The following is a 69,404-nucleotide window of genomic DNA, read 5'->3' as shown; positions in this document are numbered from 1 at the left end:
GCATGATGATATTCAGGTATGTCTACAACTTGAAACAGGGGCAAGTTTTAAAAGGGAGGCGACTGTAAAACTCCATGATCATTGACATGCTCCGTGTACATTAAGTAGTGATAGGGGTGCAATTATTTGGCATGTTTTTAAATGTTAAAATGCCAGTTGAATTTGAATATTGCACACAATAAGTTGGATTTGTCTTTTTAGTCACTAGCCTCATCAGATACCTCGTTCCTGGATGAATCAATGATAACCAGTGATCCGTTGGAAGATGGAGAGCCAGCAACAAAAACACAGGTAACACTGCATTGCTTGCTGCATTTGAACAATAGCCTATTATTTACTTCTCAATTGTACAAGTATATTCAGTGTGGATAATATCACTATTATCATTTGGCATCATTAAATAAACCATCATTAATCCAATAATTTTCATGATGCTCTTCAAAATACATACTCATATAATTTGTTATTTTACCAATGTATTATCCCTTAAAAAGAGTGAAGGTTGATCACTCCTTGATCATTATAGGGAGTGGAATTTGACATAAATCCCATCCTCAAAACATCAGTATCATTTTACATCATTTTCAATCATACCAGTGTTTATTATGTATTATTATTTATTATGTCATTTAATTTAAGGTCAAAAACGCATGTGAATGTTTTTTGTTTTTTTGCTGAGTAATTTGTACTTAATGGAATGCTTTTATTTTTTGTCCTTTTTTCTATTCTAAGACAACAGCTCCTCTCACGTGTGCTACATCGTCAGATGGTCAAAGATCTTGGAATTGTTCAGTGGATTACTCAAAAAGGACGTCCTCAAGACAAAGACAGGTATTTTCCTACAGTCTAATAACAGTTATGTACATTTTTATGTATACATAAAGCTAAAGCCATTATTATGTGGCTTTTCATTAAATAAACATTGATAAATGTAGCCTTTATATGTCATATCCCAAAGCTAAAAGAGATAATCTTCCTGTAATAAAAGTCCAACGCATCAACACAGTACATGACACTCAGTATAGTAAAGGATGACCTATGTTACAAAACAGAATCTTTTTTCCTTTTTTCCAAGGCCACTTCATATATGGAAACATCCCTTGATGACTCTGATGTCACAGACTATAGTGATAGTGACTATGTCCCAGACTCTGAAGCAGGAAGTTGCTCTGAGCCTGATGAAGACACACCACTGTATCCAGTTGCGAAAAAGCCCCTGTCGTCTCTACGCTATCCCATTTTATCTCCATCAAAACAAGATATTGATTCAGTCAGCACAGAAAAAAGAGACAATTCAGTCAGCCCTAAGAAGAGGAACTTGATCACTCAAAGGAAGAGAAAGATCTCATCCCCCAGTCCACTAAAAAGCAACTCAAACACTCCTGAGAAAAGCAGAATCCAACAAATTTGTGGCTCAGTTAGAGCATTGCCTCCCTCAAATTCTGAAACTCGTCGAGTGTACAACAAGAGGAACTACTGTCCCTTTTGCCTCCATCCCTCATCAAAAATTTCACGACACCTGGAAGCTGTACATGGGGATGAAGCGGAGGTTGCCTTAGCCTTTCAGCATCCAAAGAATTCCAAAGAGAGACGCAAAAAGTTGGACATTCTTAGAAGACGTGGAAACTTTGCCCACAACGCCAATGTTGTGAGGGAAGGAGCTGGAGAGCTCCAGGCCTGCTACAGACCACGGGAGTGTAGACGTGCCACTGAATTTATTCATTGTTTTCATTGTCGAGGACTTTATGCCAAGAAAACATTGTGGAAGCACATAAAAATCTGCCCAGCGAAGAAAGAAATTAGTGATGAATCCAGCAGTGGGAAGAGTCGAGTTCGATCCAAATGTGCCCTTAAAACTGCCATTGTGCGTGAGATTAGTGAGGGCTTGAAGAATGTGATTTCCTCCATGACCTATGATGAGGTCACTCGGCTGATTCAAAATGACAAACTTCTCCTGCAGTTTGGACAACACCTGTTTGATCTGAATGGGTCACGAAAGAACAGACATGACTACGTAAGGCAAAGACTTAGAGAACTTGGGCGACTATTACTTGTGGCTAAGAAGAATACTCCTATCCAGAAGGCAGAGGAACTCATCTATCCTGCAAACTTCAATCATGTGATATCTGCAGTGAAAGAGTTGGCTGGGTACAACACAGAGAACAACACGTTCCGCACACCTTCCTTAGCCCTCAAAATTGGTAACAGCCTGGGTATAATCTGTGAGCTTGTAGAGAGTGATAATTGGTCCGTAGTTGACAGAGACAGGAGACTTTTAGAGTATGCTCGAGAATTCAAGACCATTAAACAATTCAGATGGAAGGGAATGATTACCAGAGGAGCAACAACCTCTCTGAGAGAGTCAAAGTGGAATGCACCACAGATTATACCTCTCACTGAAGATGTTAAACTTTTGGACTCACACATGGAGAATGTTAAAGTTGTTGCTGACAGAATGCTGAGACTGTGTCCCTCTGCAAAGAACTATGCAACGCTTGCCAAAGTGACACTTGCTCAGCTGATCATTTTCAACAGAAGAAGAGAAGGAGAGGTGTCAAGAATGGAGTTGGCCACTTTCAAAGCAAGGAGAAAGTCAGAACTCACTGAGGACATGGCCCTATGTCTTACCCCACTTGAGAACAAGATGTGTGATTTCTTCACCAGAGTAGAAATCAGGGGGAAACGAGGAAGAGGAGTCCCTGTGCTTCTGAAACCATCAATGGTGTCAGCTATGGAGCTTCTAGCTGACACTCGTGAACTGTGTGGAGTCTCCAAAGAGAACATCTACATGTTTGCTAGACCAGGAGCATCCTCAGCTTACAGAGGGGGAGAATGCATCCAAATGTTTGCAAGGGAGAGTGGTGCCAAACATCCCGAGGTCTTAACCTCAACAAGGCTCCGGAAGCACATAGCAACGATGTCTCAAGTTCTTAATCTTCAAGAAAACGAAGCAGACCAACTTGCTGACTTTCTGGGTCATGACATTCGTGTGCACAGGCAGTATTACCGCCTTCCACAGGGAACACTTCAGCTTGCCAAAATGAGCAAAATGCTTTTGGCAGTAGAGAAGGGGACTCTATCACAGTATCAAGGTCAAACCCTTGATGACATTGAGATTGACCCTGAAGGTATGGATACATGTGTGTATCTTAGTGTATATTAGTACAATATATGTAGTTCAGATGCTGGGGCAACCCATGGTTTTTGCCTCGTGAGAAATGCGTCATCAGTACTCTTTACCAGTAAGGTAATGTTTAAGCTGTATTTGGTAATTGAAGTCTAGAAATGAAGAACCTTATCAATCAAATTCAAATTGGAAGAATGCAAATGTAGTCTATCAGGTCAAATATGGATTACTTTCTCCTTAGATATTGCGTACATTTATGATTAATTGATATATATAACACTACACTATACCAAATTATTTTGATTTAATGTGCAACTGCAATATTGTGGGTAATACATTCAGAATTGGCTGTTGGTTTTTCATCTTAAGGCTATAACTGCTTAGGCTATGCCATATTTTTTTTAATATTCTCTTACATTTTCTCCTCAGAAAAAGTTGATTCCTCACAAGATCAGGATGCATCAAGTGATGAGGAGGCGTCTGTTGAGTCGTCTACTGAGACAACAGGTGAAGACGGCCAGGTGCCACCAGAGACTACACCTTTACTTCCGGCCACTGCTTCCAGTTCCACTCCTCCCGGTGCTCTTCGCAAACAAGGTTTGTTATGCCTTGGGTTAGATCTTTTTTTAACGGAAGAAAGTTAGTATCTGCAAATAAATCTAACCTAATAAACCTGGTCTTACAGCTGAATACTGAGCCCTTCAAGTAATTTGGCAACCAAACCATCCCAGCCACTCTGTGGATAAGGTTTAGAATTGTGGTAAAAATAAAGACACATATTCAGAGCTTCCTTTTTCGACTTAGGCTATTTAATGACAAATGGACATACTAAAAACATTCTAATCACTAATAACTGATCAGTAATATGTAGGGATGGTAGAAACAGAACTAATTTGGTACCTGTTCCTGACTAGTCAGTAAAGAAATATTGCTGCTATGAGTGTTTATGTAACGTTAACTCATTTTAACATAGCAGGCATTTTTCTTAACCGTCCCCTAATGATGAAGCTGCTTGCGTCAGGTGATTATGTTTGACGTGCTGTAACTTTGTGTTTACATTCTGTGCTACCCAGTCATGGCTGACAGGGCAAAACGTTCAAAAGTGTTGGTTCACTTTACAAAATTTAATGAAAATGCAGCTAAATGCAATATATGTCTAAAAAATATTACACCAGCAACTTCATGAAACACTTAAAAATACAACGATTGATAACGTAATAATAACATAGCTAATGTTACTCCTGGCTGTCCTTCCCGGCACCTCCCAGCTCCGATGCTAATGGGGTTTGCCAAACTAAAAATGAGACTGTCTTGACCTCATTGATTCAAGGTAACACTTAAAATCGTTACAATAAGTCTGTAGTTATTAACTCAGGACACAGTCACAGTGTTTCCCCTAATGTTGTATGCATTCAACAGCTGAACAGCTGAAGATCTCAAAAGTGACATTAAAATGATTTGTCCTCAATCTTAAGGTTAAAATTCTGTTAAAAAGTTGTTTAAAACTAAAATCTCTGATTAAAAAGTGTTTACAAATGCAGCTAACAATTGAATTTGGAGAAGAATCTTAAGTTTAAGTAGTAACACTGTAACACTTTAAGAGTGCTTCAAACGTTACGTATTGTAACTCCAAATTCTATGAATAAAGGCACAACCCTCTAAGAGCTATCGTGAAGATTTTTCTTTCTGTTCATGTTTGTACAGTATATGATATCGTCAGGACCTGAGCTCTGCTCTCAGAAAGGCAGTACGTTCTTCAGCTAATGTCGGTGGAGCAGGGAGCCTGCTTTTTTTTTTTTTTTTTTTTTTACAAATTTAACTGTGATGGCTATTTGGGATTGGGTTTAAATAATTAAAAACTTTTGTAGCGATATCTAGCATTCATGGTCTTCCATTTTTAATCAGTTTACCTTGGTGTTGTCCTTGCACTTTGAACAGTAGTACTAAAAGAAAGCAGAGGTTGTGAATGCATTTTTGGATGGACTGCAAAAAATGCTTTTAGTAATGAGATATTGACACCTCTATCTTTTCTTCACAGACAACAGAGGTAACTCCAAACGTAAGTGGGAAGACAGTGAGGTGCGTGCAGTTGAAAGACGCATGGTGCGCTTCATCCACACATGCAAGGTACCTCAAAAGATGGACTGCATTCGGTGTATCAATGCAGAACCCTATGCACTCAAAGACCGAAACTGGACTGGGGTGAAAAATGATGTCAGAAATCGGATCACTGCCTTAAAGAGACAGGCTTGTTCTCAGGACTCACAATAGCTATTTGTTGAAGTATACCTGTGTGAAGTATAACTGTTATCTCATTTTAGAGGCTAATGTTAAATGTGTTTGTTCCCAAAGCCCTTCTTTCTTTTTATATAGCCAAAGTGCTTGTTGGTGCTAGCAAGCCCAAGAAATAGTTTCTTTGAACATTCTCTAGTCAAGTATGTTAACTGACTGCTGTCCAGATGCATTCATTTGAAAGCTAGCCAAGTTTGTGGTGACCTGTAATTTTCAAGGACATTCCATTTGAGCTGTGTGGCACTTGTACATTATGTTCATGCATTATGTTACTAAAATACAAGTTAACAGCAAACGCAAGTCTGTTTGGTGTATTATTATATCATGCAGATTTTCATTGTGGTGCTACTATGACATCTTCAGTCTACCTCTTAATCTGCATTATTCCATGGTCTGGGTGAGTACTCTATAACAGCGTTATAGCTTTAATTACCACTTCTTCCTTCAGTGTGAGGTAATTTGGGGTTTCAATCAAAGTAAACCCCAAATTACCTCAGTTTAATGCATTTTCTTTAGATATCTCAGAAGCTACTCGAGACCAGTATTACTCGATCAAAGATTGAATTTCATATTTCATTACGACATGCTCTCCTTACTGAACATAGCTGAATGTGCATGCAGATAATGACATTTAATGAGTCTTGTCCCCAAAGGAAAGTGAGGCACCCAAAAGTGACATTTATCTGTCTGTGTATAAGGTATAGCTGAAGACCCCAATTGGGACATTAAAATGATTTGTCCCCAATCTCAAGGTAAAAAGTATTTATGGACAAAAGATGTTTAAAGCTAAAATCTCAAGTGATTTTCATAATCTGGAGACTCCCAGTAATATATTCCACTTGCCAGCATCTCTCTAAACCATTAAGAAAGTGGTGTCCTCTAAGGGGGGGTGTTGAAATGTGCGCCCCCAAAGAGGACATAAGTAAGTATGTGTGTGTTGGGTGTGACAGAGATGTGACTGTGTGTGTGTGTGGTTTACCATTGTTGATGAGGCTACTGACTTAGTGCTGCTAACATGTAGCCTGGTTTATTCAGGACAGTGGAACTTGATTGATGTGTGTTTCCCAGTGCTGCTGTGTTCATGAGATATTGCAGTGTGACAATGATTTAAATGCTTTGTGTTCTCAAATTGTGATGCCTGTATATACCTGTAATATCTGTACACAGCAAATTTGCCAGTGTTGAATTAACACACACAGTGTTAATTTTAACACCAGCAAAGTGTCTATATGCATCCACTCTCAATCGTGTTAAATTAACATTTATGAAAGTGTTAATAAGTTAACAACCAATTTTAGTTGATTTAACACTCTGTATTGTCAAAAATCAACACTACATAACACTTTGTGGTGTTGTATTCACACTACACTGGTGTTAGTGTTAAAATATTAAAAAAGAACACTGCTTTCTTCAACACCAACACCAGTGTAGTGTGAAGACAACAAAACACGGGTGTTGAAAATGACTAATGGTTACACTACTAGGTGTATACCAATAACACTATCAGGTGTCAAATTTCCCCATACCCCACCAACTGAAATAAAAGGCAAATGGCAGAAATTGTAGAGAAAATGACCTTTGTATTAAATCCATTTTAGACAATTCAATGCACATTTGGGACAAAACTGCAGTAAGGCACAATATACATACTTTCATCATTTTCAGGTGAAAACTGTCTGTCATAAGGCCTATAGTACAACAGATCATCCACACAAATTACTCTAAACACATCATCCACCTCCTCAATGCTGAATGCATTCAGGTGGTCATCAAAATGCATGGTAATAACTTTAGTGGCCAATAGAAACACTTCATCATCTTTGATAATGATATTGTTAATGTTATTAAAAGTAGGCATTTCATTTTCAACACTTGTACAGACAAACATTCCAATCTGGTACTCTGTTCCATGGATTTTCACCCAGGAAGTAGTGGAGACACTAGGCAGATTCAAAGTTGGACAAGACCTCAAGACCACATTGCCCTCCAGATTGCTAGTTGAGACATGTTTAACAGGACCAAACTGTAATCTTTTGAAATAAAAATTCTCCCAATGAAAAGCCAACTGATGCTGATGTTTCTTCACTAATGTTTTGGTTAAGTTTTTAAAATTCTTCACCAACTTGTTAAAGAAGTTGTGCTTGCCTTCGAACCGCATACACCACATATGTATAAGTGGACCTATTTTCCTAATACATCTGGGGTAGTGTATCATCAGATGATGCTTTGGAATGAGCCTCTTATCTGTAAACACCAACTTAAAAAGTTTGTGATGGTCAGAAATGAGGTGCTTCAAATAATAAGTCATACCATCTGTTATAATTGGTGAGAATACAATGTTTACAATCTGAATCAAAAGCATAATCACATTCCAATAACTGTTGTTATGGTCAACTAGGTCTCCAAAAATCAAGGGAGTATTTCGCAGGAGGCACCAAGACTGAATGGCATTGAGCCCGAGGTCATTGCCATCATCATTAACTTTGACTCCACTGGGTCTGTTCTTTCTCTCACTGTAACCATAGTTAAAGCTCTGAATCCTTTGAGAGAGAGTGTTTAAAGAAATGAAGTCCTTCACCAAATACTGAAAAAGAAGCTTTAGCTCATACTGTACAACCCCTTCTAGTAGGTCGTGCATAATATCCACTGCATAATTGTCTGAGGAATGAAAAAATTGCAGTGCATTTAGGGGACAGGTTCTCTTAACACCAAATGAGTGAACTAGAGTGGGATTTTGTGCTATGGCATTGCAGTGTTCTGAATAGAGCTCCTTTGTGCGAAGAATTAAGTCTGGGTCATCCTCACTAAAGACTGACTGCAAATGTGTTTTGTCAGTTAAACAAAATCGACAACAGTAGGTTGCACTGAACGATTCAACCATACCAAAAAGTCCATGTATAGCTAAATTATCCCCAGTAACCTGAACAACAGACCCCTTTAATGGTGTATCTGAAAAGGGCACATGGATTCCCTGAGTCTCCAAAACTTTTAAATCATGAACAAGAGGCTGTAGGATTGGATCGAAACCATATTTCTTCAAGTCCTCTGAGTGAAAAAGCGCCACAAGATGAATGTTCATCAAAACGGAATTCAGCTTCATTGGCAAATTTCGTAAAATAAGTAAGCACAGCCAAGTTTGTGAATGCCCTTTTTAGATCCTAGCGGATTGGCCGTTTCAAAATCATCATAATAAAGCTGAATTTGAAGAGCGTGTTCTTGTTGTGAAAATAATGGATGATTTCTGAAATATGAACCATCATTAATGTCTTTGAAAATGCCATCTTCATGAAGCTTTACTTGCTGAAAACAGTTGCTGAGTTCCCGGTTGGTAAACATGGACTCAAGAGTTCCCAAAATAGGCACATAAACAAATTTGTCATTAACAGGAATTTGACTGTATACACCAGTAGTTCTATCTTTGCGGAGATCATAACGTACACCAAGAACATGCTCTACTGGTTCAACGATTTTCCATTTTTTCTCAAAATGTCTTTGCCTCTTAGTTTCTGTATTGAGGAGTGAAAATGGATTTTCAAGCTGCTCAAAACAGTCTCTAACTTTATTCAGAGTTTGTTCAGTTACCTCAGATGAAAGACATTTAAGAACAGTGTCATGTGCTTGGACATGGACATCATTGACAAATTCCTCCATTGAACCAACTAAAGATTGCACAGTACTTTCAGGGACTCCAGATGCTTGTACTTGAGCGACAATAGAGCTGCACATATCCAGTAACTGTCTTTTTTCAAGAGGAGCTGGGTAACTGACGAGAGAAACTGCACTCGGCAGTGGATCAGGAACACAAACATTACTGTCAACATTGTCCAAAGGATCAACAGAACTTGAAGCTACACAGTCTGTATGCACTCTTAATAAATGTTTCTTGAATCCACAATATGTGTAAAAAACAGAGGAACACCCACTCTCGCCACATTTCAATCGCAATGTCCGTCCAGGGTACAAAGCATGACTAAACTTCAAATGTTGAAAAAAAACTGAGCAACTTTTGTGCTGTACCTTGCAAACGTAGCAGGTAAACATGTTTAAACCTCAGTATGATCGACTTTTGCCCGGATTTCCTTGACCCGCGGACTCTCTTTTGTAGTGCCGACATCAATCCCATACACGGTAGTCTGAATGAAGGTGTAGAGCAGAGGTCGGGAACCTATGGCTCGCGAGCCAGATGTGGCTCTTTTGATGGCTGCATCTGGCTCGCAGACAAATCTTTAATTAAAAAATAATAATAATAATAATACCGTATTTTCCGGACTATAAATCGCTCCGGAGTATAAGTCGCACCAGCTAAAAAATGCATAATGAAGAAGAAAAAAACATATATAAGTCGCACTGGACTAGGCTATAAGTCTCATTTTGGGGGAAAATTTATTTGATAAAATCAGAGACCAAGAACACATTTCATCTTGAAAGGCAAGTTATAGTAATAACAATAGAATAGAGAACAACGGGCTGAATAGGTGTCTGGTATGTTAACGTAACATATTAACAGCTATTCCGATAACTATAGCATAAACAACATAACATAACAAGTTTACCAAACTCTCGATCTCACTCCAAATCACTAAATCCATTGAATTCTTCGTCCTCTGTGTCACTTCTACGCCGCCGCTATTACGCAGGAGTAAAAGAAGTAGCAGATAGTGGCACACAAGCCTAGAGCGCCCTCTCGCGGCTGTCAGTGTGAAAATAACGAACACGTGAAATTATATATTTTAATATATAAGTCGCACCTGAGTATAAGTCGCAGGGCCAGTCAAACCATGAAAAAAAGTGCGACTTATAGTCCGGAAAATACGGTAATAATAAAAATATAAAATATTCTCATGTATTTCAATCCATGCATTTCCTACCGCTCATGTTCATGGTTGCGGGTGGCTGGAGCCAATCACAGCTGTCCTCCGGGACAACACCAAATTTTTATTGGATAATGCGTAACGTACGGGTCGTTGTGAGGTCAGGAAGTAAACATCCCTCCTTTTAATCAAGTTGTCAGCTAGCTAAGTGCAGAAACCCTTTTATCGAAGAAGATGGCTAAAAGAAAAAAAGATGAGGAGTATCGTACTTTTCAGCAGGAATGGACAGAGGAATTCGCCTTTGTGGAGAGAGCAGGTTCTGCAGTGTGTCTAATATGCAATGATAAAATTGCATCGATGAAACGGTCAAATATAAAGCGGCACTTCGACACACGCCATACTACATTTGCATCGAAATATCCTGCGGGGGACAGCAGGAAGGAAGCAGAGACTTATTGTACTTTAAAAGGGTCTTACATAAAATGCACACATTTACTTGTATTTAGTTTTAAACATATTGTATGGCTCTCACGTAATTACATTTTAAAATATGTGGCGTTCATGGCTCTCTCAGCCAAAAAGGTTCCCGACCCCTGGTGTAGAAGTTGCACAAGGCCTCATCGTAGGATACAGCGAAGACGAAGTGGGCCTTAAACAGTTCGTCGAAGGCAGCCACAGCTGTCTGCGCCACACAGGGGATGGCCTTCTGGTCGAGAATGACGTAGAACTTCTGGATACTACTCTTCTTTTCTCCAACACAGAGGAGGAAGGGCTGTGCTGATCCAACTCTGCCAAGGAATGTCACCATGCTTGTCCCCACCTAAGAGTGTTAGAGGGGAAATTAGGAACAGTATTTTATGTTTGTTTACTTACACACACAAAAAAAATAATTTACCGCATTTACGCAAAAAAAAAAAAGGCATCTAAACACCTCTAAATGACATGGCACGTTAAAACTTTCAATTTGAAGCTTTATCCAAATTCTCAAGAATCAGTGGATTAAGAGTTAAAAGTGGCGAAGCAACATTCAGTCACCATCTATATCCTGAACGTACCTTCATGAACTTGACAACATGGTCAGTAGCTTCAGTGGCACTGATTTTCCCGTGCCTTTTCCCTTTTGCGGTTGGAGGCAAGAGATGAATAAGCAGGAGGATAGCTGCCAAGTCACTGTCCCATCCTAGTGGATTAGTATAGTAACACCCACATCCCATGAGTATACAGTCATAGCTCATAGGCGCATATGAAGAACACTGGCAAGTACAATACGTGTACACTTACCATAATCATTCGCTTCCTCTTGAGCAGACAGAAGGTCATCCACATGAGTAGGGCGAAGGCTTTTGCAGACAGTGATAATCCTAGGTTTGTAGAACGTTGGCCATTTTGCGATAAACTTGCCCGAGACGTCTTCTCCAAATAGCATTGTGAAGTCTTGGTTAATCTAACACAGACAGAAACCATGTCAAAACATGGTACAAAACACATTTAATAATTGGTACATCAAGCTAGTCTCTGTTTTTCTTACCAAGCCTGGTGTATCCAAGAATCGGGGGAAGTGATCTAGGATGACTGAAGACTGGTCTGGATCGTGTAGCATACTCTGACGGTGCTTGAAGGTTGCCTTCATTTTCTCCCTCACAACTGGTTGGTCTGCTGAATGCTTCATCGCAGACATCGCTTCTCTGCATTCATCACCTGACAGCTGCTCAGATGTTGACGTCTCACGCAGAGTCTTAGGGCCATGTTGATCAGCAGACTTGGAGCTCCTCGTGAAATCACTTGTGGTATTGCGCTGAACAGTTTTCAATCTGTAGGCCAGGTAACCTTGGCCACTGTGAGGATCGTAGTAATGTTCCTGTCAGACAAGAAAACAGGCAAGAGGTACTGTCAATATTAAAAGCCATCAAAACTGATGCCCGTATCAGGACCTCAAAATAAGGCTTTTCTCTATACATGACCACATAATACTCTGCTACATAATACTCACATATCCAGTTGGTGAGGCCTTATCCTTCAAATTGGGGAAAAGGGTGACTATTCCAAGGGCATAGGTCACACGGACATTGATTGGTGGGACTCTCCTACACCATAGCAAGATATTACCATATCACAAAATTACTCAGAGAATCCATAAAAATCCAAAAACAATCAACTTTTTTCTCTGTCAAAAGTTAATATGTTGGTCTTTGCACTATTCACGATTAAATAAAGGGTTAACATAACTTGTAAATCATAGCATTCTGTTTTCATGAACATTTTACACAGCGTCTAAACTTCTCTGGAATTGGGGTTGTATTTTATTGGTCACTTACCCATGACTCTCAATCATATCTGCCACCAGGATGTTGACGAGTTTCCTTCTTGTTTGATCAGAAAGGCCTTTGGTCGCATTGTACTCTTTGAATATGTCTTCACCCCCGTTTTTTTGATGTAGAGCTACATAGACCATCTGCAATATAGAAGTTGCATGTAAACTTGCAATGCATTTTGAAAATGGCTCGACATTCTACCCCACAATCTAAGAACAACTTACATCTTTTGCTGCCTTACTGTCAGGTGGTCCTTCTAACAGTTGCCTTCTCCGTGCTTTGGTGCAGTCTGTAATTACAGTGGAGCCTGAACTCACAGACTCAACTGATGAGAATGACCTCACAGACTCAGTGGGTGAGAATGATCCCTCATCTGAGCAGAAGGAGGCCTCAGAGACCTCTTTCTCAGCTAAGAGTAGAAAGAGGGTGTGGCAGTTTTATAATATTTAACTTTAATTGGAAAATATATTTTGTCACTGTTCCTATTGTAAATGCAATGGGAGGGGTGTTTCTGTGTCTTACCAGAGTCCTCAGTAAACACTTTGAAAGATACTGCAGAAGATCTCACTAACTCATCAAAAATGTCAGCATCTACATCAACTCCTGAGGAGTCCTTCAGGTTCACAGCAGGGTCATTTGGCAGGCTGAATTTAGCTGAAACTGAGATCCAAAACACTTAATTTCCCAACTATTAACCGCTGTTGATACAGTAGCTTTGTAAAATTCCTGCATCCCTGCAACTAATACTTGGGTGCCTATACACAGAAATGCCTTATTATCTCATTGGACTATAAGAAATCTGGTAGTAAGTAATACACTACTGCGACAAGGTGGCAGTAAAAGCTGTTTAGCAACAGCACCACAACCACATGCCATTAAGTATAACCTATGTTGTGATGAAATAACTTCAGATAAACTCTCAGTAAGGTTCTGTTTTAGAAAAGTACATAAAATAATCATAAGGTTTATACATTTTGCTATTAATAATCAAAAACTGACACATATTGGCATGCAATAATAGGTGTGATGTGAAAAGTCAGTAGCTTACCCTTTTACTTACCTTCTTGAATGAACTGAAAGTAATCGTAGCTGTCATCCTTCATTGGTATTCGAACCCATTTCAGGACACCCTTGCACTCCACTTGAACCAGCATTTCTTTGTTAAAAAAATAAAATAAGATACAACACAAATGTCAGGTAAACAGTAAAACATGCCAATGCACCAGTATGTTCATGGTGATCTGACTCCATACTGCCTAATACTACTACTAATACAGACCATTTTCACTTCCACGAAACCCAGCATAGCCTAAACAAACATATTTATTTGAAATATTTGACTGATGGTCAGTGGGAAAATGTTATTTTCGATTTGTGCTTTATTCGGTGAAAATGAGCATGCATGCAAGTCGAGCTGCCGAGGGAGGATAACGTTCACTTTTTCCCTGTTCACCACAACTATGTTTTGCATAGCCTATTTCCCTTAACTAGGCTACCAGACACATTGCCATTCCCTCTCTCACTACAATCTCAGAACGCCATCCTGTTCTTCTTTTATCTTTCTTCGTTGTTGGTATATTTACTTGATGAACTTGATGAATTCACTGGATGGAAGAGCGTTCAGCTTTTACTACGAGGCGCGAGGACTTTAGCAAAGATCCTTATAACATTCTCAGCCGTCTCTGCATGAGTTTCGATACTAGCGAGTGCACGAAATCCTAGACATAATAAAGAGTAGACGCCGCATCAACCGCTACTGCCTATTGGCGCTGACGAGCCGTGGGGCCGCCATCTTGGACCGGTCACCCGCTCCACTCAGTGTAATCTGTTTAGCAGGCGCAGTGAAGTGTCAGCGCATTTAATCAATCATAACTCGCTGAATACTTAACTGATTTTCACGCGTTTTGTTTTTTTTGCTGCAAACGTCATACATGTAGCTATAAGCCTATTCACAAAGTACAACCAATAATAATTTTCAATCTTACTTGTGAAAAGTAATCCCCCGAGCCCTGTTATAAATAGTCCGCCGGTTTTTACAGAAATACGCTGCACAGTGCTTAGGCATGTTGTTGCTTTGGTGGTTGCTAGGTTTACGCGTTGGTAGGATGACCGGTTCAAGATGGCGGCCGCATTTCTCGTGCCCCAGCAGCCAATGCGGCGTCTACTCTTTATTATGTCTATGCACGAAATAGCGCGAAACCGCTCATGTTTGTGGGAGATGTAGTTTTTAAGCTGCATTCGCAAAGTCTTTCTACAATTCGCACAAGTAATGTGTTTCGATGTTGCGGTGTATTTATTTAGACAAATATGGACATGGGTTAGATGTCCATGTCACAAGTCAGACCAATCATGTCAATGATGGCTTAGCATGTGTTTCAGCTAGCAGCTACGTTAACTTTAACTTAACGTTAGCCTGCTTGCTTAGCATTAACGTGCTACTCCCGCCGAATTGTAACTTTCAACACTGACATAAATAGTACAGCCTAATAACTTTTTAAAAAGAAGCATTTTAAAAAAAGGCCAACGATATATTCCCGCTCACACAGTAGGTTCATTATCAGGGAGTAAACTGTACACTAACGTTATAACCTAAGAGCACTGAGTCATGCTAAAAATCATTGCTATAACCTAGCTATTACCGAAATCATTGCTATAACCTAGCTATTACCGAACGTTATCGGATAGTACTTTGCCCTAGTGGAATTCATACAAAACAGACGGTTACAATTAAATAAGTTATGAAGCTAATATATATTATCATCAAATATCATGCGTGTGACTAGTCTTGATTACCAAGTCAGTCAGTGAAATTGAGCACTTACCTTCTACCGTCTTCCCCGAGAGAAAATGGCGCAGGAGAAACATCTTTCGTCTTGATCACGTCATGGAGAACCGTTACGTGAGGGTGTGGCTTAGATCTGCCTTAACACCGTTGACTGCTAACACTCCGATTTGACAACGTCAATTAGTCACAGGCAACACTAGCAGTGCTATTTTATAACTGGGTGGTGTTAAAATAACACCAACACTCTTTATTCAACACCGACACCGACATTTTAACACTCATATATTTGCTGTGTAGGGGGGTGTGAGAGATGCCAATGGAGGATGATCTGTTGAGGAGGATAGAGTGAGAGATGGTGTCAAAGGCTGCAGTCAGATCAAGGAGGAGGAGGATGGTGAGGAAACCAGAATCAGCTGCCATGAGGAGGTCATTAGTGATCTTTAAGAGAGCAGGTTCTGTGCTGTGGTGGGGGCTGAAACCAGACTGGAATGGTTCATACAGGCAGGTGTGAGATAGGTGGGAGTGAAGCTGAGTGGCAACAGTTTGTTGAAGGATTCAGGAAATGAAAGGTAGGTTAGAGATGGGGCGGAGCTTGTTGTAGTGGTTAGGATCTGAAGCAGGTTGGTTCAGTATAGGGGGGACAGCTGCAACTTTGAAGAGTGGAGGAACAATTCCAGTGGTAAGTGAGGAGTGGATGATGGCAGTAATGAGGGGGGGCAGAGAGGAGAGGCAGGATCTGACCAGAGTTGTGGGGAGGGGGTCTAGCTGACACGTGGAGGGCTTGGATTTCTGGATGAGGTCTGTGATTTCTGAAGCAGACGGGAGTTGAAAACTGGAGAATAGCTGACAATGGAGGAGAAGTTGAGAGGAGGAGAGAAGAGTTGGAGTTTAAATGACGCTGGAGTTTGTGAAGTTTCTGCTTCTGGTTCTGGAAAAACAGCAACAGGGAGTTCCAGGTATCAGCTGAGTCCATGTGGGGGGGTAGAGAGTCTGGGGGTTGGAGAGTTTTGTTGAGCAAGGAGAACAGTGTCTTGGAGTTCCCTTCATTAGAACAGATTAGACCAGAGTAGTCGTCAGATTTGCTTTGACAAGTTGAGTCCTTGTAATGTAATATGTGAGCTTTGTGCATTTCTTTGTGAATAGTAAGAGCAGTTTCTGTGTAGAGTGGCTCCAGTTGTGGACCTTTGTCTTTCATGGAGCGGAGTTCAGGGGTAAACCAGGGAGCAGTTAGTGAGAAGGTAACAGAGCCAGTTTTCACTGGGGCAAGACAGTTGAGAATGTTGTTGAGGCTGTTGTTGTAATGAGGAACCAGATCATCAGGGTGGAGAGACAGACTGGAGCTGAGATGTTGTCCAGAGTTTGACTTTGCTCAGTGTCGCTTCAGATGTTAAAGAAAACAAAGTGATTTAAAGTCTACATCTATGTTTGATTAAATAGAAGAAAAGATGGTTGACAGGTGATGACAGGTGATCACTTCTCATTTTACAGCTTCCTGGACAAAACATTTCTACAGTTTCTACTCGCTCTGACTGAGAAAATGAAACTTGCAGACGTTTAGTCTTTGAATAAACAACCAGTCATCTTTAACATTTTCATTTTTATCTTTAATAATTCATCTAGACATCAAACACACTTCACTCAAAGCTGGAGACGACACCACAAACTGCTAGAAAATGTGCATTTCTTCTTTAAGGTATGTAAATGACAGTTAGATTCTTTGCTGCCACCTAGCGGCCAACTTTAGCGTCAGCCAGGAAGTCACATGATGAGGAAAACCTGAAGCCTGGAATCAATGCAGTTCTTAACACCTGGACACGTGTGTCCATCACTACTGTTCCTGGAGACTCCTGGCTGGCGTTACTTTGTGCAGCAGTGTCTCCTTTGTTTGGGCTATCTCCAGGTTTATTCTGATGGAAGTTTAGATGTGATTCTGTTTTGTTCTGCATATTATTGACCATCGCTGTGTTTAGCAATGTTAATCTGATGCTTGGTTTGTTGGGTTGGCTAGGAAGCAGACGTGTCTATGAAGGTAATATCACTGGTGCAACTGTAATTGATCTCCCTTGGTGTAGAAAGAGGTATGCAGTAGTGATGGAGGAACTGAAGCTTTCTGAACCACTGAATCAATCTGAAGCAAGTGTTTGGAAACATTTGATCAAATGAAATGTGGCGACATCTGCTGGATCAAATGATACATAGCATTCACATGAAACAAAGGGCAAAGGGTCGTCAGACAGAAAGACACTGTTGTGTTTGTTTAACAATAAAGGATCTACAGTATGTGCATCTTGAAATGCTTGATTGTTTTTCTTTTAGAGAAAATAATAATATACTTGTATGAGTTATCCATCATATAATACTGTATGTTTTAGATATATGCTTTATAAGATTGATAGAAATACAAAAATATATTTCCAAAATAAAAAAGTGAAATGCTTGTGCATCTAGGGACTGTGATGACAGTAGTTGTACTAAATGCTTGTGAAACTGGGAAGAGGATTTAAAAACCAGATCATTTGAGCTGAGTTAGGCTTTAGTCTGTTCCTCTTCTTGGTTATCACCTCTCCAGCTTTGGAGAAGACCCTTTCACGCGGCACACAAGTTGCAGGCATATGAAAATCTTCTTTGTCAAGCTTGTAAAGATTTGGATAAACTGCCGCCCTAGAGTGCCAGTATTTTAAAGGCTCTTCTCCTCTGGAGAGGTAGGACTCAGACAAATACCACTGAACCTCCACTGTTGCTTCTGCCGTAGCATTTTGGACTCTGAGTTGCACCTGCAAGAAATCAGAACAGAAGAAGGTGAAATCCATTGTATGTGTTTTTGTCTCAAAGAAGGTTTTTCTACAGACTAATGCAACCAAGCAACTCAGCAGTCCAGACGTTCCCACAGGTTGTCAGGGTCAGCCTCTTGTGTTGAGGGACCAGGGACGTCCTCTGTTGTGGACTGTAAAACAAATGGAAATCCATCCAGTTGTTTGATAGAGCATATATACAAGCAATGATCAACTAAAGAGAAAGCTATTAGCTGTGATGTTGAGGGTGGGACATGTTCTGATCTCCTCAGTCCTGCACATTCTGCTGTGACTCTGGTAACTGCCTCCTGTGCATGGGTCTGGTTGACAAATGTTATTGTTTTGAACCTTGGCTCAACAACAGTTGCCGTTGACAGGACCTGAATGTTTTCCACACTGCACCTTGCCAATAAAAAGTGCAGCAGATTTAGTGTCAGTAGCTGTGAGCATGGATGGAGTAGGGATGTGGACTTGATAGGAATGATGGGTATGAGCTTGGATGCTGACACCTTCTTCTCTACTGAAAGCTCAGTAGTAGCCAGAGACAGCGGCCCCAGAACCTCAAGGCATTCAGCCACAGCCTCGTAGTCCACACAGCTTAGTGGCACCACATCTGTTGTTAGTGATGCAAGTGCTGCTCCCACTGGCTCACGCTGCTCATGTAGACGTTGGAACATGAGGAAAGTGGAATTCCACCTGGTTTCAACCTCTTCAATCAGCTGATGAGCTGCTTTTTCAACTTGTTCCTGGACCTCTGTCAGTTTCTCCTTGGCCCTTGTGCTGGTTTTGAAGAAACAAACAACTTTTCTGGCTCACATCCAGATCTCTGCTAGTTCTGCTGTTGCCTCCAAATTTAAACTGTGCCCAGAACAAGGTATGTTGTGTAGTCTAAGAAGCCTAGCACTAGCCTCCATATTTGCCTCATTGTCAGTGAGCAGACACTGGATCTTGTTTTTAAGGCTCCATTCGTCAGTTCAGAGTTCTTTGGCGTTCTTTAGGTTTTCAGCTGCACAGCAAATTCACGAGTGTTAAAATTCTGGTGTTAAGCTGTTTCAGAGTAAAGTGTTGAGGTACTGGTGTTGATTCTGGCAGAATCAACTCTCCACTGGTGAGAAAACATAAGAGTGTTGGTGTAAAAGCACGGAGTTGACGGTAATTAACACTGATTAGTGACACTTTCAACATCCGGGCACTTGGACAGGTTACCCGTGAAGAAATTTGACAGCAGCCATTTTCTTTCACTTGCGTGGAGCATGAGAAGGAGAGACTGGTGAGTAAACTGTATCAAATTAGTCGTTGTGTCATTGCTATTTTTATTAAAATGTGTTTATGCTGATTCGTTGTTTCTAAATTTGGAGACAGATTAAACTTTATTGGCATTTCTAACAAGGTTTCGTCGCCGTTTTTGCTGGTAATGCTAAGTAGACATACAGACTTGCAGACCGTTAGCGTTAATTTCATTTCCTTTTAAGACATTATGGGCTAACGTTGAACTAAACTTATTATTAAAATGAAGATTTGAGCAGTTTGGGTTAAGTAGACAGTAATTTTAACTGTTTTCTCCGAAACTCCGACAGTTTCAACTGTCACGGTCGTGGGTCGGGTGTTTCAAAAATCGGTCGCCATCGTTTCATTACCATTAAGCACGTAATAGCTCATAATAGAGTAAACTATGTTGGAGAATAACAGGGAAAATCCACCGGGCCCGTCCGCAGCGCGTTGCATGAGTGAGGCGTATTTGGTCCATGGACCACGGCGGGGCCGGTGGGGTTTGACGTTGAACCCGTAAAATGGCCGAGTACTAGTCGCCATGACTCGATGCTCACGCAACGCGCCGCTGACGGGCCCGGTGGGTCTTGGGGGAAAAGCTTTCAACTGCACGTCCTCCAAATGTCTAAATTCATTTGATGTTGTCTTTTAATTCATAGTAATTATCACGATCTGGAGGGTCTTCAGTCAACATCTCAGCCTGCCGGTGAGTAAAGTTTGAATAGTTGGCTGTTTAAGGTGTCATAATGCAAACATAGCCATATAAAGTTATATATTACTTAAATGTCTGTGGAAAGGTCCTTAAAGATTATGGTTCAGTTGTGAAGGAGTCCTGTATTCTGCCAACACTGGTTTCATTATAAGAAATGTTAGGAAGTTAACAGAAAATTAATGTTGTTTCAAAATAGGTTGAGGACAGTTAATTTCATTTAGCTGTACATTTTGTTACTGTTACTGGACATTGGCTAATTTTCTGATGCACAGTGCCTAAGACTGCTGAACTCCTGTTTAGTAAAATCACACAGGGAAGAATTATTGGCAAAGTATATACAGGTACACCTGTTATATTTAATTATTATTCAGTAAAACTCAAGAATGTATGCTCTAACATGGAAGCTGACATAACGGGATCATTCTGTGTTTTTCAGTGCGTTTGTTTAACAGGCTACAAACATACAGCAGTCATCATAAGAAGTGTGAGGAGCAGTATTTTAAGTTCCAGATCTGTCAGGCAGAAAGAGAACGTCAGCACACCCACCAGCTTCAGTTCAAAAAAGTATATTTTGGTCCACTATATAGCATTGAGTGCAGTGAAAGTTATGTATGTTATTTAGGCTATTAAAAGACAGGAATTTAACATTTAAATAGGCATAGAATGGATATCTAAGAAATGTCCTGTTGTCCCTCTCTTTTTCTGCAGGCTCATGTTGTAGATGGCAAAATGATAATTAAGGTGCAGTATCAAAACCGCAAGAAATACATCAAGTTACAAGATGCTGATTTTGAAGAATTCATTTCTGAAGGTAAATGTTGCTATTATATGAATAACCAGTAATTCAGACTGAGTGAAAGTCATTACATCTTATAATTTAAACAATTTGCTATGTGATGTTGTCTTTAACCTCATCACTAAGTGAGAGAAAAGTTCTCCATTCATGTGGACAAGATTACCGTGGAAGATGATTCCGGCACTGAGGTGGATGAAGCAGTGTTTGCAGAATTATGCACAATGGAAGGGATTTGCTTTGTTATCAAGGACAGTTGTGGCCATGGTAAAGTTTAACTTTAATCATTTATTATTTTTTACATTGCATTAACAACAGAGATCATTTCAGATGCTCCTGTTGCATGGAATTAATTATTAATATTACTATTATTACTTAGTATTTTAAGATTAGCATGTTAAGAGTTTAGATGCCTGATGGAAAGTGTTAACTGATTAATAATTTTTTGTTTGTTTTTTGGCTGATTGTAGCAGTTCTCTCTGGATTGTTATGTTCAGTCAGGGAGGATATGATTCACAAATATGCAGAAAATAAGGTGAATTGTTTATTATATCTTATGCTCTTAGATTCAGGCACATCTCAGTCATCAGCTCCATCCACACCACTATCCTCACCCAGCGGGAGTTTCCTCTCTGTGTCCATTAGTAGCAGCGACAGTGAAACATCAAGACCATTTAAGCGATCAAGAATGGATGATGAGGCCTTTCAGAGTTCTTCAGCCAGAGATGTGAGTTTGTCCTCTAATATTTGTTTTAAATCGTATCTAAATTTTCAGTATCACCTTTCTGATTTAATTTATGTCCTTTTTGTTGTTGTTGTTGTTGTTGTTTTAAACTGCCATCCAACAATTTAACAGTAAGGATAAAAACATGTCAAGCGTGTTGTGTTCTCAAAATCTGTCTTTTTCCTTAGGAATCATTGATCATGTTGAAATCTGAAAGTAGTTAGCTGCTCTAGGTTTAAATCAAAACTGCAAAATATACCTTTGGGACAAGGCCAGATGGTTTGGCCTTGTTAGAAGTATACATTGTACCATTTCACTCCGTTATTCAGTATTGTTACTATCTGTTTAGCTGATAAAGCAGATCCTGCAGACAAAACCAGGAGGGACAACAGTGCTTGATGAATATGAAGAAACTGGGATGTTGTGTGACAGAACAAGAAGGCAGATGGTTAACATTCTTGCGGCACACATGGTTGAGACAGAAGGGTAAGTTAGGTTTAGATATTTCACAGCTATTGAACCTCTTGTTGTTTTGTTTTCCTTTTTACATCAATTCACATACTCCAAGATTATTAAACTTTAGGTATGTAAATGGTTTGGGGCTAAATTAGTGATAGTTTGCCATCAGTAATGTCCAGTTGGGAAAGGACATCAGTTGTTGCTTGATTGCGATTGGAGAAAAAGCAGCAATGACAGTAATGAGCTCAACTCTGCACTAGATGACTCACGTTATTGAAGTAATGTTCAGCCCTATAAAGTACTTGTACATGTAAGCAAGGAACAATTTCCCTTTTTTTTTCTTTGCAGGAGAATCCCTCAGCGAGTCACTAAAGAGAAATATGCGTTGGGAATTGTCACCTTGTTCCCTGCATTAAAAGATCCCCTCTCTAGGAAAGGATATGTAAGTTATGCATTTTTCTTAATTACATACTTTAGTTAAAAATATATTTTTGCACTACAAAATAATAACGTGTGGATACGCTTGACACCATACCGTACCCCTATTGCTAATTAATACACAAATAAAATTATGGATTCACTATTGCTGATTATGAAGTTTACTTGTGTCTCTGTCCTTTTTTTGTAAGGAACATTTTTATGACAACGAAAGTGGCTCTGGATTTCTGGCATGGCGGCTCAAGACAATTCAGAGAAAGACAAAACTTGTGTCCAAGGAACCTAAAATGCAGACAGCAAGAGGAGGTGGTCCAAGACAGGAGAGAGAGGTGCCTCAGATTGGTGGTCAGTTGGACGATGAACGTTGTGAAGAGATTATATCTTTGATGAACCACACGAGTGATGGAAAAATTATTCTGCAAAAAATGAAGGAGACCTTTGAGTATAGACAGCGCCTCATCCACAATCGTGATGAATCACACACTGTACTCTCAGTGTTTCCAAGGTTCCTGGACACGAAAGGGCTGGTAATTATTGGCATATTTTCAATTCTTAGCTATAAGCCTAGCTTAGAAATGTAAATTTAACCAAAAATGTTCTTTCATTTCTCTGTTGCCGCAGATACATCAAGATTTCTGTCTCCTCTTTGGACCAGAAACATCTGCCAAACTTCTTGAGAAATGGCATACATTCTATAAAAGCAAGGTGATCAGAGAAGCAGAGAGCCTGATTACCACGCCAGTGCTCCATAGTTTGCTGAAGTCTGCCAGGAAACAGCACAGTGATGATTGCCCAGGTATTCTATTAAAGGCTAAATAAAATGATTTCAATAAATTGAGTCATACGCAGTACTTAAAGGGATAGTTCAGATTATTTGATGTGGGGTCGTATGCAGTATTTATTGGTACAGTGGATAGAGGTTGATGCAGCCCCAACTTTGAGAAGCAGAGGAGCACAGAATATTTTTTGCTGCTGACCCTGTCTGCAGCAGTTCATTGCTTCCATGCCGGTACACGTCTCTGCTTCTCAAAAATAGAGGTGTGCCAACCTCCATCTACTGTAGTTTATACACTGACTCCCCATAACTAAGTCATACATCCTCATTTCAAATAATCTGAACTATCCTTTTAACAGATTCCTGGTCCTTTGGGCCCAGAAACCCTGAGACGGTCAGGGGCAGTTGGTTAAATGGCCAGGGAGTTGAGGTTAAAAAAAGGAAAGAAACTTGCGATCAAAAAAGATTTTTTTTTTTTTTCTTACAGAGTGGGACAGTGATATGGCATCTTTCCTGCTGCTCCTGCATATCCTACCACCTCAGCCTACTAAAAAGAAAACACCGAAGATCAGTGCAGCTCAGGCCATGGACCATCTAGTTGTGTTTCACAAGGTATGTATCAGGCCACAGTATGCAATTTAATTGGGAAATGTGGCACAGACAAAAAGACAATATTACAATGTAACTTGTTACTTATGTTACTTATTATTTCCCCCACAGTCATGTAGGAGCCTAGACGAACACATTGAGAACCAGGAGGGACATCACCAGCCATATCTTCTTGCGTCTGGAACCTGCAAGCAGGCCATCAGCACTTACTACATTGTGATAGACAAGAAGCTCATCCCCTGCCAGGGAACCACGTCATTGGCAGCTGTTGATGAACTCTTTAAGGTGCACTTCGTTTTCAGTGTAAGTTATGATGCTGCTCTCAACAACATGTACACATTCCTGCAGACAACAGTCTATGGTGTGGATGTTGACACAACTAAAGAAAGTCCAAAGGTGAAGGAATTGAGAGCCAAGTTGATGAACAGGAGCTAAGAGCCAAGTTCTTATACAATGTATATGTGTACATCATTGCATGATACACCTAGTGCAATTATGCAGCACTTTATTTGCATAGGCTATCTTTGTTTTTTGGAAAAAAGTCTTAGTCTACAGTATTTGTGTTGGCACATCAAAGAAAGCCTTATGGCAAAGAGCCAAATACCTGAATAGAGGCAAAGAGTTCTTGAACTATGTATAGGTGTTATATTTGCAAATCTTTGCATGATGCACCTAGTGCATTAATTCAGCACCTTAAGTTTTTTCATGGGTTATATCCAGGTAAAAAGTTTGTTGTTCTTTGTGCTCAAGAAGGGTGTTCATTGCAGTTTAAAAGTTTTGCAGGTTTTAGAAAGCATTTAAATATTTGTCATAGTACTGTTAACCTGGGAACAAGCAATGATGTAAGTATGCAAAAACATCAGTCAGACTTCAATGAACAGAGCTCACAACAAGATGCCTCTGATATGGATCTAGATGTGTCAAGTCAACCTTCAACATCTCATATGTCAAAAGATCAGGCAAAAGATATGTGCGCTTCAATCATAGCAAAGTTACAGGGCAGTGGTGTTGCCAACAATATTGTGTTATCTGTTGTTGAAAGCATGGAGGAGTATGTTAGTGAAGTTCATGCAAATCTTAAAGAACAAGTGTTAAGTGCAGTGCCTACTGATAATCCCAGTAGAAATGCAGTGGAAGACATCTTCAGGAATACTTTCAATCCATTCAGTGACTTAAACACAAACTCTAAATGGACTAAATATTTTAGTGAAAAATGGGGTGTTGTTGAACCGCTAGAAATTCACTTAGGAGTGAGATATGATTCAAAGAGAAACAAAGTATCTGGAGTATATGAGCAGGTACCAGTAAACGACACTTTCATTTATGTACCCCTGTTAAAAACCTTAGAGTTCATTTTCAAGAATGAAGATGTTTGTTGTCACATTAACAGATCTGTTGTTCTTGGTAGCTTATACAAAGATTTCTGTGATGGAAAATACTTCAAAAATCACCCATTATATTCAAAATTTAAAAATGCATTACAAATCCAAATTTACTATGATGATTTTGAAACATCAAATCCACTAGGGTCGAAACAAGGCATTCATAAGCTTGGATGTTTATATTTTACACTCCGCAATTTACCACCACGTCTGAATTCTTCGCTGATGAACATCCATCTCATTTCTTTGTTTCACTCCCAAGATGCAAAAAAATATGGCATTGACAAAATACTTTATCCGTTTGTAGAAGATGTCAAGGTACTAGAGCAAAATGGAATGAAAGTGTCATTTACTGAACAACCTGTCTATGGCACCATAGCACAAGTAACAGGCGACAACTTAGGTCTGAACTCAATTCTTGGTTATGTGGAATCTTTCACTGCTAACTACTATTGCAGAATGTGTCTTATTGATAGAGCAACCGCTCAAACAGTGTTTAGTGAAAATGATCCACGTGTGATGTTGCGCACTAAATTAACCAATGAGAATCATTACAACTATCTTGTCGAGAATCCAAGAGAAAATTCTTGTTTTGGGATCAAACGCAATAGTATACTGAATTCCTTGACATATTTCAATGTATCTGATAACTTTGTGTTTGATATAATGCATGATATCTTAGAAGGAGTAGCACAGTATGAGATTAAGTTGTTGTTTGAATATTTGAAACAGAATTTTATTTCTGATGAAAACATACTCCAACGTGTATATGCATTCAACTATGGCTTCATGGATAGAAAGAATCGTCCAACACACATAAACATGTTTTGTACTGGCAATAGTATTGGGCTGAATGCCAGTCAAACATTATGCCTTATTCGTAACCTGCCGTTAATATTTGGAGATGTTGTACCAGAAGCTGACACACACTGGCATTTGTTGTTACTGTTGTTACATATTGTTAACATTGTGTTTTCCCCATGTATTACGGAGGGTATGACTATATTTTTAAAACATCTTATTGAAGAGCACCATAGATTATTCACCGATTTGTATCCTCAAAATAATTTGATCCCAAAACACCACTTCATGATCCATTATCCTGAATGTATACGCCAAATTGGTCCTTTAGTACATGTTTGGAGTATGAGGTATGAGGCAAAACACAAATTCTTTAAGTCCAGCTTAAAAAACTTCAAGAACATAACCAAGTCCCTTGCAAAGAAACACCAAACAGCTATTGCCTATCATTGGGAATCATTGTCTGCCAAGGGTATTGAGTCTGGGCCTGTCAAATTGAAAATACTGACTGATGTTGAAAATGGTGATTTGATTTCAGAGCATTTTCAGATTGATATGTCAAGTGACATACATGAGACAGCTTGGGTTAAACATAATGGTATTGAATATCACACTGGTCTTGTTGTTTGCACTGATTTTGTTAATGATATGCCAGTGTTCATGAAGATTATTTGCATTTTTCTGCGAAATGAAGTCTTTTTTTTGGTATCAGAAATGGAGACTATATTTGTGGAGCATTTTCATGCTTTTCGTGTTGTTGACAACATGCATAATGTTTCAGTTGTTAGACCTCATGATTTGAGACACTTTAAGCCCTTTGATGTCCAAAGGTCTTATGGTTCAGACTCATTTTTGTATATTGTGCCAGACAGCTGCATTGTATAGGGCAAACTACAGAGCTACCTCATGTTTTGGGCACTATTGTACATGGTCACTGCACAGGGTTGTTGTAAGTGCCATTTTTCTTTAAAATTCATTTGAAATTGTTCAAGGAAAAATAAAATATTTTTCATTGCAGTACTTTTAGGAGTGATTATTGTTAGTCACACCAACTTGGTGTTCTTGTCATACATTGCAGTGTTAATATTTTACACTATAATACTTTCTTAGGCAACACTGTTATAGTGTTAATAATTTAAATTAATCCATTGTAGTGTTAATATTTTACACTATAAGAGTTTGTTAGGCAACACTGTCATAGTGTTAATAATTTAAATTAATCCATTGTAGTGTTAATATTTTACACTATAAGAGTTTGTTGGGTAACACTGCCATAGTGTTAATAATTTTAACTATTTCGAAAGTGTTAATTTAACACTTTACCAGTGGTTCCCATATAAACCCTGGAAAAGTGTTAGTTTTGATTCTGAGGGTGTTAAATTTACGATTTCAAATTTGCTGTGTGTGTGGGACTGAGGGACTTTAGTGACACCTAACAGAACACATGACACTTTCACTTCCTCATTTCTATAATGACAGGTGACCCCGAGGAAGGCGTCCATATTTCCAGATGTCCACATGTCTGCTGTCCAGCTGACTGCCACAGTCTTCTCCAGCTCTGCTCCAGCTTTCTCCTTGGCTTCTTTCTACTTTGTCTCCACCATGGCTCTCAATGCTTGTCTTGTGGGCAGGACATATGTTGGCTCAAGCTTGTTAACAAAGGCTTTAAAGCCTTTATCCTCAAGCACAGAAAATGGCTGGCAGTCCTGCACCATCATGTCTACCAAGGCCTCATCCAGTTCAGCTTGTCGCCCTTTAAAGCAGAAAATGGAAATAGTTAGTGACACAGAACTTTTTCAAATGTATTATTGTTGTTTTGTATCTTTTCCATTTTAATCTTGCTCTGTCTCTTTAATACATATCCATGCTAGTTGCCATAGGCTAACCATGTCCAGTTCCTCCAGGAGCAGCAGGAGCAGCAGGAGCAGCTGGATTGGGTGTAGTCTCAGGGTGTCTTGAGTGCAGGTGCCTCAGCATTGAAGAGGTGTTGTTATTAAAGGCCAGCTCTGGAGCACAGATCAGACACTTGACCTTTGTTGGGGTAATAATGTCAAAGTGCTCCCACACATAAGATCTGCTTCTTTTAGGGGCCTCTCCTCCATTCTCCCTATCTCTCCTTTCCTCACTGTCAAACACTCAGACTATCACACAAACACTTAATGCTCTCACACTGGCTTTACACTCACACTCTCACAACTGACTAATGAACTAACTAAATCAATATGTATACAGGTATGTAAATCAATGTATAGTGTGTGAATGCCTATGTGCCAAGTTCATCTAATGTTCTACTAAAACCTTAAACTTCACTCTCCCTGGTTCTAAATCAATGAAACTACGTAACGGATGAAAAACTCTCCTCCTCTCAAAAACCCACAACCATCTGAGGGACCGTGTCCATTTCTAATCATTGTGAGTTTGACAATCCCGCCCTGCATTCAAACCTGGAGTGACACGTGGCTGATGACGGCCGATACGCGTGTGACGTGATGAAGCTTCATTTGGGGAGTCACGTGATGTTTGGACTGATGAAGCCAGGCATCCAAACATCTGGTGGTGATACTTGTGCTTTGAAAGCTCCACACTGTGTCGAGCGTCTGCTTGGAGCAGAACATCTCTAGTACGTAGTGCTTATTCCCTCGTGTATGATGATGAAATGTTTGGTTGAAGTTTAACAATCACCTCTCCTCTAGTTAAATGGATGGAAATGAATAAATGTGTTTTATATCAACTAGTTGAAGTATGATGATTGGACAGAAAAGATCTGACTGAAATCAAATGGGAGTTTGTTCAAAGGTTTTGTTTGTAGTTTTGGTTCAACTTGCTTGTACATGAACTCATTGTTTTTTCCTTTCTTGTATTTCTTCTTTCTAGTTTTCATGGTGCTGGATAATAAAAGCCATTTAAGCACCAGTACGTGACTCTCCGCCTCATTCAGTGATTCCAAGGGACAGCTACAGAGAAAAGCACCACGTCTGAACCATCTCACATCATCAACGGAGACCAGCAGCCGAGTCTACATCTTCCACCAAGATGACCAAGTAAAAGACAGTGTCTAATCTCTGGAGGTACAACACAGGCAGTGAAACACTGGACTGGAATAATAAAGAAAGGACAAACACACTACATGACACCTGGAGTTCAATCTCCTAAATGAACAAGTCTTAAAGGTTTAAGAGCTGGAATGTCTGATGAATGTGATCCCCACCAACTTGAAGCTGATAAACAATGTTCATCTTTAATGCTCCTTCAGGAAGTCATGTAGGGGGTGTGAGGAAGAAATGGACTGAATGCCACACTCTCTCTCTGCCCAGGCAGACTCCATGATGCTTCACTCTACACCTTGTTCTATGAAGCTCTGTCCATTGTTAATAGTCAATCTGCTGCTTTTTAAAGCTGACTGAAGTCATCAACCTCTCTCTGAATCTCTTACCTTCCTCCTCAGCGACCTGAGAGGCTCCGTTCTCTGGAGGATTGGAGCAAAGATCAGACTTTTACCGTCACAGTCTGAGCTCAGAAAACAATTCTACAAAGTTCAGAGCTGCAGGGTTTTTGTGTCCTTCATCGTTTTCAACATTTCTGCATCAGAATGACTCAAAACATCCTGAAAGTCGACAAAGAGAACCCAATCAGACAAGAAACAGAAATATTAGACTTGTTTGTTCAGTAAAATGAGCCAATATTACATATCATGTCCTCCTTGTGTCCAGTATCTGCTGTGACCTCCTTGTAACTAAATGTTTCTGGTAACAGCTGATCAGTGGTCTACAGCAGCTTGTTCCTCAGAACAGAACCACTTCAGTTCTGAGATGTTGGTGGGTTTCCTCACATCAACTGCTGCTTCAGGTTCAACAACAAATGTTCTTAATCTCAATGTCGTACCTGCTCCCTTACTGACAAACATGTCAGTTATTTTACAGCACTTTGCTGCATCTGTGGCCAGTGCTTTTATCTTTTTAATCCTCTCCCTCTCTGCTCCACCTTTCCTCTTGGCCTGAAAACAAGAAACGTTTGTGTTGACTCCTCCTCTCAGGCTGTTTCCTGGTTTCAGTTTAGTTTCTCTTTCTCTCCGTGTCAAACTTCGTCTGAAGGTAATGAAGCAGTTTTGAATGTTTTCTTGGTTAACATCAGATGTCAGCAGCTCAGCTCCAACAGAAGCAGCAGAAATCTGCAGCTCCATAAATTCACGTTAATCTGAGTCAGAGCTGAAAGTCCAGAGTCTGGAGGAGGACTAGTATGAAACTGATCCTCCATTTCTAGTCTCTGCGTGATCAGCGCCAGACCTGCTTCCTAAATATGATTTCAACTTATTTGATTATTTCCATCCATGACACAGTCTTTGATTTGAAATCTGTCTCTAGAAGTTTGATCTGCTTTTCTAACGGGAAGCGCTGAAAGTAACTAAGTACTTTTACTCCAGTTCAACATAGAGACGCTTTCTACATGATATACACATTTCTATCTAGAATATAGAAGAGTTTAAAACATGGAATGGACATGAGATATGTTGTGTTCATATGTAAATCTATGTCTGATATCTAGAGTTTTCTATCTAGAAGGTAAATCTATTAAAGACTCAAGTGGTGTTTCTTGTCACCTCCTCAGTATATGAATGAAAACATATTAGTGTGAGATTGTGTTTCTCCTGGTCCCACTGTGCTACATATCTGCTGACAAGACACCACAACATGTTACAAGACAGAATACAAAAGGAATAAATGAACAGAAGGTTTACTAGTATATGAAGAATGTGTCTAAAAATATATACAAGATATTTAATGTCTGTGTAAAATATAGAAAGTCTATGAACTGGAAGATAGTATAAAATATATACGTTGATCATGATGGACCTGAGTTTGTTGAAAGTCTCAGTGTCAGTGAACGCATCATGTGTGTCCTCCATGGCTCCATCTAGTGGACGGATAGTAGAAGTACAGCAGCTGATGAATAAGAGCCAATCAGTGGAGGATCAGCTGATCTGTTTACAACATGAATGATTAGTGTTTCAGAAGCATGGACCAGAGAGAGGACATACTGGAGGGACCTGGACCTGGACCTGGACCTGGACCTGGACCTGGAGCCAGCTGTGTGTCCTTGAAGAGCGACCGGTCTAAGGGATTTATTTTTGATTTTAAAGGAGGACGTGGTTGTGGTCCAGAGAGGTAAAGTGTCAGTAAATCTATCTGACTTGAGGAGCTGATGGTTCTACTTTAATCTCTCTTCCTCTTTGGGTTAAAGCTGGTTCATCACTCTTGCGTCACTGAGTTTATACAACACGTTTGTTTCATCCTTTTACTTCTGATGTCTCTGCTTTGAATTTATTCTCATCAGTTTTTATCCAACATGCACATTTATCTGTGGTGGTTTAGTTTCAGGATCCAGCAGCAGAGACCAGACTCTCCTGGACCTGGATCAGGACCTGGAGCCAGTTGTGTGTCCTTGAAGAGCGACCGATCTAAGGGATTTATTTATGGTTTTAAAGGAGGACGTGGTTCTGCTCCAGAGAGGTAAAGTGTCAGTAAATCTGTCTGACTTGAGGAGCTGAGGATAAATAAACGTTGACTTGCTCATGTCTGTTTCATCTCTGCTGCTTAGATGTTGTAGATGTTTCCTCAGAAGATAAACAGATGTTGATCTAAAACAACACAGACACACTGGAAGAAGAAGATAGACAACATATAGATATACAGTAGAACAATCACTAACTTTATACAAGTCACATGGTTTGAGTAACTTGCTGAATTCTTGCTTATTTTACAAAGATCTTCTAAAATGGCCGACACAGTAAGTGTCAGGCCTTAGAGGAGGAGACAGATAAGAGACTGATCTTTGAAGCAGAGTAGTGTCTTCAGTCTTTAGTCAGCTGTTCAGTCTGTTTCCATGGAGACAAGTCGTCATTCTGTTTGACTGTGGACCAGAGAGAGAGAAGATGAGATCTGTCTGAGGAGAGGAGGAGCTAAACTAATGCTAAGCTAACCAGAGTTCATATAGACACAGTCTGCACATTAGTATGAAACACTGAGGAAGAGAGTCAGCAGCTCCACGTCTGAGGCCTCGGCCTGCAGGTCTTCTTCATGGTAGAGACTCAGATGAAACTCATCAGCTGTAACGCTGCAGAGGAAGTGGAGCTGGAGAATAAAAACTCCTGCTTCATCTACGTTCTAGTCTTCATGGACACTCGTGACCTTTGGTTTATTCCTGGAAGAGTGAACATTGTTATGTCCAGAAACTAAACTGAGACAAAGACGTCTGGACTAGAAGACGTTTCCTCCAAGTGTTCAGCTCTAAATGACTGGTGGGGAGTTTAGGTTTTTATCACCTGAAGGTCACATGACTAGAGTCTGTTAATGACCTGATACTCACCTGGACCTAGACCTGGACCTGGAGGAACCTGTTCTGATGAACCTGGTGGTTCTCTGATGATCCATTAATGTCCAGATACTCCTCAGATGTTCAGAACATGTGGACATTGTTGTCCCTTGTCCTTCAGGTGTAGGTGGACAGCTGAGTCCTGACCTGAAGACCTTGTTTGAGTCGTAGAGAAGATAAACTCAGGATGAGTTGGGGGGAAGGACATCCAGGCTATTTTGTGTAGACACTTTGTTTCTAAGTGTCCAAAGTTAAAATAGTGAAATATGTTTGAGGAGACAAAGAAACAGCTGATGGCTCTGAGGTGAAGAACATGTGCCTCGCTAGGATTATCATCTCTAACATGATCAGTCAGAGAGTCTGAGGTTTCTTAATGTTTCTGTCTGCTTTGTTTTCTGTGTGGCTGATAATGGCCTGTCAGTCACTCACTGTGGACTGGTGGACGTTTTACAGTCTTCAGTCTCTGGCTCTGGGTTCCTTCTCCAGCTGATTCATCAGGGAGGCAAAGCTTTATGAAACAGCTGCAGACTGAGCTGTTGATGGTCAGTGGGATCAGCAGGACTAGTAAACCTTTACCACTACAGAGACTCATCTGATTCACTCTTCACATCCACATGTCACTCCAGGGACATTTACCTTGTGTTTGTCTCTGTGTGGACAGACATGATGAGAGCTAATTGTTGATGATTGGTCCACAGAGTCCACCAGCAGAGCTCAGAGGTTCTCAGTGGTCAGTCTGCCCAGCAGCATCAGACACAGCTGGACTCCATCTTTCTGGTCTGTACATGTACAACAACTACTTTCCATCATCTCCATGCTGCACTTTGTAGACCAGTGGATTGTCAGTGTGTCCAACATGGATCTGATGTTTGTCTCCATGATTTCAGTCTGCTTGTGTCATTCATATGGTATTCTGTTCCAGATGCTGGAGGACAACATCATCACTTTTGTGAAGAACCAGCTGAAGAAGATCCAGAAGGTTCTGAGTCCAGATTACCCAGAATGCTCAGAGAGTCAGAGGGAGGATGAGAAGGTGTTGGAGGGTGAGGATGAAGAGCAGAGGAGGAGCAGCAGAGATTTATTTGTGAAGATCACAATGAACTTCCTGAGGAGAATGAAGCAGGAGGAGCTGGCTGACTGTCTGCAGAGCAGTAAGAGGATTTCTCTAAACATTGAAGCTGCTGGAGAAATGGGACATTTACTAATGTCTCCAGAGATGAACCAAGATATATTCACACACTCATTCTTTAGAGCAATGACATGTTGGAATATTTACTGGAGAGTTTATTCATTCATCTTATTTCTTGTTTCCTCATTCAGGACTTGAAGCTGCAGTTTGTGGACGTAAAGTTAAATCTACTCTGAAGGAGAAGTTCCAGTGTGTGTTTGAGGGGATTGCTAAAGCAGGAAACTCAACCCTTCTGAATGAGATCTACACAGAGCTCTACATCACAGAGGGAGGGACTGCAGAGGTCAATGATGAACATGAGGTCAGACAGATTGAAACAGCATCCAGGAAACCACACAGACCAGAAACAAGCATCAGACAAGAAGACCTCTTTAAAGCCTCACCTGGAAGACATGGACCAATCAGAAGAGTGATGACAAAGGGAGTGGCTGGCATTGGGAAAACAGTCTTAACACAGAAGTTCACTCTGGACTGGGCTGAAGACAAAGCCAACCAGGACATCCTCTTCATATTTCCATTGACTTTCAGAGAGCTGAATGTGTTGAAAGAGAGAAAGTTCAGCTTGGTGGAACTTGTTCATCACCTCTTTACTGAAACCAAAGAAGCAGGAATCTGCAGCTTTGAAGAGTTCCAGGTTGTGTTCATCTTTGACGGTCTGGATGAGTGTCGACTTCCTCTGGACTTCCACAACACTGAGATCCTGACTGATGTTACAGAGTCCACCTCAGTAGATGTGCTGCTGACAAACCTCATCAGGGGGAAACTGCTTCCCTCTGCTCGCCTCTGGATAACCACACGACCTGCAGCAGCCAATCAGATCCCTCCTGAGTGTGTTGACATGGTGACAGAGGTCAGAGGGTTCACTGACCCCCAGAAGGAGGAGTACTTCAGGAAGAGATTCAGAGATGAGGAGCAGGCCAGCAGGATCCTCTCCCACATCAAGACATCACGAAGCCTCCACATCATGTGTCACATCCCAGTCTTCTGCTGGATCACTGCTACAGTTCTGGAGGATGTGTTGGAAACCAGAGAGGGAGGAGAGCTGCCCAAGACCCTGACTGAGATGTACATCCACTTCCTGGTGGTTCAGACCAAAGTGAAGAAGGTCAAGTATGATGGAGGAGCTGAGACAGATCCACACTGGAGTCCAGAGAGCAGGAAGATGATTGAGTCTCTGGGAAAACTGGCTTTTGATCAGCTGCTGAAAGGAAACCTGATCTTCTATGAATCAGACCTGACAGAGTGTGGCATCAATATCAGAGCAGCCTCAGTGTACTCAGGAGTGTTGACACAGATCTTTAAAGAGGAGAGAGGACTGTACCAGGACAAGGTGTTCTGCTTCGTCCATCTGAGCGTTCAGGAGTTTCTGGCTGCAGTCTACATGATCCACTGTTACACCAACAGGAAGACAGAGGTGCTGGAGGACTTCCTGGGAGGAAACTACAATAACTCACCTCTGGATGAATTTCTGAACAGAGTCATGATTAAATCCCTGGAGAGTAAAAATGGTCACCTGGACCTGTTAGTTCGCTTCCTTCATGGCCTCTCTCTGGAGTCCAACCAGAGACTCTTAGGAGGTCTGCTGGGTCAGACACTGTCCATCCAGAGACTCTTAGGGAGTCTACTAGGTCATAGAAAGAACAGTCCAGAAAGCATCCAGAGAACCATCAACAACCTGAAGAAGATGAACACTGATAAAATCTCTCCTGACAGAAGCATCAACATCTTCCACTGTCTGATGGAGATGAACGACCTCTCAGTTCATCAGGAGATCCAAGAGTTCCTGAAGTCAGAGAACAGATCAGAGAAGGAACTCTCTGAGATCCACTGCTCAGCTCTGGCCTACATGCTGCAGATGTCAGAGGAGGTTCTGGATCAGTTGAACCTGTATCAGTACAACACATCAAAGGAGGGACGACGGAGACTGATCCCAGCTGTGAGGAACTGCAGAAAGGCTGAGTGAGTCCTGATGTGATCATTAACAGAATCAATCAGTGGAGATTAGTAGTTTAGTTCTTCAGACGTTCTCATTCTTCTTCAAACAGTGTTCCACTTGTTCACTGTAAACATCACAGTCAGTTGTATTTAGTCCCAGATGTTCTCCAGCTGTTTAAAGCTGTTCTTCTAGTTATTGACTCTTTTCTTTCTATTTCTCTGTCTTATTATTCTCTCCATCAGTAAGTTAGTTTAGCTGAAGCAGCCTCTGAGGCCTCACGTTACAATGATGAGAGGATATTGAAGGCTGTTTCTAGAGTACAGAATAATCCTGAAGTCAGTGAAGTGGCTCCACATCAACATCTATCTAAAGCTTGTTAAGATCAACATGAGCCACCGTAAACTACTGATCATCCCACACAGAGACTGACCCATCAATGGAGCATTTTATTGACTGAGTTCAACGTTTCATTTTAAGGAGAGAAGTCGAGTCACATGGTCTTGTTTTTATGTCTTTCTTTCTATTTGTTTCCTGTCTTGTTGCTGTAGAGAAGAGTTGAAGTAGGAAATGCTCAGAGGTCTGAATATATAAGAGCAGAACGGTAGAAGTCTGACTTGTTAAAGAGATCTGAAACACACAAAGGTCAGAGTTTAGTTTGACAGATAAAACCCTGAGAACATCTTTGTGATGACTTGATGTTGAAAAGAATTCAACTTTGTTTGTTCATTGTGTTTGTGCTGAACAACTAAAGTTGAGCCAGTCCTGTGTCCTCCACATGGAAATATTTCACCATGTTCATACTGAATGATGTCCAGGTCTGAGGTTGTCAAGTGATGGGTTTCATTTGTGTTGGACTAAAGACTAAATGTTCCACTTGTGGACTGAAGCTGACGGCAGCAGGTCGACAGCAGAGATCATCTTTCCAACTGGAACAGTTCACTGAGCTGAACTCAGTCAAAAGATCCAGAGTCCATTAAACAGTGAAGACAGTCCAGATGTTTGTCTCATCCAGATGTCCTCATGATGGGATCAGATTAGGGTTGCCAACTGTCCCTTGAAAAACGGAATCGTCCCGTATTTAGAAACAAAAGTACGCGTTCCGTATGGAGCTGAAACAGGACGCACTTTGTCCCGTATTACCGTGAGAATCCAAAATAGTTTAAAATGTCAATGGAATGAATGAATAACAGGACGCTTTATATGAACATTTACGGTAAACTTATTCCCAGGCCGTCTCCTGCTCTGTGACCAATGAACTGACAGCAGGAATCCCTCTCATCTCATTGGTCGAGGTACTGTTGCTTCTGAAGAAGATACCAGAAGACAACAAAGCTACAACTTTTCCTCACACTTTCTGTTTGCACTTTTCTTATTGTACTATTACAAGAGGAATGTTCTGCTTTCTATTGTTTTATATTAATTTATACAGTTTTAAGTTAAGCAGGACAGGTTTCTGTTTTATTCTGTTCATCTGCACATTCAACTAAACAAAGGTCTGAGAGAGATGATGAGAATGATTGTTTCCTGTCAAACACAGTCAGAGAAGATGAGCTGAACCACTGATGTGGAGACAAAATGTCCAACAGGATGTGTCCAACTGTCCACTCATCAAACCCATCATGTTCATAGAAATGTCTTCTTCCATTATAACAGATTTTATTTATTTGTCTCATGACAGACTTGGTGGCTGTGGACTCTCAGAGAGTCACTGTGAAGTCGTGGCCTCAGCTCTGAAGTCCAACCCCTCCCATCTGAAATATCTGAACCTGAGTGGAAACAACCTGGAGGATTCAGGAGTGAAGCATCTGTCTGCTGGACTGGAGAGTCCAAACTGTAAACTGGAGACTCTGATGTGAGTTTTCATTTATTTTCTTCTCAGGCTTCTGAAGAATGGAGATCCAGTTTAGATGAGTTCTCTTGTCAGGACTGTCAGATAGAAAAGGAGCTCAAAGAGTTTAAATGAAGGAGCATCATGTTCCTGAACATCAGCAGGTATCTCCTCAGTCATCAGACGTGCACAGGTACGGGCTATTGTTGCTCAGGAAACAGCCCGTTTGCCCTTAGTAGCTGAGCTGCCCCTCTGGAGAGAGAGCCTTTTTTATTTTGCTGTTGTGTCTACATCAATACAATGAGCCCATAACTGGTAAAGTAGAAGTGTTCATTCATTTATTCATCAGCTGTAACAGCTTGTTCCTGTGGTTGAACAGGAAGTGATAACGTGATCACCAGAGGTGGGAAGTAACGAAGTACAAATACTTTGTTACTGTACTTAAGTAGATTTTTCAGGTGTCTGTACTTTACTTGAGTATTTCTTTTTCTGATGACTTTTTACTTTTACTACATTTGTACACAAATATCTGTACTTTCTACTGCTTACATTGTAAAAACAGGCTCGTTACTTTTTTAACCTCCATGGATGACAAGACGTAAAAGACGTGACATGATGGGATATGACTAGAGCATCGGACTAGAGAAGGAAAGTCAATGATGTGCTCATAAAATGAGCTGCCTGTTGGTGATACCTGTTGACCTGATGCTGATGCTGAAGGTGCCTGTTATCAATCCATGGAAATTCACAGGGGACTGACAAACTGAGCCTAGAATTAGACCAGTCGCTTCATATTTAGTAAAAAGGTGATCTATGCACATGAACACAGTTCTAAAGATAAATACCCTCTGATACCCTCCATCAGCTCTACACCTGTGTTCCTGTGTTCTTCTTCTACTGGGTTGAACAGGCAGCCTGTTGACAGCGTTGCCAAGTCAGCTTATTATAAGTGACTTTGGGCTTGTTTTCCTGTAAAGTCTCTTACAAATATTGGTAGTCACAGGTCGTGTTTTTTTGGGTCTTGTTTCTAAAGTGTAGTTGCTTATTTAGGCTTGTTCCCAGATCCATAATAAATTGTCAAGCAGATATTTTCATTATGTACGGAAGCCCTAAACGGCCATGCATTCATACATTTTATTTCCTCCGTTTTCCCGAGATAACGATGTGCTGCCTTAAAATGTTAAAATGTTAAGTTAAATAAGTTAATAATTGAGCAGGTTAAAAGTGTAAAAAGTCTATATTTCTTGGTTTAGAGAAACCGCGTCAGAGTGAGAGCTCCTTTCTTTGGTTTAGAGAAACCGCGTTGGTGTGAGCGCTCTTTCATTTCATTTCCAGCTATGTTGTGCCGTGTTGTGTTTACCTGCTGCATGCGCCGCTGAGTCGAGTTAGCTCAGAAGAGCAAAGCAGACGCTAATCATTATTGTTGAAGTGTTGTCGACGCTTTTGCCTTGGAAAATAATTATCTGTAAGTGTTACTGTATATGTAGGCAGTTGTTAAATGCTTGTGTATTTTTGTGAGGAATGTTTGATGGAGACTTAATTTCTTATGTTGGCGAAAAACGTACTTTGCTAGCTTTCAGCAGATGCTAACTCATTCATTTTGTCTTGATTAGAGATGCTAATTGAAATGTACTTATACATTGCTTTGCTTGTTCAGTGTTTAACAGTTGTGTTTCTATCTGTAATAATTTTCAGTTTTACGGGAGAAAAAATAACAAAGAGGACTTCATTAAAGGACGAGAAAAGTCCAGCCTTGTTGTTTATTGAAGGACTTTCATTCGTTAGCTGACTGTCTAGCTGTGCACAAGCATACGCACTGCGAGGGCAGTACAAACGAGATAACTTCATTTGTTTTCCCGAGATAATGATATAATTAATTCTTGATCTGGAGATGATGACAGTGTGATAGGTGTCTATTGTCTGTAATAGCAAGGCATAATGCTATTTCAGCCTGTGTCAGGCCTTGATTGAAAAGATATGTGACGCGGTTATCAATATGCTCCTGCTCCTCTGACATTGCTGCACTGAATGATGTTTCCTGCAATGATTTAATATAGCCTACTACAATATTGTTTTGTTTTCTCGAGATCTCGAATTAATTATATCGTTATCTCGGGAAAACAAAGCTTCATTATCACGAGATCTCGAGAAAATTATCCCGTTATCTCGGGAAAACGGAGGAAATAAAATGTATGAATGCATGGCTGTTAAGGGCTTCCGTAATTAACTAATAATAACTATATACATAGGCCTATACAATATAAGGAGAATTAATTAGTAACCCTGTTAAATTTAATGATGTAATAATTGGCCAATTTTACAAAACTGGGCTTCCCCTATTTGAAAGACCAGCAGCCGCCACTGGTACGAGCCAATCAGATGCAGAGCAGGACAATCTGTTTGTTTCTAGTTAGGACGTTTAATTGAAAATACGCGTGGATGATGGTGGGCTTTAGGAGAGGTTTTGAGGAACAAATGCCCGGGACAAAGTGGTTGAAATACGGGAAGAAATATATCAAAGACTGGGAGAAATATAAAGTTCCTGAAGCTCAGGGAGAGAAAACATAAATAAACTGTGAACCGTGGGCTTGTTTTCACAGGCCTGGTTGCTTATTTGTCTCACGAGATCTGGCAACACAGCTGTTGATCAGTTTGAGCTCTGCTGCCACCTAGTGACTGGAGGCTTGTGTATCGTTCAAGCATCAATAAAGACACTAATACTGACCCTCCAGTTTACAACGTTAGCAATGCTATGGGAACACACCGTTTTGATAGTTTATAGCTAACGCTAGCTAGCTCTCGGTTTAAAAACCGGGGGCGCTGGTGAGAAGCTCATGGAGTAGATGTGCTTTCAGGGGGCTCTTCCGTGCCAGTGGTAAAATTATTATTTTGACAGTCTTATACATAATTTCATCAGCCTCTGGAGAAACTGTGAACACTGGGGGCTTAACCAGTTATGTTTATGCAACGACATGCCGAAGAAGTCGCCCAAAAACGTCGAGTGGCCTGGACCTTCCTCAGCTTCTGCTAACGTTGATGCTAACAGTGCTAGCGGTAGCCGGCTAGGTCATGATTCAGGCGACAGCGACACTGAACATTTGTCTTTAATCTGGGAGAAAGTTTCTGTCAAGATCCTTGAACATATCAACGGCAGGTTTGATAAATTAGAGCAAACACTAGAGGTGGTGCAGAGCTCTCAAAGAGAACTACTGGAGAAGGTTGAAACGGTGGAAGAGTGAGTTCTGGATCATGAGAACCACATAACCTGCTTGGAGAAGACGGTCTCTGGCCTGAAGGACGAGAACAACGCGCTCAAGTTCAAAATGGATGACCTTGAAGGCCGGTCCCGTCACAACAATATTAAGATTATCAGCATTCCTGAGCATGAAGAGGGGGTAAACCAACAGAATTCATTGAGGCATTAATTACGAAGCTTTTCAGAGAAGACATCGTTGGGTCACCGGTGGTTATCGACCGGGCGCACCGGACCCTGCGGCCGCCGCCCACAGCTGGAGCTGAGCCTCGCTAAGCCATCATCACCAGGGTCCACTTCTATCGGGAGAAGGAGCTCATACTTGGCCTCCGGAGGGAACGACAACTAGGCACACCATCTGCTAAGGTGAATCTGCAAAGGCAACAAGGTGCTTATTTTCCCGGACTACACGCCCGATGTGATGCAGCAGCGGCGTGGATACACCGAGGCCCTGGGGATGCTGCGGGAGACAGAGAAAGGGAACGATGGCCGGCCAGCCGGGGTTTTTTGGTAGAAGAAGAAGAGAAGACATTTGGAAAAACTTTAAATACATAGAAGTGGAAAATAAAACCGAATGTCTTGTGGTGAAAGATGGGGAGAAGTGCGGCCACAAAATCGCAGGGAAGAACACAACAAACTTGAAGAGACATCTCAAGGCATTACATAAAGAAATTGAGGTAAGTCAAGACATTAACGTAACGTTACTTTCTATTTTAGAAAGCTCATGCCAACTCATGAGGCTGTGGTGAATGTGTCTCATTTTAACGTTAGCCTGGAGCTGAAAACGGGTGAGCCAAACGTATGTGACTAGCCTTTGCACTTGACTAAATGTAGACTAAATGTCATCAGTTTTCGTTGACTAAAACTAGACGAAAATAGTCATGGATAATTCTGACTAAAATAAGACTGACTAAAAAAATGCTCAGACTTTTAGTTGACTGAAACTTGACTAGACTAAAAAGAGTATGAACATGACTAAAACTAATAAAAACTAAAATGACAGCTTGACACAAAGACTAGACTAAAACTAAAATTAAAACAGGCCGCCAAAAACAACACTACTCAGTGGTAGGATAAAGTACACAGGCTGCTGTTTTATCTCTTGACGCCCAGAAGACATTTGATCAGATCTGTTACCACCTGGCTCTAAGGTGGCAACAAGGAGGGAGGCGACACACAGATAAAGCACGAAAAGTAGTTTTATTTTAACATAACCGAATCAACTTATTTACAAATGAATGTGGTATGTAGGTAAGAAAGGAGTCAGTCATGTCAGCAGTGTGTGAATGTGTGGACAATATGGTGAGATGTGTGTTGTATAGTGCGACAAACCAAACAAAAGAAGAAACAAATGGTGGGTCTGGAGCCTGCTGAGAGAGAGAGTGAGGCTATGCAGAAGGCTGTCTTTTATGCCCTCTGGAAGGCCAGCCCACATGGGCAGGTATAATCACGACCCTCCCACTCTACCCCTTAACCATTCCCCGTACCTGCAACAAAAAGCAGAGGTAAACAGATAGGTAAGAGGGGAAGGGTCGTCACAGATCGAATGGCCGTACATGCTGAAGACTCTGAAGTAATTTGGATTTGGAGAAATTTTGATTGAATGGGTGAAAATAATTGACCTTAAACCAGTATCTTCTATTCTCACTAATTCAGACACATCTCAGCCCTTTGAGTTACAGCGGGGTGTGAGGCAGGGCGTCCCTCTTTCTCCTCTTCTTTCTGATATCACCTTGGAACCACTTGCTATAGGTATAAGAGGTCACCCAGGTATTCATGGTGTAAAGTTTGGTGATGCTGAAAGCCTTGTTAATCTGTATGCTGATGATTTATTGATTTGTTTATCAGACCCAATGGTCTCAGTTCCCAACCTCCTGGATTATAGAAAATCATTTAGTAGATTGTCTGGGACACAGTTAACTGGGACAAGTGTGAGTTCATGCCATTGACTAACATGTGTCCTACTTTCTTGAAATCTTTGCCATTTAAATGAGCTACTACTCATATTAATTATCTTGGCCTTAAGATCTCCAGAAACCCCAAACTTTTACTGGAATTGAATTCTTTGGACATGGTGGATGAACTTAAAGCCAGTATTAGAAACTGGAAGTTGCTCCCTCTCTCAATGATTGGCTGCATTAATGCCATTAAAATGGTTGCACTTCCAAGGTTCTTGTATCTCTTTCAAAACCTCCCTGTTTATTTACCATTACATTTTTTAAACAACTAATCCAATGTACAGAAGTGTTCTATGAACTCCAGATATCAGTTCATTCAGTTTAAAGCAGCACTAAAGAAGTTTTCCTCTTCGGTCCCCCTACTGGTTGGAAGTGTAATTGTCCATTACTTCTGTCGTAAATAAGTGAGCCTACTGCATCCTACTGTCGCAGGCACGTTATTTGTTTATGCAGAACCGGCTTTGGAAACAATCAACGATTTGAAGGATGTCCAGTGACAAGGTAGAGTATGTTGCATGATTTTACGAAAGTATGATGTATTGCAACATTAGAATGAAGTAAAACAAAATAATGACATTGCTTGCTATTTTTATTTCTGTGTTTAACTGTAAATTTGAAACGGCAGATTAGCAATAGCCAGATAGGTTTACATAAGGATGAAAAATAAAGAAACGTATTGCCTAACAGTTTAGCATGTAATAGCCATTTGCATTGTCTGTGAAAATCTTGTGAATGTTGTTGAAAAAAGTTTCAGAGACCGTCGTGAACTAAGAATCAACAACTTTGGGAACGATCAAACATTTGGGGTTATTTTGGCAGTTATTGTCTTAGCTTGCAGTGATAGTTACAGCGATATTTAGCTTAGCGATAGTTACATACAATAGTGAACACCTTAGCTAACATGAGCCATAGCGATAGTTATATATATATTAGCACAATAGCTAACGCCTTAGCTAAGATGAGCCGAAAAAATAATTGACAATGTATTGAACACCGATGCACACTGTTTGAAAAAAAGATTACCGGTATTACAAGTCCAGCAGCAGCAAAGCCAAGTCACCATCCGTCTTGCATTTTGTTGCCTCCTTCAGCTCCTTCAGCTCTCGCCAACGAGTATGAGCCGGTCCGATATTCACTCTCGTTTTAGCTCTTTCTTTATCATGCTCTCGTTTTCTTTTCTTCGCCTCATCGGACAGTACACTCCTCCTTTTCTTTGCAGGCTCTGTCATGAAGCTGGTATCGTCCACACACCTGCTGAGTGTTCTCTCACTGATCTGATTCACTCTCTCACTGATTTGAGCCTCAACCTACCGGCTTTTGTAGCCACGTTGCCGTAAAGCAGGACAAATTTGTAGTCTTTTTAGAACTACAAAAACGCTACCCGACGAAGCAAAGTTACATAGTACGGTTACAGCCAATAGAGGGCCGCAAAGCGAATACAGAATTGGCTTTCACCCGGTTTTGAGGTGATAAATCACTGAAACTATTTTTGAAACATTATTTTAAGGTACTAAAAACTCTTTAGTGTTGCTTTAAAGTCATACATAGACTGCATTATTCCAAAACTAAACTTAATAGAATATGTGGATCAGTGTCTTCCATGTGTCATAGATGTAACAGAGCTGAAGGTTCACTCTCACATTTGTTCTGGTACTGCCCAGCACTGGACAACCTTTGGAGCGACATATTTAACTGGTTCTCTAGGCAATATAAAATAAATATTCAACCGGACTGTAACCTGGCTATCTTTGGTTCTTCTGGAAGGATATCAACCCTCCCTTCCCACTGTGAGCAGGTTCTCAAAACGGGCACGGTAGCAGCCAAAGAACTGATTTTACTTCATTGGAAGTCTCCATCAGCGCCTTGCTTTAAGAGGTGGCTCCATGAAATGTTTTTTGTTTCTAGGATGGAACAGATTCACCTTAGCAGATGGAGTGCACCAACTTTTTAGGAGAAAGCATGGAAGCCATTTTGGCCTTACTTGATGAGACCTAAATGAACAGTCTGTGAATTAGACTGCAATGTGGTGGTGGTTTACGTGTGTAACCTAACCTGTTAGCTGTCATACGTCAATCATTTCATTCCTGTGTTGTCATTGGTTATCAAAGTCACGAGCCCATCAGAGTCAATGAATTGTGTAAGTGAGGGACTAATGGTGCAGGTTAGTGTGATGTGTAGTGAGCATGCAACAAGAGAGACAGACGCTATGGACCAGAGAGCTAAGACGGAGGCTTGGTGGTGTGGGGAGCATTTAAGTTTAGTGGTGGAGGTTGACTACTCGTTGGTCCTGATATAAACTTCTGTGTGACCTGAAGAGGTGAATATGATGCGTCTGCTTGTATCTTGTTCTATATCTAACTGTTCTAGTGTAAAGGGTTAGGGTTAGAGTTCTAGTTTTCAGGCCCCACCGCACACAAGCTTCATCAACAGGCCTGCAACGGTTCAAATCTCATTAATAGAGTGTGTTTTATAAATGAATGTGTGTGGGCCACAGGTTAATATTGAGTTTAGAGTTGTGAATTAAAGCACACTGTTTTAAAGGTGACTTGAAGATCCTAAAGAGATCAGAGTTAGTTTGAAGAGTATCTTACAAATAGTTTGGTCTTGAAGTTAAAGGAAAGGTGTGAAACCAAGAGAACCTGAGAATTTTATTTTGAAAACCTCTTTATTTACATATTGCATTTTATTTTTACTGGACAATCAAAACCTTTACATTTTATTTCATTTAGTAAATAAATACCTGAGGAGGAGGATTATTGCATTTAAAGTAGAGTTGTGGTCATTTATTAAAGTAACCTATATTATTAGAGTTACATACGTTATAAAAGTGACATATAAAATAGTTGTATCTTTCTACAAGGAGCCCAGGCCCAGTCTCATAGTATTAACCACTCTAGCTTTATATTTAACTACATGGGACCTGGGTTACATATGTTTTAGTTCAAACTGTTATTAAAAGTGTTAAAATAACATTTCATGAAGGTTAAAATAGTTTGATGAATGGGTTAAAAATGTAATAAATAAGTTTGAAATGTTTTTTTAAAGACACAGAAGTGCATTATTAAATCTTTCATTTTATTTTGAAAGAGCTCATGGTGAGAGAGGAAGTACCAATGGAGAAAGAGGGTAATACTGGTCCCTGATTGGTCACAGGTGTGTGATTGGTGGGGTCAGACCGGAAGAGAGAGTGAGTGTAAAAATGAACTAGAGAATGAACGAGAACGAGAGACGATCGGAACGAGCGCCGACGAGTCACCTGGCAGTAATGTAATGTAATGAGATAAAGTGGTAGTTTCAGTATCTAGAGGACTGTCTGCTCCACATTCTGGACCTGGACAGCTGAGCTACGCCTGATTGGGGACAACTAGAGACATTTCTGCTCCAAGTTTCTTTGGAGTTGTGCACGTTTCGCTAGCTTCTGAGCGTCATTAGCATTCGCTAGCTAAGTGAATGGAGCATTAGCCGCTGCGTAGCTAAAGCAGCTAACTCTGTGGCTGAGCCTTGCTGTTTCTACACGGGACCGTGAGGATTTATCTGGAACACTGCCGGTACCGGGACAAGTTGTCGGTCGGACGTCGTCTCAGGCGGGTTGCCTGTGGAGACTCCATCTTTCTTTCACCTGTCTGCTTCCATATTGGGCCATTACCTTCAGCCTCGCCCTTTCATCACAGACTCGGACTGGATCAACTTCATTTAAATCACCAGTGTGGGAACACTTTGGTTTCCCGGTGCAACATAACGGTGATGGCACGCGAGTGGTGGACCGGACAAAGACTGTCTGCCGACGATGTTTGGCGGAGGTGCGGTACGTCGCTGGAAACACATCAAACATGCTAACGCACATAAGACGGCATCACCCCGATATGTCTGTCACTGGTGCGAGGAAAAAAAACGTGTGTGCAACAAGTTAGTTGAGTTAGTTTCTAATAATCAAGTTACCAAAGTTGCCAGTTGCTACCTGACTACCTCAGTTTATCCTACAAGAAATTGTGCTTTTTCTTTTCCTCTGTATGAACAAAATGAATGAATGGTATGAGAACCCTCCTAATGCATTAGTTGGATGTTTTATTCTAGTTTTTACTTTTAGAACAGGAGGTGGTTTTTAGTTTTTTCACTCTATTGGTGTCTGTTCAAAATCAATGAATAAAGCTAGTTTTCTACATGTGTGAGTTTTTGTTTCTTTGTTCCTGTTGGACCGAACCGTGACTTGTGTGGACCGTTCCACCCCTATCATTAACAGAGTTCTTGGTGTCACTAATCATTCTTTCTGTCCATACTGTCTGTGGAGACGTCCCCTTCTAGTCTGACTCCAATGAGACAAGATGGAGGACAACATCCACAGTGTTGTTGTGTGGATGAATGATTGTAAAGTTGATCTTCAACTCATCTTGTTCTTCAGCACATCCAGTCAGTATCTTTGTGTTTCCACAGTGTTTCCTGCTGAGCTGCAGTGGAGGGACAGGAACTCAAAGAGGAACTTTGATTAGTGTCAGTCAGACTGCTGAAGCTTCATATTAGTGTCAGCTGAACAGTGGAGTTGTGTTAGGAAGAGACCACTTCACAGTCAGTGTGGACAGCAGGAATCTGAAGAACTCTGTAATGTCCATATGACATGTGACTGTTGTTGGAAGACACACTTGAACATGTCAACTTGTCCTTTAACATTTGAATGACACAAACCTCCTGAGACACCAAATCCAGGAAGAAGAAGGTCCTGGAATCAAAGAACTAATCAACAGTTTGTAGTCCAACATGTGTGAGGAGGAGATATTGATCCTGTAATGAGGTCAGCAGCATCTTATTGATCTGTGTTGACATGAATAGTTGTCTGAATGTTGTGCTGACGTTTGGATGATGTCTGTAGAAGGCTGACATGATGAAGATCCACAATAACACAAGGACAAAGTCACTCTACTCATTTTAGAGAACAGCTCATTGATCAGGACACATTTCAGACCTCAACACATCTGACTGATCATCAATCATTTCATCTTTTATTCTTTATTCAGATTGATTGACTGCAGTTTGTCAGAGATCAGCTGTGATTCTCTGGTCTCAGCTCTGAAGTCCAACCCCTCCCATCTGAAACATCTGGACCTGAGTAGAAACAACCTGAAGGATTCAGGAGTGAAGCAGCTGTGTGGTTTTCTGGAGAGTCCAGACTGTAGACTGGAGACTCTGGAGTGAGTTCACTGTCTGTTACTGTTGTAGATCTGATATGTTTAATCACCAACTGAATGTAATTTATTTTAAATAAAACTTTATTGTTCCTCAAAGTGAAGACAAATACAAACTCATTTAAATAACTGTATAATGTTGAGCTTCATTTATGGAGTGAAATTAGTCTCCAAATGGTCACAAATGCATGTTCCATGATCCACACGTGAAACATGACATTCACTAATGTGTACCTAGCTATCTGAACGTGTGTGATTGTTTTGCAAATTCACAAATCAGATGGTTCAACTTCACAAAGCTCATCCTTTTCGTTTTCAAAAGACTTCCTGTCTTATGAGTGTCTAAGCCTACGCATACGGATCAGCAGATACGGACAGATCAGGCTGCGCACGCACACGGAGTTTTGAGACTATTTTCACGCTGCTCAGATCCACAGATCCACAAATGCATGGTGCCTTTAAGTGTCACCGGGAAAATGGGAAATCTGGGCTTTGGGCCAAGTGTGCTATATCTTTCCTTTAGGGAAAATGAATCTTTACTGATATAACTCACTTCTCGTTTAGTTCCAACACTGAACTCAACAGAGGACCACGTAGATATTAATATATATTTTTAATTTAAGATTATTTTAAACATTTAAACATCTTTGGTCCAATAAGTCTTTGGTACAGGCTAAAAGCGGTTAGTGCTCAACCGCAGACAGTACCGGGACCCCCGACTAGTTGGTCTGAAGTGAGTTTATAAATCAAATATAAATGTAAATAATACAAACTAATACTTTGTTATAAACTCTGTGATAATGTTTTGGATAGATGGCGGTATCTAATGCGCTGCTGATTCCATTGCTGATAATCATTCCTGGTGAACACACACATTGATGAGGACACATTTAAAACCTCAACACATCCGATTGATCATCAATCATTTCATCTTTTATTCTTTATTCAGATTGTGGAGCTGCAGTTTGTCAGAGATCAGCTGTGACTCTCTGGTCTCAGCTCTGAAGTCCAACCCCTCCCATCTGAAACATCTGAACCTGAGTAGAAACAACCTGAAGGATTCAGGAGTGAAGCAGCTGTGTGGTTTTCTGGAGAGTCCAGACTGTAGACTGGAGAAACTGGAGTGAGTTCACCATCTGTTACTGTTGTAGATCTGATATTAGGGCTGGGTGACAGTGTTGGGTATAGTTACTTTATAAAGTAGTTAGTTAGGTTACTACGTTACCATCAATTAAAAGTAATCCGTTACTTTACAGCGTTACCTATGAATAAAAGTAACGCGTTAGAGTACTCGTGCGTTACCAAACATTAAAAGCCGTTTGCAGCGCCTCACACATGCTGCAACTCAGCGACACAGACACACAGCCTCCTTTAAATGCACAGAGAAGTCCTGACAATGAATAACGTCAGTCATCCAACCAAATGAACTCTGCAGGATAACAATACCAGGAAAGACAGTCAGCAATATGCCACATAGCGTTTTATTCATGAATTATGTTTTGATCAGTTAGAACATATGATCAAATCTCAGGAGTTTCATTTTGTTTGCTACTCATATGCACCTACCCAGCCCAGGTAGCCTATATATGAGCACCTAACAAGATTAGGAAACTCCTGAATTAGTTTTAACCTGAATGCAGTTATGAAAGTGCATTTAATTGAGCTTAAGTAAACACAATCTGAGGTAAACAGGTAGCAGATTCACATCCATTTAGAAATGAACGACCAGTCAACGATCTAACAGACATTTTTACAGCTGCCTCTATGTCAAACAAAAATGATAACAGGCCGAATAACACAAACAATAAAATGGCTCACTGGCACACAGGCAAATGACAAATAGCCTAATAGCTGAACTATGAAAATACTATTCAAGTGTCACAAGCCTAAATTCACTTTACCATCGTCCACTTCCATTTACTCTTCAAAGTAGTGATTAAAACGTAGCAGAAGAAGATTTTAGAAACGTCTGTCTGACAGTCGACTTCTCTTAGGAGTAAGAACGAGACTCCTGAGGCTGGAAAGCCTCTCCACGGGTGCACTGGAGGGTGGTGGAGTATTGAAGCCCAGAAATACTGTCTTGATCCTGGGGAACTTGTTGAACATATCGATCTCAACACCTGACTTAAAACACTCAGCAATTGGAGTGTCCACTGACTCTGAGACCTGGCTGTCCTCTGTAAATGAAAAAAAGTCGTCTCCTCCGCTGAATGAACAATTCTCCAACCTGCCTGTGATTCCTCTTCCATTTTCAAACTGTCATGTAACATCATCAGTTTGTATCATCAGATTCCACATGTACGCTTTAGTCAGATATGTGTATCTATGACAGATGGATGTTTATCTTGCTGTTCTCTTCTCTCTTTCTTCTGTCTCTACCCGGCTGGCCTTAGGCAGATGGTTCCTCCATATGAGCTGAGTTCTGTTCAAGGTTTCTTCCTGTTAAAGGGAGTTTTTCCTGCCACCGTCTCCTTCAGGCTGCTCTGGAGGTTTCAGGCCGGGTTTTGTTTTTTATTGTTACTGATGCTATATAAATAAAATTGAATTGACAGGTGCAGGTGACAGTTCCTCCAGCAGTGGATGCTCCAGCACACGGCACTCGGCAGCAAGCAGCACCTTGGCAGCGTCTTTTTTAGCCTCGTCCTTTACCCAGCGCAGTTTGAGTTTAGGAATGGTCAGTGCAGCCAGCAGGGCCTCCTTGCTGTCCAGCGTGGATGCAAAGCGTCTCTTTATGGCCTGCAAGATATAGGCGTATTGAAATTAGTTTAAAGCCTGCAGTGTAAATCTCATCAATGTTTGTTTGATATGAGCAAAAACAAAAAACAGACGAAAAAAGCTCAACTACCTCAACTATGACATCAGGCAGGCCAGATGTCATCCGGGAGAGACTGTCTTTTAGATCCAGTGTTTTAGCCATCAGGGCCTCCAGTGTCGGCAGGATAGTTCCATAAAAGCAGTTCTCCTCCCCTTGAAGAATATCCAGGGCCATGGCCAGCGCTTTGAGAATCACGCAGTACTCTTTAATAAACTGCTGCTCCCTGTCCGTAATGCACCTGATGCCCAGTTGGGTGCATAAGTTCTGCAGGTCAGTGATGGGGATGTCTATGACCCTGCACAAAGCCTCATGAAAAGAGTCCATCTGGTCGTCGTGGCAACCAGCAGCTTTCTCCTGCTGAATGTTTCCACAGTTTCTGATGCTAATGTTGATCTGCTGGCTTTGGTCCAGAGTGCTGAACATTTAGCGATGGCTCTCCTGTTACTGCTCCAGTGTCACTGTTGGAAGACAGCCATTTCTCTCTGTCAGTGGTGGAGATGAGATTCAGACTGATCATACTGTCATTGCCATCACCATCACAGCTGGACAGTACATTGTTTAGATCCTCCAAAGTCACACTTTCATTCCCATCTTCCTCCTCCTCTGTTTCTGAGTCCGAGGCCGTTTTGTGAAACACCTGGAAAGCCTCAACAAAACTAGATCCATAGTCAGTGACCGTGGCTGTCACTTTCCCACCAAGGCCATATGACACATGGATTTGTTCAATCTCCCCGGCAGTTACGTCATACGTGTGCCGTCCTCTCACCCGCCTACATGCGACTGCAGCTTTCTCCAGCTTCAGAGTGAAGGGATGTATCCAGTGTGCCGTCATTCCCATGAAGCTCTTATTATTAGCTGTCCACAAGTCTGCCGTGCTAGAAACATATTCCAGATCTTCAAAGGTTGTTTTCAGTTCTTTCTCCATATCTAGGTAGGATTTGTCCAGATAGCTTGCAAAAGTTTTTCGGTCAGGCACTGTTCCCTCTGTGTTACGTGTCGTTGGGATTTTACTCATTAGTTTAGGGAAAGATGGAGACTCCACAGTTGTAACTGGAAGCATCTCCTCAACCACATAACCGGCCACAAGCTTGTGGACGTCACTGGTAGAGACAGTTTTAGCTGAGGCTGAGCTAAAACCCAGACGCTGTTGCTTTGCAGCTGGTGCACCACCGTGGTCTTCCTCAGCAGGCTTTGCTACCAGGGTGATAGAGTGGTGCTTGGATAAAAGATATTTTTTTAAATTGGAAGTGGAATTTTTTGCCATGGACAGAAGCTTTTCACCAACGCAGAGTGAGCGTTTTACCGTCATGTTGTTCTTGTCCTTTTCACTGGTGAATTGAAAATAATGTGCGTACTTCCACGATTCAAAAGCTGTCCACACACACACACACACACACACACACACACACACAGGTAACGTAGGTCAGCAGGTCACAGACGCATCATCACAGCGCTGCTCCTCCACTGACACATCTACAGGTGGCACAGTACTGTCTGACAGAAAGCAGCTGGAGTCGGAATTTTTCTTTCCTTATCTGGAGAAATTCTTAAAGTAACGGATTACTTTTTTAAAAAAATGACGAAGATGCTGATTACTTAACGCACGAAACTAACACGTTACATTACAAGTTACACGAAAAAAGTAATTAGAGTACTCTAATGCGATACTTTGTAATGCGTTACCCACAACACTGCTGGGTGATGTGGACCAAAAGTCATATCCTGATATATTTAGGCTGAATATCGATATACGATATATATCCTGATATGGAGCTTTTTCAGGTTGTGGATGGCTTACGACTGGGGCTTCTGCAGCGTGCAGTTTCACACACTCTTCGTACTGCAGTTTGTGCCACTGTTTTAGGTGGTGAAAAAGATTTGAAGTGCTTCCACCCTTTGCTGTATCTTGTTCATGGCACTATCTACATATAACCAGGGGTCGCGTTAGCCCAATATTTTCCATCATTGCCCGTTTTTTTAAACTGTGACGGAAAAACCGTACGTCCCACACAAATCAAACCAACACCATCTGAAAGCCAACAAAAATCCCTACGTTTTTATATATTTTATATCAGTGTACCTCAAAAACTGTGGCCACCCCGTAAGATTGAAACCTTTTTTCTCGAATTTCTAAGACAATCTGCTCCCTTTTGGAGCCAGCCTCAAGCGGTCACTCGATGAACTGCAGTTTTTTGCACGGCCGCTCAAGCTGAAGCCTGTTTCCCTTAGTTTAGCCCCGCCCACAAGCTCCTCCATTGGCTCTGCCGTCTCTTGTGTGATTGGCCGTCCCCGCTGTCACTCCACCTTGCTGTCACACCGGTCTGCTAGTCTGCGGTCAGGAGTCCTTGTTAATCTGCTACTGTAAATTGTTCCTTTGTTCTGCCTGGGTCACGTCAGCTAGAAGGATTGTAATATCAGAGCTTTCATTTACATTAACCTTTGAATCGGTGTCCATGTGTGTATGTGTGTTTGGTAGTTAGCCGCAGCCAGGATGTCTACAAAAAGAAAAGTGGACATAAGAGACTTCTTTACAAGTCAAAGTGGAAGTTCCTCAAAGAAATGTGTTGCAGCCATCCTGCAACACCTTCACTGGCTCCAATAAAGCAGCAGATCCACTTCAAGATCCTCCTCATCATTTACAAAGCTCTCATTAATCTTGTAAAGTCTATTAGTTTGATTGAAAGTGCTGAGAAATCAAACTTCTCTCTGTTACTAACTTCAAATCAAATGTAATACTTGACTACTTCCACTGAATAATGGACATTTGATTCAGTTTCTCTCCACCTGTGATGCCAGTTTGACCTGCCCACCACTGGGTGCTGCTTTGGAAATGAGCTCTGTTTACCATAGATTCCATAAATAAGTGTAACATTGGTGGTACTGAGTTGGAGTGAAGTTGACTAACAAGGTGAAACACAGAATTGGGTGATAATGTTTTGCTACATGCTTTACAAGCAGTCAAACCAAAAAAGGGAACATTAAAGTTAAAAGTAGCAATAGAAAACTAGAAGAACTACTAGAAAACACAGTCAACTGAAAGATTAGAGTTTTATTAAAAATACTTGTGTCCCCCCCACCTCTGAAATCAAAATGTGGTCCTTGACCGAAGCACTTCAACCCTACGGTACCGTCTGAGAGCTGTTAGCGCTTAAAAATCGATTATGACGGGATTTTTATGACCCTGTCAGTCAAAATGAGAGACAACTAAAAAGTCTAGCTCAACCTCTGCATATAACGTCATTTTGTTGCTCATCTGATACTTTGAATCTGAACCATCTCCAAATTACTGAGCCACTGCTTTTTCTTTTCCGAACCAATTTCTCCTCCACAAACTCTGCAGACGTTGTTGCTCCTCCTCTGTGCATGAAAGAGGAGGGACGGGGGGAGCAGTGCAGAGAGCTCCGGGTCAGCAGCTTGATGGAGCAAGGATCACAGCGCTAATTTGAACTATATCCATATACCAGATATAGTTTAAATACCATATCACATTAAAACATAGATCCATATATTTATTAATGTGATATATCGCCCAGCCCTATCTGATATGTTTAATCACCAACTGAATTTAATGTATTTTATGTAAAACTTTATTGTTCCTCAAAATGAAGACAAATACAAACTCATTTAAATAACTGTATAATGTTGAGCTTCATTCCTGGTCAACACACACATTGATGAGGACACATTTAAAACCTCAACACATCTGATTGATCATCAATCATTTCATCTTTTATTCTTTATTCAGATTGATGAGATGCAGTTTGTCAGAGATCAGCTGTGATTCTCTGGTCTCAGCTCTGAAGTCCAACCCCTCCCATCTGAAACATCTGTACCTGAGTAGAAACAACCTGAAGGATTCAGGAGTGAAGCAGCTTCTTGATCTTGTGAAGAGTCCAGACTATAAACTGGAGACTCTGGGGTGAGTAGAGGGTTCCAGTCAGTCCATGCTGCTTTCATCAGTATTGTCCTAAACACAGTTAGTATCAAAGATCCAGTGTTTCCTGTAAACCTGCAGCTTCTCAGTGAAGCTGTGAGAGGAGAATGGAGACAGGCTTCAGGATTGGACAGAAAGACAGAGAGAGAGACAACAGTCAGCCAATCAGATGAGCCAGAAGCTTGTTGTGATCATGTGTTTGAGTTGATGTGAAGACGACTGTTGTTGTTGTGTTGATGTGTCCAGGAAATAAAGCTGGATTCCAGCTGACAGCCTTCCAAGATGTATAGAGACAGTGGTGGTCATTCATCAGATCTGATCAACAACTGATCACAGCTCTGAGATCAGTCTGACTGAAGCCTGCACATCACAGAACCAGCATTACATTTAGTAACCATGAGCAGAGTCATCACATGTGTCATTAGTTTGATCAGATCTCTTCAATGACAGCCTCCATGTTTATTAGTCAGCTGATCTTTGTTTAAATGGAGCAGCAGTAAATCCATCACTAAAGTGTTGGTGCAGTAATGAAGCGTTCAGGACTCTCAGCAGTTTATTAGTCAAATCTGCAGAGGAAACAGACTTGATGCTAAAAGTCTCTGCAGGTCTGTGTGTGTTCACTCCAACACGTTAACATGAAGCTGAAAGGAAGCTGGCTGAGCTCCACAGCTGCTCCACTGCTGCTCTGAACAGGACTGAAGTCCCTGCTGCTCTTTCTACTGGATGTGATGATGAAGGGAGACTCTGGAAACACTCCTTTACCTCCTCTCTTCTCTCTCCTCCTCTCTACAGGTGGAAGGACTCATGATGGTAAACAGGACGGTGTGTGTTGTGAGAGGATGAGCTGTGTCCTGATGATCCAGACTCTGACTGGACCATGTTACTGGGAGGTGGAGAGGAGAGCTTCATCCACATGGTCTCCATTTAAGACCATCAACAGAGCTGCACTTCAACTCTTCACAGAGCTCCAACAAATCAAGTCCAGTCCCTCATGAATGATTCAGACACATGTCAACCTGCCAGCATCAACAGTCCTTCCTGTTGTTGTGTAGATGTTTGTTCCATGTCTTCTCTTGTCTCTGTAGAAACAGTAGATTCCAGATGTTTTTACTCCTGTTTCATCCACATATTTATTGTGTTGGAGCGAGCAGCAGCTGCTTTATCTGTCATTGGTTATTGGTTGGTGAGTGTTTCCTGTTTGTAGAACTGGTGGTGAACTGTAGGAACAGGTGAGTTTAGAAACTAAAAGATGATTTAAAAGCAGCTGAAGATAAAACATGAAGCTGTCGACTGTAAAGCTCACAGTCAGACCAGAGACTCCATCAGATCCATGCTGGAGCTGGAATGAGTCTTCTTCAAAACCGTCCCTCCAGAGGACATCTCTTCTCTGTCTCTACCCGGCTGGCCTTAGGCAGATGGGTTCCTCCATATGAGCTGAGTTCTGTTCAAGGTTTCTTCCTGTTAAAGGGAGTTTTTCCTGCCACCGTCTCCTTCAGGCTGCTCTGGAGGTTTCAGGCCGGGTTTTGTAAAGCGTCTTGAGACAATTTGTATTGTTATTGACGCTATATAAATAAAACTGAATTGAATAATCTGGCCCGCAGCATGAATCTGCAAAGTACGTAGAAGACTACTGGTATTTGGGAAGGTTCATTAAGCATCTGTAATGTTCTATGTTGAACACGCTCAGTGGAGCCTTTTCTGTCTGGAATTCTACTATTTGTAAATTTTTTATACCACCACCACAGTGTATATGCAGTATGTCTTTATATTTGTTGTTATTTTGTTGTATATATTTTTCCAATCTAGTACTTGTGTTTTTTATTCCCCTGGTAATTTTTAATTCGTCACTGTTTTGTATATATTTTTGACAAATTCTGTGCTACTGTGACAAGTTAATTTCCCATACGTGGGATCAATAAACATGTCTTATCTTATCTTATCTTAATTGATGCTAAACCGTGACCACACTGAGGACTGATGCTAGTTAGCTCCTCATGCTAACAGTATGAGAGACTTGTTGTTGGGAAACACTTCCTGCACCAAGCTGCTGAGAACCTACTGGATGCTTCTGAACGTGGACGGAGCCTGAGGACGTGTTTCTACACCACAGTGACGGGACACTGCTGAAGGAGGGTTTACCAAATTATATCTAACAGCACTCTGCATCCCAGGAACTGTGAGTACTGTTAAGACACTGACAACTGGATCCAAATGGGCTCCAACATGCTCCAATGGTTTGGTACCATACACTAATGAACTAAGAATCTATTCAAAATACATTTTCTTCTTTTGATATTAAATTCAACACCTGGTCACAAATCAATGTTCTGTGTGCTTCTATTAGTACCTTAGTGATCATGTATTTCCTGGTAACCAGTAGGGACCTATGGGGCCACAGTGGTTTAGTTAATGTATGGAAGGCTGAGCTCTCCAGGGCAGCATAGCTGGATATGAAGATAACCAGGTCTCTCTGCTCCCTAGAAAGAGTCAGACATTCTAACTGCTGCTATACACACATCCCTAATTTAATACTTTAGTAGACCTGTCATCTGTGGAATCATTTAATTCTGCCAAAGCTCTGTTGTGTTGTGCGCCAGCGTTGGCTGCCCCTGATCAGCCGTTCATTTAAGCTTGAAGTGGATGCCAGTGCTCATGGTGCAGGTGCTGTCTTGACACAAGAGGATGGAAATGGTGTAGATCATCCAGTGTGCTATTTGTCTAAGAACCATCCAAAAGGAGCCACTTGCACTTTTGTGTTCATTGCATCATTTAGAAGTTCATGTTGTCTCTGGTACAACCCCTGTTGTGGTCTACTCTGATCTCAATCCGTTAGTTTTCATGTCTCTCATGCGTAATAACAACCAGCGACTCATGAGATGGTCTTTGTTGTTGCAGGATTTCAACATTGAAATGTGTGTGAAATTATAGCCATATGGATGGCATTATTGTGGATAGAGAGCAATAGACCTAAGCAAGCTGTGATTGCATCAGACTCCAGCTCAGCTTTAATAAGCCTTAAACGTTTTCACTCTGAATCAAGACAAGATATAGTGTATGAAATAATCCAACTAGCTAACAATCTGCTTAAGGCTGGTAGTAGTACTACATTTATATGGGTACCCGCTCATATAGGTGTAGGAGGTAATGAACTAGCAGATAAATCTGCGAAGAAAGCAGCAGGAAAGTCTGATATAGAGGTAGATATTAAATACAGCAAAGCTGAAGTCAAGAGCATAATTAAATCTAAAATAAATGGAAAATGGCAATTTTTATGGGATAATGAACAGTCTGGGAGACACCTGTATAGCATTCAAGGAAAGGTGGGGAGGAGCAGGAAAATGTACAGAAGTAAGCAGGAAGAAGATGTGGTATCTAGAATGAGGCTAGGACATACAGGATTAAATAGAACATTATTTACAATGAAAAAACATGTTGATGGAATATGTGAATATTGCAATAGTCAAGAGACCATAGAGCATGTAATTATGTATTGTCCTAAATACCATCAAGCCAGACAAAGATTGATTTTGCAACTTAGTGAAAACCAGATGACATTAAATTTACATGATATACTGCAGAGAGAATCTGGTGGAATTTGTTTTCATTTTTTGTTTTCTTTTTTGAAGGTAACTGGGTTATTAAAAAGAATTTAAGAAAGTAGGTTGACCTTTTGAGCCACACTCCAGTCCAGTTGGTGGCGGTAATGCACCAAAAAGCTGGTTGCCAACCGCCATATAAAAAGAAGAAGAAGAAGAAGAAGAAGAAGAAGAAGAAGACTTTTTGACTTTAAGAATACTTTAATTCTAAAGTCATTTTTTCATTGTCAATAATACATTACAACAAAATATATATGCATACAAATTTCACACTCACACACCCTAAAAACTGAGCTGTAATGACCCATCCTCCCTTACTGAACACCCCTGCAAACATTTTGACGTCTAATAAACGTTGAAACGACGTCCAAACGTACACGTCGCCAGGAGGTCTAAAAGTAATGCTGAAATGCAAATTGAAACGACGTCGCGTCGCAACCTCGACGTCTTTTTAACAGTCGTAAACAACGTCTCCACAACGTCACGTTGTAACACAGATGTCTTCTAAACGCGCATTATTCACCTTCTAAAAACGATCCAGTAAATATTCTGATATATATATTTTTACAGCTGTATGTGTCGAGTTTTAGATGATGTTTCTACAGTGGAGTTAAAAAGAGGTTGACAAATGCAGGTAGAGAAGACGTTGACGTTGCGATCTGACGTCTTTTCAACCTTCATTTCAGCATTACTTTTAAAGCCCCTGGCTGCGTCTAGGTCTCGACGTCGTTTTAACGTTTGTTCAACGTCGAAATGTTATCTGTTCAAACTGACTGATTAACTGTAAAAACAATTAGTGTTTACATATAGATAATACATTTAATGAATAATAAATGATCAAGGTACAAAGTCCCTGTGCACAGCCCTTCTTCCTCCAGGTGCTGATGGTGTGCAATATGACTATAACAAAATCAAATTTGGCCGCCAAATAAAGTCAGCAAAAATCCTCTCCAGTGTGCGATGTATACCACTTTTTGAATAATAAATGATATTATAAATATTTTTTGCTATAAATTAACACATTCATATAAATACAATGTATTAACAGAACCTAGCTTTGGGGGGAAATTATAAGTTTGACAACACAAAAGTGCAGTTTCTTTAAAGTTTTATTACACAAACATAATCAGAACACTTTTGAAAAACTAAAAAAAATAATAAAATAATGAGACCAACATGATTCTTACACATACAGCTCTGGAAAAAGTTAAGAGACCACTTCAAAATGATCAGTTCCTCTGGTTTTACTATTCATAGCTATGTGTTTGAGTAAAATGAACACTTTTGTTTCATTCTATAACCTACTGACAAAATTTCTCCAAATTGGAAATAAAAATATTGTCATTTAGAACATGTATTTGCAGAAAATGGCAACAGGTCAAAATGACAAAACAATTCTGGTGTTTTCAGATGTTGTATAATGCAAAGAAAACAGGTTCATATTCATTTTAGAACACAACACTACTTTTCAAACTTAGGAGGAATTTAGACATCAACATTGGTGGAATAATCCCAATTTAATCGCAGCAGTGGTCTCTTTATTTTTAGCTGTATGTGCAATAAACATAAAAACACCAACACAGGTGAAAAACACTTTGTAGGCGATCACGATCTCCTCTGGCCCCCTCTCCCTCCTATCAATGGCTCCTTCACCTGGAGTGGAGATCCTCACTCTGTCATGTGAAGCTGGATAAACATTTAAAGTATATTACTTAACGATTCTTAAACACATCTTGGGAAATTGTACACTGTTTTACCATCTAATTCACCTACGTACATACTACATACATCACATGAATGTTAAGTCATGAAACAGACATAAATTGCTTTTTGGTTATATTTACATAGGCCAAAAAGTCCCAGATAATGATAAAATAAAAACATTACCTGATTTTAAACAGAAGAAGCATTGTTGATTAACAAAGCAGACAATTAGGCATTGCATTGGGAGTCAAATTTTTATGTTCACAATCCACTGAATGTTAACATTTTAACAGCTAATCAACAGATTAGGCTACTATTGTTTTTTTTTTATGAAGATAAATTAACATTTTCAAATTATCTTGGGGGAAAAAAATGCATTTTCTGGACACCTCCATGTCAGCTGGTCTGTATAAGTGCTTCACTGATTTATGTCTGGATTTCTAAACTCCAATAGTCCAAAAATATCAGAATATTAGACAGAAAGCACACTGAAGAGGCCTGTTTCATGTTAGCCGAGTGAGCAGCTAGCTTGAAATCCACTCGACAGTTAAACACATAACGCACGGTCGGTCAATGCCACTTTTTAAAACACAGAAAGTTGCATATGAACCTACAGTCTATGATATGAACACATATAAACCGTCTCTAATGTTTTATGTCAATGAACCCCGCCCTTTTCGCCTCTGATTGGCTAGAAGGGCTCTCACCCGATTGGTTGTATACATTTAATTTTTTCATCTAGTTGGTTTGTGGTCGAGGTGCAACCTAGACCTACATTTATTTTTTTCATCACGTTGGTTTGTGGTCGAGGTGCAACCTAGACCTATTTTAAACTCGTTTCACGCTAGATGTCGCCCCTTAGACCTGCCGTCAACCCCCAGGTTGATGAAATGTTTGCAGGGATGTGCATGTAGTTGTCTGCGTTTGCGCTCTTGGTGATGCTAAGATAAATGTGCTCGAAGGATTAATCATTTGGATTTGTATTACGATGACATGGTCTAATCCAGTGGCCCCCAACCTTTTTTGCGCCACGGACCGGTTTAATGTCAGACAGTATTTTCACGGACCGGAAGGTGTAGCAGATAAAAACAAAATAAAATGATAAGACCGGCATAAGAACTGTAGTGTTTTCTCTATGAAATAATAATATTAACTAGAAAATTCCCGCGGAAATTTTTGAAGTGCCGAGTGGGCTGTTGCCGGGGTTGTGTATTGAAAAAGCACACCTCAAATAGTAATTTTTAACATGTATATTTACACACATGAGCCACTAATTCTACCATTAGCCACAATTGTTAGCAATTAGCATGTCTTTACATGCAGTCAAGCATTAGCTGCTAATGTTAGCAATTAGCATGTCTTTACGACCATGAGCAGCTAGCACGCTGGCTGCTCTTGGTAGTAAAGCATTAGCCACTAATGTTAGCAATTAGCATGTCTTTACTAAGTAGCATGTCTTTACTACCATGAGCAGCAGCTGTAACAAAAAGCACAACTCAAATAGTCATTTAAGGCCTGGTTCCTTCTGACTGGATGGGTGTGAGTTTGATGTCATGCAGGGTACAACAAACCAAACAGGATGAGGAGGATGCAGTAGGTCTGGCTGAGAGACAGAGAGACACTGATAAGGGTCGTCCTTTATGCTTCGCCTTCTACAAACTGAAGGGCAGGTACAGGCAGCAGACCCCTCCCAGCTCCACCTGAAAGCCAGCATCAAATAAGGAAGAGAGCGGGACGGATCGTCACACCCCCACCTTTAAGAGGGGTGTCCTCACTAGGATCCCCAGACAAAGAACGAGCAAATCGTAATAATTGATCGTTAATCATAATAATTTTAACAATAAAACTCATTACTCCTGCCTGAGCAATAGTTGAACAGTTTACGGCACAGTCTTACAGTTAGAAAAACATCAATATTAAACTTAACACATCCAGGCTGTAACAAGGAATCAGCGATGAAGTGAAGACCTTCAAATTGTCCTGTGAGTCCAGCTCTTTGTCTCATGTTGGACATCACTGCAGTCTGTCTGGATCAGCTGGAGGAATACTATATGCAGACAAATAGACCTGTCAAATAATGTTATGTAACATACTTAATATAACTCTTATGAGTGTCCAACAGCTCATTATTTATTTAATTAAAAACATCATATATTAAATTACTCCAATTATATATATATACTGTCATTAATGTTGTTGCAAGCCATAAATGTTTCCTACTTTATGTGGTGGAATAATATATTTTTCAGTTTGACACAGTTTCATTTAAAAATATCTTCCCTTTAAATTGTAAAACTTCAACATTATTACTGTGATAAGCTCCCGTGGGGTTAGCCGGCGGCTAACCCCACTAGCCTCCGCGTTAGCTCACGGCTAACTGCCGCGGCTAATTCGTGTTTAACTCCCGCGGGTCCGCGGTTAAATCCCGGTTAGCTAGCGGTTAGCTAGCGGTTAGCTCGAGGCTAACTCCGCGGTTGAGTCCGCGGCGTTAAGGTAGCGGCTAGCTAGCTCCGTTAGCTCCGCTAGCTCGCTAACATACATGCGCTATGCTTGACGGCTAGTCGTTAGCGTCTGTTAGCAGTTTAGCTATTCACTGACCTAATAAGATGAAGGAAACGGGTCAGGGATGTTGTGTCAGGAGTTTCAGCAAAGCAGCCAGATATAATTTGTGTTTAAAATAAAGGAAAAGGTCAAACATGAAGTTGTCATTCAGTCAATGAGAAGAGCTATAGCTAAGAGGCCCAGCAGATGTGTGACAGCACCAAGGGAGACAGGGATGGTTTGGGGGGTTTTAATGTTTTGGCAGATCCTGTTTTCCACTGGGAGCTTAAATAGTGGCTAGCGCTGACGCGCTAGCTGCTCTGCTTTCTCTGTCTGTCATTTTACACACGCATGTTCAAATTAAGTGCTAAGAACTACTAAAATGGCTGCCTAATGTTAGCATTAGGTTAATGCATGTCTTTAATTTTTAGTGGCAAGAAATTAGTGGCTAGCTATTCGCTAACATGCTAATGGTGCCACTAATGCTACCACCAATTTCTACCACTAAAAATTAGCATTAGCCGCTAATGGTAGCAATTAACATGACCCGCTAGCCACTAATTTTAACATTGGTTTAGTGTTAGCATGTCTTTTAAGCCACTAAAAATTAAATACATGCTAATTGCTAACATGCTAATTGCTAATATGCTATTCGCTAACATGCTAATGCTGCCACTAATGCTACCACCAATTTCTTGCCACTAAAAAGTAGCATTAGCCGCTAATGTTAGCAATTAACATGACGCGCTAGCCAATGACAGACAGACACCTGTCATTGTTCAACTTAGGTGCCAAAAGCCAAAATGGCTGCCCCACATACCAGTTACTTATGTCAGTTGGAAGTTTCCCGCCTCTTTCTGTGGAGACCCTCCTCTTCTGCTGCGTGTGAGCGTGTGTATGCCCGTTGGGGCCTTGTTGTCACGGTTACCAGTTTGAATTTCAGTTAGAAGATGGCTAGAGGGAGAGAAAATGCTGAAACGAACCTCCTCGAACAGGAAGGCCTTGTGGCCAAACCGTGTTTCCAATCATTGAACCGACTTCACTTTGGGCATCTTGAGTCTTTCCTGAACGTCTAGATATGCAGTTTTTGGGCAAAATGAAGAAATGTGAGCTATAAAGAGCGATTCAAAGAAAGGATTGCTTCTGCTTTGCTCCAGAAATTTAACATGGCAGTCTATGAAGCTGTGGATGGGAGTTGCTGGCGCATCTTTGCGTCTCACGCCAAAACTATAAGACTTTACAGCTTTAGCAGACGAATTTGAGCGAGAAGACAAATTTTCCTACGTTTCTATGTATAAATTATATCTGAGGTGTGAAATTTGTGGCCACGGGAGCAGTTTCTGTTTTATTTTTTGCCTAATTTTCTTCTCTCCTCCTCACTCTAGCTGATGATGTCATCCACTCTGGCACAAACATTCCGCGCAATACACACCCATTATAAACCCTGAAATTTGAGTAAAAACCTACACAACTCTGAGGCTTCATAGTTTAAAAACGGTAAAAGGAGTCGATAAGTGAAGTGAATCGCTGAAGAGAAGGCAAGAGTACCTACGTTTTAAAATTTAAATGGAGTCTCTCGGTGAAAGTATGCCAGAGCAGTTGATTGTTGAAAATGTCTGTTGATTTTTTTTTTTTTTTCGGGCTTCTCCATTCATTTCAATGGGAAATTTTCTGCGGTTTTTCGCGAATAAATTCGCGAAAAACTCGTCAATCCCTTATAAAAGTAATAGCACGGGATTCGGGATCAAAACACACGTTTTGATATATCATGTGTTGGGGTCCTCTCGCCGGTTCGGGCCGCATTAATCGGCGAAAAAGGGCGGAAAATGAATAAGTAAAAATAAAACTGCAAAGAAACACGCAGAAGATCAATAGTGGCCTCGTGCCTATGGCACGAGGCCACTCCTCCCATAGCTTGCTATGGGAGGAGTGGCCTCGTGTCATAGGCACTCGGCACTAATAAACGTAAATCCACTGTGTATTCATGTGCAGCTTGAAGCAGCGTCCTCATAACGTCACAACAACAACAGAACATGACACGAGCAACATCGTCTCTGTCGCAACGCTCTCTGGTCGCTATGGTAACGTTAAAACATGCCTTCAAAATAAGACACACCACAAAAACAAAAAATGCATGAAAATACTAGCTACTCACAATAGCACTGAATCAGTGGGAGCCCTGCGCTTGTTTCGCTGCAACAAGACAATGAAACCCGAAGTGTTGCTTATGACCAGTCTGTTCCGTAATTTTGTAATGGTTGCTAATCGCCGACACTGCAGAAAACCCTGCTTCACACACATAAGATGTCGGAAATGGCAACAGCGTTTTCAGTGCTGTTGTGGCGATCTCGGGGTATTTTGCCATGACTTTAATCCAGAACACCGGCAGAGTTGTTGTTTCGAACAGACGTTTAAGGCCCCCGTCATTTGCGATCGGGACGTATCACGTGATCTATGGTCTCGAGGCCTTGACATGCGTCAAGAGTGGGTCATAAACGGATGTAATGAAGAGAATCCGGTCATTTTTCAAAATAAAACATCATTCCGACTCAGATAATAAATCAAACGGAAATAATTTAAGTTATTTATTATTTCTGTGCGGCCCGGTACCAAATGACCCACGGACTGGTACCGGTCCGCGGCCCGGGGGTTGGGGATCACTGGTCTAATCGACATTTCCAGTTACAATCCGAGACAGGTAAAGGTAAGTCATGTTTTCAGTGTAATTCTGGCCCACCGCAGTCACATCTGCGATGCTAGTGTTAGCCTTACTGCCTTCAATTTGATAGACTAGCCTAGCGGCTCAAATTCCAGATGACCGACGTTCTTGGTGTTTTAATTTACTTTTGCGGTGTTTATTATTGTCAGGAATTTTAGCTTGGTATTTTATAGATGAGACCACTTACATTATTTGCTGCTGTCCATCTGGGTTAATTTTGGATATCGGTGAAATTGAATTTAGTCTGGCTGGTACGTTGCCATTTGTATCAAATACAAACATTCTGAAATCTACGAAAAGTGGCTAGGCAGGCTGCACTATGCGTTGGTGCCGGTGTCCACTGGCGATCAGAAGAAATAGCAGTGCTGTTTTAATAGATTTCATCTACATCCTCCCCTAATGTATCTGCCTAGCAATTGGTTTAATAGTACAAACATGTATTTCGAGCTAGCTATCACAAAAATAGACTTGACGTGGAGGTTTTGCTAACTTTGTAACATGTCGGAAGCGAACCACGATAGCCATCACTAAGTTTAAGTTTAAGTGACCTTAAATAGTCTCCTCCCCTACCTGGGTACAAATTATATTCAAGTGCTCAACAGGCCAGGGGAGGAGTCACCAGGAGGAGGCGGGAGAGCAGCCGCACGTAACATCCCCACCCTTAAGATGTTGATTATGTGCATCTAGAGAAAACGGGGAGAGAGAAAAATAAATAATAAATCACATAATCAACATTAAAACTCATAATTTAACATCGCGACAACGCATCCGCGATTACGTTCTCGGTACCGCGAATACGACGTATTTAGATGTTAAATGATTAAATCACAAGGGCCCAGCGCATGATTCTTTGATTGGTGTTTCTCATTTGATTAAGAAACACCAGTGGATTGTGATCAGTGAAAACAACAACGGGATGAACAGCAGAGCCGACATAAACCTCGAAGTGTTTTAGAGCCAAAACAAGCGCGAGTGCCTCTTTTTCGATTGTGGAATAAACTCGCTGATGACGGTTGAATTTTTTTGAAAAGTAGGATACTGGGTGCTCGATTCCATCAGCACCATCCTGAAGAAGGACAGCACCCGCACCTGAATCACTGGCGTCTACAGCAAGTTTGAAGGGATGGTCGAAACTAGGCGCAGCCAACACTGGAGCATTTGTCAACACTGCTTTAATTCCTTCGAATGCCTGTTGACAACTGTCTGACCAACGGAACCGGACCTTGGGACTGAGCAGGTCAGTGAGCGGAGCCGCCACAGCAGAGAAGTTTCCTGTAGTATCCCGCCATCCCCAAAAAGCGGCGCAGCTCACGCCGAGTAGATGGAGCAGGGAATGACAAGATGGCTTCGATTTTTCCAAGCACAGGCTTGACTTGCCCACGACCCACGACTTTACCCAAATAGGTCACCGTGGCTTGGCCAAACTCATACTTAGCCAGATTTAACGTGAGATTTGCATCTCTCAGCCGTGTGAAAACTTCTTAAAGTTGATCAATGTGATCGTCCCACGACCCTGAATGTACCACAATGTCGTCCAGGTACGCCTCACAACCAGATACGCCTGCTAGCACCGTATTAACCAGGCGCTGGAAAGTAGCAGGAGCATTTCGCACACCGAACGGCATAACCGTATATTGCAGGAAAGCATCCGGTGTCACAAACGCTGAAATCTCCTTAGCACGGTGTGAAAGCGGTACTTGCCAGTATCCCTTTAACAGATCTAGTTTTGACACATAGGTCGCGTTGCCAACATGATCAACACAGTCATCAACACGGGGCAGAGGAAAGCAATCCGGTTTAGTGACGCCATTAACTTTACGGAAATCCGTACAAAAACGATCCGACCCATCAGACTTCACCGACAGGAGACATGGTGAGCTCCATGCGCTAGAGCTTGGTTCCACAATCCCGTTTTCTAGCATGTAATCAACTTGATGTTGTAAACGAGCACGTTTGTCGGGATTCACTCTGTACGCATGTTGTTTAATAGGAGGCGAAGTCCCCACATCGATATCATGTTCGAGGACATGAGTTTTAGTCGGCACATCGGAAAACAACTCTAAGTTAGACATAATTAAACTGATCAAATCTTCGCGCTGAGCCCCATTTAAGTAGTTAAGACAGTGATCAAGATCCGATAGCATTTCAGAATTTTGAAGGCGGCCTTGCACGACAGCAAGAGACGGACAGACGACATCATCGGGCGCGTCTTCTAGCGCGTCTGGCATGTCAGCACTGGACAGTTCCGTTGTTACCTGAGGCCCTGCAGCGGCTTCAGCACCAGACAGCGCCAAAACGGTCTTACTTTCGCCACCTAAATGACTTAGGGAATCAGTGTTTCTGTCAACATAAGGCTTTAACATGTTCACATGACACAGCCTGCTCCGCCGCTTACGTTCTGGCGTGGCCACAATGTAATCCCGATCACTGACTTTTTCTTTTATTTCGTACGGACCAGTGAACCGCGCTTGCAAAGCTGATCCAAGAATAGGCAGTAAAACTAGAACCTTATCCCCTGGCGTGAAGCTGCGACTTTTGGCGTCTTTATCAAACCACTTTTTCATTTTTGTTTGTGTCGCAGACAGATTTTGTTTTGCCAATTGGCAAGCACGATGCAGTTTAAAACGGAAATTACTCACATAGTCACAGAGGTTTTGTTCTTTACATTCATTCAGCCACTTATCTTGTAGCAGAGACAGTGGACCTCGCACAGTATGCGCAAACACCAGCTCGGCTGGACTGAAACCCAGGGATTCCTGAACCACCTCACGGGCTGCAAAAAGAAGGAGATGGACACCCTCGTCCCAGTCGTTATTAGTTTCAAAACAGTATGCACGGAGCATCGATTTCAATGTGGCATGGAAACGTTCCAACGCCCCCTGACTCTCGGGATGGTATGGGCTGGAGTAGCAGTGGGAAACGTTAAGTTGTTTCATTACCTGTGCAAAAATCCGCGACATAAAATTTGTGCCTTGATCGGTTTGTATTATTTTAGGTAGGCCGAAGACGGAAAAAAATTTCACCAAGGCTTTCACAACCGTAGCTGTGGTGATTTTGCGTAAAGGAATAGCCTCGGGAAAACGAGTTGCTGCACACATGATGGTCAGGAGGAACTTGTTACCGGCTTTTGTGCGAGGTAAGGGACCAACACAGTCAACGATAACACGTTCGAACGGTTCGCCCACTACTGGGATTGGATACAGCGGGTACTGTGAAATTGTCTCGTTTGGTTTTCCACAGACCTGACAAACATGACACGATCTACAGTGCTGTCTAACGTCCCGTTTTAATCCTGGCCAAAAGAAACAACGCAAAACACGATCGTAGGTTTTATTCACCCCGAGATGACCTGAAAACGGGTCATCGTGTGCAAGCTTCAGAATTTCCTCTCGAAAAGGCGTAGGAACAACAATTTGGGTCACGACGTTCCAGTCATCAACTGTGGAGGCGTGTGGCGGCGCCCATCTACGCACAAGCACACCATCCTTCACAACGTAACCCCTGGAAACGTTGTCCACGTCATTCTCCGTCACAACCGCATCGAAGAGTGCTGCAAGAGACAAGTCATGCTTCTGTTCTTTAATAAGGTCCTCTTGTGACATGCAATTTCTGAAGTCCCAATTTTCGTCGTGAGAACTAGCAAATGGCGTTGCAGGAACAACAGGCGGAGTGGGTGGAGGGGGAGCAGAGACAACTAACGTGGCTGAACTATTATCATCAGCAATGAAGCTATCAGCTAAATCCACCACATCATCATCAGGTGCCTGTTTTTCCTCACTGGCTGCCATTGCGCGAGTGACAGCGCACACTGAAAATACCTGAGGAAACTTTTGTTCCAGTTCATCCGGACGTTCAAGTCTAGGAACTGTTATAACCTCGGGATTTAAAAGGATTTTACCTCCCGCCAAGTCATTACCAAGGATAAACGAAATCCCCTCCACAGGTAGTTCTGACCTCACCCCAACAACCACACGTCCCTTCACAAGGTCCGACTCGAGGCACACAGTATGGAGCGGGACTCCTATGAACTTCATCCCAAATCCTCGGACTAGCGCACTAGCCTCTACTGAGGATTTGTCCGTCAAAGGCAGCACCCCCTCTAACAAAATGGACTGTGTCGCTGAACTGTCTCGCAGGATGGTAACGGGAACTTTCGGACCCTGTTCAGAGAGGGAAACAAAACCTTTCATCAAGAACGGAGCATACATTTCAAGAATTTGTTCAGCTTCAGGAGTGAGTGTAGGGGACTGTACATTAGGTAAGCCTTCAGTTTTTACTAAGTTTACCGTTTTGGGTACCTTGGT

The 69,404-nt window shown here is 41.2% G+C and overlaps 2 protein-coding genes across 2 annotated transcripts; both read left to right on the top strand.

Annotated features, from left to right (window-relative positions):
* Positions 1-21,304: 21,304 nt before the first annotated feature.
* LOC311509921 (uncharacterized protein) lies at positions 21,305-27,166 on the top strand. The gene is made up of 4 exons (XM_084575372.1): positions 21,305-23,041; positions 23,136-23,310; positions 23,777-23,901; positions 24,010-27,166. The coding sequence occupies exons 1-4, from the start codon at positions 22,802-22,804 to the stop codon at positions 24,331-24,333; spliced, it is 864 nt and encodes a 287-aa protein (XP_084431498.1). The 5' UTR covers positions 21,305-22,801; the 3' UTR covers positions 24,334-27,166.
* Positions 27,167-32,716: 5,550 nt separating this feature from the next.
* On the top strand, positions 32,717-56,363 carry LOC311509906 (NLR family CARD domain-containing protein 3-like; the record flags this gene model as incomplete). Its single annotated transcript, XM_084575346.1, has 9 exons — positions 32,717-32,754; positions 33,149-33,227; positions 33,373-33,601; positions 33,771-35,598; positions 37,254-37,427; positions 47,624-47,797; positions 48,741-48,914; positions 54,352-54,525; positions 55,333-56,363. 9 exons carry the CDS (start codon positions 32,717-32,719, stop codon positions 55,346-55,348), a joined length of 2,886 nt encoding a protein of 961 aa, XP_084431472.1. The 3' UTR covers positions 55,349-56,363.
* Positions 56,364-69,404: the final 13,041 nt, after the last annotated feature.

The sequence above is a fragment of the Chelon labrosus genome (assembly GCF_963514085.1).
Source record: "Chelon labrosus genome assembly, contig: SCAFFOLD_31, whole genome shotgun sequence".
NCBI lineage: Eukaryota > Metazoa > Chordata > Actinopteri > Mugiliformes > Mugilidae > Chelon > Chelon labrosus.
Note: the sequence above shows the minus strand (reverse complement) of the source record. Positions and strands in the feature narration are given on the sequence as shown.

Excerpts from the sequence above, each read along its gene's own strand:
- LOC311509921 (XM_084575372.1), top strand. The coding sequence starts at position 22,802 with ATGCAGACAGCAAGAGGAGGTGGTCCAAGACAGGAGAGAGAGGTGCCT. Across the intron at positions 23,311-23,776 it reads GCACAGTGATGATTGCCCAG|AGTGGGACAGTGATATGGCA; the intron begins GTATTCTATTAA and ends TTTTTCTTACAG. Across the intron at positions 23,902-24,009 it reads ATCTAGTTGTGTTTCACAAG|TCATGTAGGAGCCTAGACGA; the intron begins GTATGTATCAGG and ends TTTCCCCCACAG.